At 38.5% G+C, this 72,089-nt stretch overlaps 3 protein-coding genes across 3 annotated transcripts in view; 1 reads left to right on the plus strand and 2 right to left on the minus strand.

Moving 5' to 3' along the window:
* Positions 1 to 34,750: 34,750 nt before the first annotated feature.
* Positions 34,751 to 36,268, plus strand: LOC142629145 (putative serine/threonine-protein kinase PBL3). The gene is made up of 5 exons (XM_075803127.1): positions 34,751 to 34,837; positions 34,937 to 35,072; positions 35,278 to 35,414; positions 35,515 to 35,684; positions 36,001 to 36,268. Exons 1-5 carry the CDS (start codon positions 34,751 to 34,753, stop codon positions 36,266 to 36,268), a joined length of 798 nt encoding a protein of 265 aa, XP_075659242.1.
* Positions 36,269 to 36,682: 414 nt separating this feature from the next.
* LOC142627690 (putative serine/threonine-protein kinase PBL3) lies at positions 36,683 to 41,170 on the minus strand. Its single transcript, XM_075801557.1, has 6 exons — positions 40,799 to 41,170; positions 39,172 to 39,518; positions 38,891 to 39,026; positions 38,032 to 38,168; positions 37,810 to 37,933; positions 36,683 to 37,356 (listed from the first exon to the last, which is right to left on the minus strand). Exons 1-6 carry the CDS (start codon positions 40,860 to 40,862, stop codon positions 36,905 to 36,907), a joined length of 1,260 nt encoding a protein of 419 aa, XP_075657672.1. The 5' UTR covers positions 40,863 to 41,170; the 3' UTR covers positions 36,683 to 36,904.
* A 29,091-nt stretch (positions 41,171 to 70,261) lies between these two features.
* The window catches only part of LOC142627691 (putative serine/threonine-protein kinase PBL3), a 5,304-nt gene continuing 3,476 nt past the window's right edge, over positions 70,262 to 72,089 (minus strand). Inside the window, exons 4-6 of the mRNA XM_075801558.1 lie at positions 71,950 to 72,086; positions 71,254 to 71,377; positions 70,262 to 70,590 (exon numbers count right to left, since the gene is read on the minus strand). Coding sequence (XP_075657673.1) covers positions 70,262 to 70,590; positions 71,254 to 71,377; positions 71,950 to 72,086 — 590 coding nt within the window. The remainder of the gene's footprint in view (positions 70,591 to 71,253; positions 71,378 to 71,949; positions 72,087 to 72,089) is intronic.

Below are 72,089 nucleotides of genomic sequence, written 5' to 3' on the forward strand. Positions count from 1 at the left end.
TATTCACACCCTCTAACTATAAATTCATCGCTATCTCTTCAATTCTATGCATAGTTTTCCCTCACAACAAAATGGTTGTTTCTCTCTCTCTCTCTCTCTCTCAAATTTTTGGTGGATTTTTATTTTTCTTGCATATTTGCTTTAGGTTGATAGTTTTTTATACTCTTTAAAAACTCTACTTGGTTAATACAATTTAGTTTTGTTTTTTATTTTTTTATTTTGTTCTCTTTTATTGTTAAATGTTATCCTATTGCGTCATAAAGAATTAAATATAGCATATAAAAATATAATATTATTCTATTACGTAACATGAATTGGATAATTTGGTATTTATTGTAAATGGATATTTCTTCTATTACATAGCATGATTTTTTATAGTGCTCAATTTAGATGTTAACGATGAGACTTTACTAATTTTTGTTTATTCTTTAATCCTTTATGGTGGACAAAGTACTTTTAATAATTGTATTAGAAGTACACTATAATGCCATTTATTTAGAGAAAATCAAAAGTTAACCCAACGAAAATAATTGGATGGGTGACAAATTTTTGCTTTGGCAATTTATTATTATTATTATTATTATTATTATTATTATTATTATTATTATTATTATTATTATTGTAAGTGCACAATTGTACCCGGACCCAAAAACAAATGTTGGGTTCAGGCCCAATGAGCCTTATACAATAAAATTTGTAGAGTATGGGTTTGAAATCTAGACTCGGGATGTTAGAAGTTTGATTAACAGGCTAGAGTGTTACAATTTGTGCAAATATTGAACAAATATGGCAAATAGATCTCCTCAGACGTAAGCCGATGATAATTTATATAAATATTCTATTTCTAGGCCAAAGTCTACAGTCCTTAGTTCCTATTTTATTCTCATCAGAAACTGCCAATCCTCTTCTCTTTCCTCTCTCGTCTCCTTATATACTTCTTCCTTTTCACTGTTCATCCATATATCATACAAATCTTTCCCTTAGATACTTATCCCATCCACCATTTTCTTGAAGTCTTTAAATAATAGTAGGAAGGTTGAATTCTATTGTTCAGAGGTCATTTCCTCATTAATGCAGCCAGGGAGATAAATGCAGGGTCTTTAATGTGGAGGTAGCAGCCTTTTTCCTAGATATTTCTACCACATCATTGCGTCTAGAGGGTGCTCGGATCGCCCTCTTACCCATCAGTTTTTTCAGAATTCTGCCTTTAACCTTCTTGGCAAGTCCCGGGGTCATTGCCGGGCCTGTCCGAGGAGATATTCCTCCTCGGACAACTCCTCGGACTTTTACAGTGCAGACTAACTTGTGGGCCTCCAGGCCTGGAGGCCTTAATCAAAAAACAAACTGGTACCTGTCAATAAAGCCCAAAACCCAAATGTTTATTCGGGAATTTTTAACCCCCACAATTATTATTATTATTATTATTATTATATAATAATGCATATATAGAAATTTAAGTCTTAGATTTTGCTAATAATTTTTTATTTGATAATATGTTTTGGGTGGATGAAATTACAACAAATTGTTTTTCTAATTGGTTCAATTAATCATTGTTAAGTTTTATTAATTTTCTTAGTTACATTTTTTGGTGTTTTAGATTATAGGCAGAAAAATTAAGGTTTGAGGAACTTTGTTTAAAACTGAAAGAATAATTTTCAAATTTTATATTTTTTTTAATGATTCACAAAATGTTATAAATAACTTTTATTAAAAAATGAATATTTTCGTTAACTTGCCCTTTAAATTTTTGAGAAAAATTGTATTGTTTTCATTTTGGCACGACAAAATTTATATTTATAATTTTTGATTGTTTTTACAAAACTGTAAGGATAAAGGGCCCAAGAATGTATATTGGGTCATGGGCCATGTCCTAGGACAGTTAAACATTAACGAGGACATAAAAATTAGGGGTTATGGAAGAAGTCTGGTCATAAAGGTTTGGAAAAGTAATCCGAGAAGAAGTACCTCATTGACTAAGTAGAGTAGAGGTCAAAGGTTTGACCTATCATCAAGAACAACACACCGGACAATTTTATTGCTAAGAATAAGCATCAAAAGGGAATAGGACAAAAGAAAGCTGAGAAATATCTAGGAGAAAGTTGTTACCAACGCATTGAATGCTCTGCAGCTAACTCCCTGGCCGCATTAATGTGGAGGTGATACCTAAACAGTAATATTCAGTCTTACAGCTACCCACAAAGACTTCAAGAATGTGTTGATGAGACAATGATCAAAACCAGCAACTTGACCTACACATGGAAGGCTAAGATGAAGTAAAACAAGGTAATATAAAAAAGAAAGACCCATAACAAGGGTATCATCTAAGAATCTAGAGAGAAAAACACTGTAGACTCAAGAACTATAATTGTATTTAAGTCCAAGAGAAATATATAAGAGTGGCCATCCTCAGACTTTGCCGGGGAGGATTTTCCTTGCTTAGGAGGATTTTCCTTGCTTAAAACTGTTTATTATCATTTTCAAGCATTATTGAACCTATTGTGATTGTTGTCCAATTCATTAAAGTCTAGTTTCTAGCCCACTCTTTTACAAATTCATTGTATTGGGCTCCTTGGGCCTAAGTCCTTTTACTTTTTAGGCTTGGGAAGCAAATTGTGCCCTTACAATTACAGTTATGATTGTTCCTATAATAAATACAAATATAATTAGGAAATACATTACTCTTTATTAAATTAGTTTAAATTGTAAAAAAAAAAATTTAATAATACCAAAAAGATAATTATCACATGCAACGCTCGGATTCACAGCTAGTTCTAACTTAATCTCTAAACTTGTCTATGTTGAATGCTACTCTCATTTCTTCTTATTCATGGAGTTATTTTTAAATAAAATGAATTTTTTATTTCTTGTTTTGTAAAGAATTTAAAATAAGTGGGGACATTACAGTAATTACATTGGCAACTCCAATGTGACCAAATCCAAACAAAAATCTTTTTCACCAAACCCTCTATCTAAAAAATAAAAACCTTATGGGGGTATAGGGAGCACCATGTATGTCCCGGTATCCACAAATTGGCAACTCCACTAAGATCAATCCAAACAAAACTTGTTTTCAAATTCTCATTAAAAATAAATTAAATTAAATTTAAAAGAAAATTTGTGGCTGTCACGTGGCAATGCCCACACAATGATACAAGGAATATGCAATAAAAATGACAAAGCACCCTCAACTCATGAATCATGATATTTGTATTTTATAAGACTATATAAAAAGAACTTTTTTTTTTGGGTCCTCTCAAGAATATCTTTCTTTATGGCAGATTGAAAGAATTGGGTATGAAGTAGTTGATAATATAGTTACACTTTTTCCCTTGAGAAAATTTATTGTGAGATATTGGGGTAAATCAAAATTCTAATTGTATTGTTTCTTTCTTTTACATCTTGCTCGGATAGTTTTAATTAGACATACAAAAATTGAATTTGATTTGTCAATCTTACCTAAATCCAAAATTTTCGACAAATATTAATTTGTTGTGCCGACTCTTTTTTATTATAAGTGAATCCAAATCAATAATTTTCACATCAGATAATTTGCTACATAACTTACTAAGTGACAAATACTTATTTTAAAAATAAAAAGAGATATCCATGTGATAAAAATACAAATCGACCCGACTTGATCTGCAAACCCAACCAGTTTCTCAAAATTAAACGTGATAAATGGGTAGAATTTGGATTAAAAACAAATTATTTGGGAATAACATTCCTTTACCCTTTTAACATAAAAGAAAGAAAAAAAAAAACTATATTCTTAAAAACACTAGCGGTGTCTACGTTTTATATTGAAAAATTACTTCTAATTCGACTGTTAATGGGGATAAGAGTAAAACCCGGTTTCTAATAATTTATAAGATTTAGATATATTTGAATATTAATATACCACGAGCTAATAAAATACATAAACTTTCATTACTATTTATTATAACTAATAAAAAATTCATAGTTCTTCATTATTTTATTTTATTTTCATAAACTATATTTAAAAGGAAATATAAAAGAAATTATAAGGTAGTAATCCGGCCTAGCTAGGGGTTTAAACAGCAATTTTCAATTGCAAATTATAATGTCCATTATATGATTGAGTAAGCATTTAATTATCCTTATTCTCATAGTAAAGACTACTGAATAGTGAATACATTGGATATGCATTTGTATCTCACACGTTCACACATTCTAACGCTTAATCCCTAAATTTGTCTATGTTGAATGCAACTCTTGTTTCTTCTTATTCATGGAGTTATTTTTAAATGAAATGATTTTTTTTGTTTTTTGTTTTGTTTTTACATTAAAAATTTTAAAATAAGTGGGGACATTCTGTGATTACATTGGCAACTCCAATATAATTACCAAATCCAAACAAAAATCTTTTTCCCCAAACTCTCTCTATATAAAAATAAAAACTTAATAGGGTATATGTTACAAACCCAATTGATCCAATTGAGTTTGTTGGTTGCTTCAAGGGAACCAAGACCTCCTAATTGATAAATAGACTACTTCGAGGGAGTCTAGACCTCCAAAGTAAATATTCACTCAATAATAATATTTTTCAGTCCCCCTTTTTTAATTAACATCAAGCCATATAAATAGATGGCTTTACAAGATAAAGCTAACATTTAAATTTAAAAGAAACCTAATCTTTATCTACTACAAGTAGATAAGATTTATTGTAGTAGATAAGATTTATTCAAATACTAAGGTAACAATTTATCCTATCATTATCTAATAACCTAACTCTTAATAAAATCTTAAATAAAAAAAAAATAAATAAAAACTAGTCACGTAACAGTATAGAGAACATCATGTATGTCCTAGTATTAACAAATTGGCAACTCTACTGAGATCAATCCAAACAAAAATTTGTTTTCAAATTCTCATTAAAAATAAACGAAACTAAATTTAAAAGAAAACTTGTGGCTGTCACGTGGCAGTGTCCACATAATGATCCAAGGAATATGCAATAAGAATGACAGCACCCTCAACTCATGAATCATGATATTTTTGTATTTTATAAGACTATAAAAAGATTTTTTTTTTTTTTTTGTGATAGTTCTCTCAAAAAAAAAATTCTTTATAGTCCATTGTCAGAATTGTGTAGGAAGTAGTTGATAATATAGTTACACTTTTTTCTCTTAAGAAAATTTATAACTAAAAGAATACTATATTGTGAGATATTGGGGGAAACCAAAATTCTAATTGTATTGTTTCTTTCTTTTAAATCTTGATTGGATGGTTTTGATTACACATAGAAAAATTGAACTTGATTTGTCAGTCTTACCTAAATTAAAAAATTTCGACAAATATCAATTTATTGTGCCGACTCTTTCTTATTATACGTGAATTTAAATTTAACATCAAGTAATTTGCTAAATCACTTACTAAGTGGCAAATACTTATATTAAAAATTAAAAAAAATAAATCCATGTGATAAAAATACAAATCAACTCGACTCAATTTGCAACTTGATTGACCCAACCAATTTCTAACCCATTTAAAATGACTTGTTTTTCATCCAAATTCTACCCATTTGTCACATCTAGTTTTGAGTTTGGGAATATATCAAAACACATACACCAACTGTATTTGTACGTTAATCAAATAAAAGAAAAAAACACTTGCTATCTAATTTATGGAAAAGTTCAGAGAAAATTTTAGCCATTTTGGAGCTTTTAGGAGTATTTTGGTTTTTTTTTTTTTTTAATTCTTGAGTTATTTTATTCATTTTGGAGTTTTTGTGGAACTTTGGTTATTTTTGTGGTTTTTTTTGTATGTTGGTCATTTTAGAAATTTTGGGTATTTATGTCATTTTATAGATTTTGGAAGATATTTTAGTCATTTTTAGTAATTATATTTGTGGGGAGTAAAAAGACCCTGATGGAGATATGGGCCTTTGGGCCGTGCTAAAGAAGGCCGACCTGCTCTTGAGTTTAGATCTTGTTAGTACTACGGGTCGGCCCATGCGCCGAGGATCCGAGGACCCAGCCGAGGGTGAATTTCTCTTCGGACGAACACCGGAGAACCCAGGACTTCATGATAAACGTTAGGCAATGACATGGTCAAAACCAATGGTTAAAAGGGGTAAACCCTTGAATGTCCTAGAAGCACCGATGTTAGAGAAACACCAAGGATAAAGGCTGTCACCTCCACATTAAAGACCCCGCACCTACCACCCTGGCCGCATTAATGGGGAAGTGACACCTGAACAGTGGAAGGGAAACTTCTGGTTATTATTCAAAGGCACTGAGAAAAGAAATATCTAGGCTAAGGGGGAGTTGGGGCAACACGTGTACAAAGTATCAAAAAGAGGAGTATTTAAGGAGCAACTTAGAACAGAAATGGGGATCCCTTCTTTGTAATCTAAAAGAAAGAGAAAAAAGAGAGAGAAATAATATAAGAACAGTTCTCGGCTTACGTCCGAGCAGGTTGATTTACAGTATTCCTTGTTGTTTTCAAGTGTTTACAATCTTTGGCTTGTCATTTAATCCTCAAACATTTCTAACCTGGGTTTCAAGCCCACGCTCTACAAATCATATTGTTTAAGGCTCATTGGGCCTGAGCCCGTAACTGTTCTTGGGGCCAGGTGCAATTGTGCACTTACAATTGGCGCCGTCTGTGGGGAATCTAGTCTAGAAGAGGCAAGGATACTATGGCAGACTTAGGTGCTCACCATGCAGAGTCACAGGGATCACAGCCGGAAGATCATTTCGAACGTCTTGAACATCGAAGGGATCGTGAGGGGAGTGTCCATACAGAATATCCAGGTGCTAGCCATATTCATGAGGGGGGTAACACCACCCATGATGAGGGTTCTAAATCCATGCAGAAGGAAATCAACCGTTTAAAGAGAAAGCTGCGCCGCGCCAAGCGTAGGTTTTCACCGTCCTCATCTAATTCTTCCTCAGAGGAGGATAGGGGAGCTGGCTACAGCTCAAGGTCGCGCTCTCCCACCAGTGCAACATCCTCCGGTGAGGAGGACGACCAGCCAACTCGTAGGCGTAAGAAGCCTCATTCTAGGGGCTTAGGCAACGAGTAGGGCGTTGTACCAGCTCTCCAAATCTCCATTTGCACGGAGGATTGAGAAAGGAAGGCTTCCCAGAAGGTTTACCCAGCCCACTTTCACCATCTATAATGGCCAGACTGATCCGGTGGAGCATGTGAGTCACTTTAACTAGAGGATGGCAGTGCACTTTCACAACGAGACCCTGATGTGCAAAGTTTTCCCCTCTAGCCTGGGACCTGTTGCTATGAGGTGGTTCAACGGCCTTAAGTCGGGGTCTATAAGTTCGTTTGGGGAGCTTACTAGGGCATTCGCTTCATAGTTCATCACGTGTAGCAGAGTACCTCGACCATTGGACTCGCTGTTATCCATGACCATGAGGGAAGGGGAGACGTTGAAAGCATACTCCGATCGTTACTGGGAGATGTTTAATGAAATAGATGGCGACTTTGATGAGGTGGCGCTTAATACCTTTAAGGTAGGCATTCCTACTGATCACGACCTGAGAAAGTCCTTGACTAAAAAGCCTGTTCGCAGTGTACGTCGCCTCATGGACCGTATTGATGAGTATAAGAGAGTGGAGGAAGACCAACAGCAAAGAAAGGGAAAGGAGAAGGTTATCCCGCAGGAGAGAAGGGATTTCAGGTCGGACAGATACCACAATAACAGGCCGAGGAGAGATTACGTCGGACAGTCCGCCCCGGCAGCACCTCAGGCCGTGAACACTGTATTCCGGGAACCAGTACATCAGCTGCTGGAGAAAGTTCGTAAGGAACCCTTCTTTAAATGGCCTGATAAGATGGCAGGAAACCCTGCGAAGAGGAATCAGAACCTCTTTTGCCAGTACCACCGGGATGTGGGCCACTCTACCGAGAACTGTCGGACCCTGTGGAACCATCTAGAGCAGCTCGTCAGTGAGGGAAAGTTAAAGCAGCACTTGTGTCAGCCCACTGGGCAGGTCAGTCAAGTTGGCTCAAACAACCAGAGGAACAATACATCTCGGCCATCATTGGGAACAATTAATGTTATCTTCGCTGCCCCTGGCAGGACCGGCTTAGGTCCCACTAGGGTGATGGCGGTTTCCCATCCTCAGACCGAGGATGTGGGTCACAGGCCGAAGAGGTTGAAGGGCACTTTGCCCGTCTTAGATTTCTCCGAGGAGGATAAGGTAGGGACTATCCAGCCCCATGACGATGCTCTTGTGGTCACCCTCAGGATAGGGAACTATGATGTGAGAAGGGTGATGATAGATCAGGGCAGCGATGCAGATATCATGTACCCTGATCTATTTAAGGGGTTAAGGTTGAAGTTGGAAGACCTTACTCCTTATGATTCGCCGCTTATAAGCTTTAAAGGGAGAGCCGTTGTGCCGAAGGGACAGATCCGTTTGTCCGTTCAATCCGGCCCAGAAACGGTTGAGGTGGACTTCATCGTGGTTGATGCGTACTCTCCATACACGGCCATCCTTGCCAGGCCTTGGCTGCATGCGCTTGGAGCCGTTTCCTCTACCTTACATGTTAAAGTTAAATTCCCCTCGGGGGAATGTGTTGAGGAAATCCTCGGCAGCCAATCGGTAGCCAGGCAGTGCATATCGGCTGCAGTACTGCATCAGACAGAAGCCGAGTCTTCGGCTTTGATCACCAAAGACTTATAGCAGTTAACGGCTCCTGATTCATCTGGAATGGTGACAGGAGATGAGACACATTGCGAGGGATTAGAGAAGTTTCCAGTGGCCGATGACCCAGAGAGATTCTTCGAAGTCGGTGTACTTTTGCCACACCAAGAGAAGATGGAATTGTTAGAATTCTTGAAGGAAAATGTTGATGTTTTTGCGTGGGATCCTTATGAAGCTCCAGGCGTCGATCCGAGCTTCATTTGTCATCATTTAAATGTCAACCCAGCTATTGTTCCGAGAAGGCAACCACATCGGCGCTCCTCCAGAGAACATTCCGAGGCTGTGAAGGAAGAGGTGCTTAAACTCAAGAAGGCTGGGGCTATCAAAGAAGTTTTCTACCCCGAGTGGTTGGCCCATACAGTTGTCGTTAAAAAGAAAAATGGAACGTGGAGGGTATGTGTGGACTTTACTGATCTGAATAAGGCCTGTCCTAAAGATTCGTTCCCAATGCCACGTATTGATCAACTGGTGGATGCCACTGTCGGACATCCTCGGATGAGTTTTTTGGACGCCTTCCAGGGTTATCACCAGATTCCCTTGGCATTAGAGGATCAGGAGAAGACTGCCTTCATTACACCGACGGGGAATTATCATTATAAGGTCATGCCATTTGGCTTGAAGAATGCTGGGGCTACCTATCAAAGGATGATGACCAGAATGTTCGAACAGCAAATGGGGAAAACCATTGAAGTATATGTCGACGATATGGTGGTGAAAAGCAAAACAATATCCTCACACGTAAAAGATTTGGCCGACACTTTTCAGATACTGAGAAAGTACAAGTTGCGCCTAAATGCCTCAAAGTGTTCTTTCGGCGTGGGGTCTGGAAAGTTCTTAGGGTACATGATTACTCATAGAGGCATAGAGGTAAACCCGGTGCAGGTCAAGGCTATTCAGGACTTGCAACCTCCTCGCAACCCAAAAGAAATTCAAAAGTTAACGGGAATGATTGCCGCTTTGAATAGGTTCATATCTCGGTCAGCTGACCGGTGTCGTCCTTTCTTCCAACTGTTGAATAAGTGGAAAAGGTTTCAATGGACCGAGGACTGCAAGTTAGCTTTTCAACAGCTCAAGCAATATCTTTCTCGGCCACCCATTCTGTCTCGTCCGGAGGCACATGAGATTTTGTTTGCTTATCTGGCAGTGGCCACCCACGCGGTCAGCCTGGTCCTGATAAGAGATGATAACGGGGTGCAAAAACCGGTATATTACGTTAGTAAATCTTTGGGTGATGCCGAGGTGCGTTATCAACCCTTAGAGAAAGCGCTCCTGGCCGTGGTTCATGCCACGCGAAAGCTTCCCCATTATTTTCAGTCCCACACAGTGGTTGTTCTGACCCAATTGCCCCTCAAGGCAGTGCTGCGTAGCGCTGACTATTCTGGAAGGATAGCAAAGTGGGGGACCATCCTGGGGGCTTTTGATGTTAAATACAAGCCTCGCACCTCGGTGAAGGGCCAGGTCCTCGCTGACTTGGTGGCGGAATTTGCCGAGCCATTACTGGAAGAAACTCTAAAAGAAGCACACATGGATGAAAAATCAGTTGGTGTGATTACAGCTGCCATGCCTCCGATTTGGAAAGTGTATGTGGATGGGGCGGCTAATCAGAGAGGATCTGGTGTTGGACTTGTCCTAACGTCCCCTGAGGGAATTGTCTTCGAAAAATCTTTAAGATTGGCGTTCTCGGCTACTAACAATGAGGCCGAATACGAAGCGGTCTTGGTAGGCATGAAAATGGTGCATAGAATGGGTGGAAAGGAAATCCATGTCTTCTCGGACTCTCAACTGGTGGTCGGCCAAGTCACGGGGACCATGGAGGCTAGAGATCCAAGGATGCAGGAATATTTGGCCCAGATCAAGCGCCAGCAAACTGAATTTGACTCCTTCGCCTTAACTCATATCTCTCGGAGCGGAAACACCCATGCAGACTCTTTAGCCACGCTGGCAACGTCCTCGGCTCAAGGCTTGCCTAGGGTTATCCTTGTTGAGAATTTACTAGAACCCTCTCTTGTCATTACCAGCGCGCCTCGCATCCATCTAATAAGGCCTGGACCTAGTTGGATCGACCCGGTCATATCTTTTCTTAGGAATGATGTCCTTCCTGAAGACAAATCTGAAGCAGATAAGATACGCCGAAAGGCGCCACGTTTCTGGTTGTCCGAGGACCAGAAACTGTACAAACGATCCTTTTCAGGACCGTACTTGTTGTGTGTACACCCTGATTCAACGGAAGGGCTTCTAGAAGAATTGCATGAAGGGATTTGTGGCAGCCACACTGGGGGAAGATCCTTAACCCACAGAGCCCTGACTCAGGGTTATTGGTGGTCTAATATGCAAAGAGAGGCCCAAGACTATGCCAGAAAATGTGATCAGTGTCAGAGGTTTGCTCCTAATATTCATCAACCTGGAGGAGTTCTTAACCCCCTTTCCAGTCCTTGGCCCTTCGCACAGTGGGGACTAGACATAGTTGGGCCATTTCCGAGGGCAACAGGTAATAAAAGATGGCTTCTCGTGGGAACAGACTATTTCACTAAATAGGTTGAGGCTGAGCCCTTAGCAAACATAAGAGATGTTGACTCCAAGAAGTTTGTCTGGAAAAACATCGTTACTAGATTCGGTATACCACACACACTCATCTCAGACAATGGTGTTCAGTTCGACAGTAAGGCTTTTAGGAAGTATTGTGGTGACATGGGTATCATAAATAGATATTCCACCCCAGCTTATCCTCGAGGAAATGGGCAAGCCGAGGCTGTTAACAAAGTCATTGTCAGTGGGCTGAAGAAAAGGTTGGATGATGCGAAAGGCAGATGGGTAGAGGAGCTCCCCCATGTTCTATGGACGTATCGGACCACACCGCGCAGGTCCACGGGAGAAACGCCATTCTCTATGACTTATAGAGCCGAGGCGGTGATACCTCTGGAATCTGGTTTTTCCACCCTAAAGACCAGCTCCTTTAGCCCGGAGAATAACAATGGACTCTTGGAGAAAGGCCTAGATTTGCTCGAGGAACGGCGTGAGGCAGCTATGGTCCAAATGGCTTATTATCAACAGAAGCTAAAACGGGGATATGATGCCCATATGAGGCTAAGGCCACTTGCACCTAGTGATCTCGTACTAAGAAAAGTTGTCGGCACCTCCAAGAACCCAGCTTGGGGTAAATTAGGGCCCAACTGGGAAGGCCCCTATCGCATTGTTTCAGTAGCAGGCATAGGGTCATATCGGCTAGCTGACCTAGATGAAAGAATTGTACCACGCCCATGGAATGTAAATAATCTTAGAAGATATTGTTATTAATAAAATGTGCTTTTATCAGTGAACATTTCAAAGTTATGACTACCTCTGACGCATGAAGTTACTGATCTTAAGAATCAAACAGAAACTTGGTTAAGTGCAGTCCTCGGACCACAAACCTTGTGAAAATTGATGTCTTGTCATTTGTTAAACAGAACCTTAGTTATGCCGGGTCTTCGGACCTCCTACTTTGGGGAAATTAACATTTGAAGTTACTGATCTTAAGAATCAAATAGAAACTTGGTTAAGTGCAGTCCTCGGACCACAAACCTTGTGGAAATTGATGTCTTGTCATTTGTTAAACAGAACCTTAGTTATGCCGGGTCTTCGGACCTCCTACTTTGGGAAAATTAACATTTGAAGTTAGTGATCTTAAGAATCAAACAGAAACTTGGTTAAGTGCAGTCCTCGGACCACAAACCTTGTGGAAATTGATGTCTTGTCATTTGTTAAACAGAACCTTAGTTACGCCGGGTCCTTGGACCTCCTACTTTGGACAAATTGACATTTAAACTTATTGATCTTAAGAACCAATGGGAAATTGTTTAAGTCTTGTCCTCGGACCACAAACTTGATTAAAGTTAATTTCTTATTGCGCCTGGAAATTAGTGCCTTACTGGTCATTAATTCGGATCTTAAGTTTTATATCTTTAAGTGTTAAGCAAATTTGTGTAAGAAATGGTCCTCGGACCTTACATCCTACTAGAAACGGTGCTATACATTACAAGGGTTTGATCGTTATATGAGGTCTTTTCTTCTTTTTAATCAAGGCATTGTTTAAATATCTCAAACATGTCACCTTCTGTTAAGTCTTTAATAACATGCGCATGATTATGTGGAAGTTATGATTGTGCAATCCTTGGAGTTAGATTTGTTTACTCTGAGAAACTTTTGCTATGTATTTATGGGAAATTTTTGCAATAAGTATAAAAAGAATAAAGTAAAAACAGATGTAACATGAGTGAAAATCAAATAAAGTTGTTCTTCATTAATCATTTGGACATGCATTACATATAAAGGCTGAACATGGAGAAAGAGAAGCCCTAAGCTAGGTCCTAAGCTTTTGGAGGAGGATCTTGCTGAGAAGTGCTGGTTCCCTCTGTCTCTTTTAACTCCAGCTCAAAGGAAGTCAGGACTTGCTTTCCTTTGTCTACTGTCTTCGTTGGAAGGACGTTGGGTTCCACTGTCTGGCTCAAATCCTTCTCTGCATCCCCTCCTCCTTCCTTCTCTTTGTTGGAACCTGAAGGTTCTGTAGGATCTGGAATCAGCTGTGGGACCATCGGAGGCAGAGCAGGGAGAGTCGACTCAGGGGTAGGAGTAGCAGCAGGAGCCTCTTCAATCTCCTGTATCTCCAGGGGAAGCCAAACGTTCTCGGACTTCCTCAGATCCGAGGATAGAGGAACTCCAGCTACGTTTAGAGCTTCCCCCCAGACTTTCTGACAGTACTCCCGGCACAAAGCCGCGAAGGCCTCTGTCAGCTGCTCCTCGGTGGTTGCTACCCCTTCCTCGTAGCTCGTCTGCTTGGCAGCCTGTAGAGAGCGTTGGAATGAGCTGGCTTCTTCTTTCATCAGCGCAAGCTCCTTTTCCAAATCCGAGCGTTCCCTTTGGGCTCGGGAGAGCTCATCATCTTTTTCGCGAAGGAGTTTGCGTTGCCCTTCTATTTGGGTCTTCATGGTCTTCAGACTAGCCTCGGCTCCATTCTTTTCTCTCTTCAGATCAGCCACCTCCGAGACAAGCTTCTCGTTCTCAGCAAGGGCTGTGCCCAAGGACTTCTCAGTCTCCATCCTAATCTCCATCTCAGTTCTGGCCTTCTTCCAAGTGTCTTCTATGAACTTCTCGGCTACAAAGACCTCCTGAATGGCCTGTAAGAAAGTATGATGGAATCAGGAATAGTAAAAAACTTATGAATATTGTTAAAAGTGGAATCTTCCTAAAAAGGATTAAACTTACCAGCGCTAGATCCCTTTTTAAAGAAAGGAATAGTTGTGGCTGGCTCATTTTTTCCAAGGTCTCCATATCCTTGGGCAGCAGAAGAGGGCGCTCCAACACTTCGGCCAAGTGGTGGGCATGGCCTTGTTGAACCGCCCTTATACTGGATTGGCAGGAGATGGGGGCACCATCCAATCTTAAGTCAAGGGACCAGGTGACCGGTGCTCGGCGCACTTCGGCCTCATCCCTGATCTCCCCGCTTTCAACTGAACGGGCCCTACCCTTACCTTTATCCAGCTTCTGCTGCTGAACCGGTGGGGGTTGTTGTCGTTGTTTCTTGGGGTCCTTGCTGATCGTCCCCTCGGCCTCCCCCTTTCTCTTCTTTTTGGGGTCCTCGGCTGGAAGTTTTGGCTCGGCTGGAGGAGGAGGAGGTGGCAAAATTGGAAGAACTTGGGATGCCCCCGTCTTCTTCCCGGCGACCTTTGCACCTCTCTTGGTTAGGAGATCCTGCATCCTATCCATATCTTCCTCGGATCCGTCTTCTGGTCGGGCAACTATGAACCCTGCAATTCCAGAGGCCTCGGTGGCTTCTTCCTCCTCGTCAGAAAGTACGACGAACTGAGTCCCTTGAGGTCTTCCGGTGTCTTCAAGTTGGAATTGATCTATCTCTTCGTCTAGGGTATGCGAGGAAGACACCTGCTCTTCTAGAACAATAGTTTCCTAAGAGTGCACGGCGAGGGGGGTTGCCGCCATGGGCTGTCCGTATAGAACGGTGTCAGGGGCGACAGGGAGATCGTGGTCGTCCAAAAAGTGGGGCCGGGCTACGTTTATCTTCCTTCGCCTTCGGTCACCGGCTACTATGGCGTTTTCTATCTCCTGGAAGTCCGAGGAGATGGGAGTGTATCCTAGGATCAGATGAGCCGCTCTGAGTTGTAGGTCCTCGCTGACAAACACCTCGAAGCGTAGTACTCGGTTAAGATCTGCAACGTTGCAGTGGCTTAAGCGTGGGCGCACGTGTCGCTTATCTGCAAAGGAAGACACCAAATCAAATGAACATGGTCAGATTCATACAACACATGATAAACCTAAATAAACATGAATGCATGTGAATGCGTATTTCTGTGAGTATTAGAGGAGTTTATGTGGGGGGGGAAGGCTAATCCTAAGGTGTCACACCTGGATCTCCCCACTCAACTGGGCAATGGAGGCCGTCGTGCCAGTTCCCAGAGACGATCAGGTAGTCATCCTTCATGCCTTTGTTGGATTTGGGCAGACAGGAGATTTGCCTAACGACGCTGGAGCGGGATTTAATGTAGTAACCTACTTTGGAGAGTTTATGGGACTCGTATAGACCCATTTGCCAGGTGAGGTTTAGACCCATTTGCTCGTTTAGAGCATCGACGCTACCCAAAACTCTAAAAACATTTGGGAGGCACTGATCGGGACACAACCGGTGGTTGCGGAGGTACTCCCTAGTTACAGGCCTCATTGGGAGGGTCATCCAACCCTCTATAAAGGCTATCATTAGGATGATAACTTCTCCCTCCTTTCTAGAACCGGCCACGGCTTCTGCCAGGCAATATTTCAAACCTACATCGCCGGGAATGTGATACTTGGCTCTGAAGCCTTCCATTCCAGCAGCGGTATCAACTAGACACTTAAACCTACCCATCAGAAAAGAACGAAAGGCTAAACTCTAAAGGGGAGAATGTCTACGAGGACAGCCGAGGACTATATCCGAGGAGAAAAGGTTAAGAATAGAGAAAGCAAGAACTTACAAAGTTGAAGGTGTGCAAATTTCCACGATTTTCTGTAGGTAAAGTATGATTGCTGATGTTTTGATGGGATTAGCCCCTGGGGAATTAAATGAAGGCGCAGGTTCCCGAAGCGTCACGATGTGCGGAAAAGTGGCCTCGAAATTATGTTTATCCCGCCCAAATTTTCGTGGAGTAACGAGGACCGTTGGATACCCATCTCGCCGTTGAACGTGGAAGACAAAGTGTGGCTTACAGTCATAAATGCGCGCGTTTTTGAAAATAAAACCGCCAGGTGGCATCTTCTGGGACGCGAAACAATTTCTGCACGTGTAATCACTCACAAAGTGTGTAGAGTGGGTTCTCGTCAGATCTTGTTAGTACTACGGGTCGGCCCATGCGCCGAGGATCCGAGGACCCAGCCGAGGGTGAATTTCTCTTCGGACGAACACCGGAGAACCCAAGACTTCATGATAAACGTTAGGCAATGACATGGTCAAAACCAATGGTTAAAAGGGGTAAACCCTTGAATGTCCTAGAAGCACCGATGTTAGAGAAATACCAAGGATAAAGGCTGTCACCTCCACATTAAAGACCCTGCACCTACCACCCTGGCCGCATTAATGGGGAAGTGACACCTGAACAGTGGAAGGGAAACTTCTGGTTATTATTCAAAGGCACTGAGAAAAGAAATATCTAGGCTAAGGGGGAGTTGGGGCAACACGTGTACAAAGTATCAAAAAGAGGAGTATTTAAGGAGCAACTTAGAACAGAAATGGGGATCCCTTCTTTGTAATCTAAAAGAAAGAGAAAAAAGAGAGAGAAATAATATAAGAACAGTTCTCAGCTTACGTCCGAGCAGGTTGATTTACAGTATTCCTTGTTGTTTTCAAGTGTTTACAATCTTTGGCTTGTCATTTAATCCTCAAACATTTCTAACCTGGGTTTCAAGCCCACGCTCTACAAATCATATTGTTTAAGGCTCATTGGGCCTGAGCCCGTAACTGTTCTTGGGGCCAGGTGCAATTGTGCACTTACAATAGGCTATTAATGTGGCTTGATAACTATCATGTCTACTTCATTAAAGTTTTTAGACATCATATAATTGAATATTTCATGAATAAAAAATGATTATGTTAAGGTTTAAAATTTAGGGATACTAGCTGTAAATAATTTTAGTGTGCGTTTGGATTTGAATGAAAATTATAAATTATTTTACTATTCAACTTATTATTGTTACTATTTATGAGTCTCACTACACTTTTTCGTACTATTCGTGAACCCACTATACTATTTTAACTAACTTTTACCTTTATTTACAATACTTTTAACAATAAGTTTTCAATTTTAACAAGTGGTATCCAAACAAAGTGACAAGTTTGATTAGTGCATCATTTTATGCTCTACTAATTGTAGTATATTGTATACTATATGTTTGATTAGTGCATCATTTTATGCTCTACTAATTGTAGTATATTGTATACTATATGTTTGATTATTATTATTATTATTATTACTAGTATGTAACTCATGCTACCGCACAGGAATTGATATAATTTAATAAAATAATGGAAATAAATATATTGCATTTTATTATTTAAGTGATATTATTGGTCTTTTTATTTATTTATTAATCATGAGTTTAGTCATGTTTAAAAGACTTAGTTTATTCATGTTTAATAAAACTTAGCATTATGTAATTTTTTAACAAATATTTTTATCATACAAAATTCTAATGAAAGAATGCTACATAGACATATATATTCAAGGTCGATTCATACATGGTACATATAACTATGATTTAGTTACTTTATCACAAACCATTTTTAACAAAATATTTTAATCAATTAATTGTGAATCTCATAACATGCATCTCCACAACAATATATAACAATAGAATAACGTGAATCTCATAAAAAAAATTTAATCAATTAAAAATATCTAAAATTATGAGCATAAAACGTAAAGACAAACAAATAAGATAAATACTAATTCTTTAAAAGAAAACTTACAGTGAGTTGAGAAAACTACACAAATAATCTTTGATGTTTGAAGAATAATGGGATTACAACTTCATTTCAAAATTAGGTAGAGACTCGTGCTAATAATGTATTATGAAAAAGAAAAGAAACATGCAACATCAATGATAGGAAAACAAAACAATTTTATAATTAAACAATAAAAATTATTGAAAAAAGGAAAGAAAATATAGGCAGATGAAAGAAAATAAACATGCAACATCAATCGTAGGAAAACCACAAAAGTATATAATTAAAAACAAAAAATTTACACAAAAAGGAACGACAATATAGGCAGATGAAAGAAAGCAGTAATCAAACCTTAAGAATTGTTGGTATTCATTTTGCAGAGCATAAACCAGGACCATGAAAATTGTAAAGACAAGTACAACCGGAATATCTAGAGAACCTCTTTTTATATAAGATACAGAAATACTCAAATACATGTATCACTAATACCGAGAGATTCTTTTGAAATTCCATAGCATAGATTGAAGAAGAAGGGAGCTGTATATTAAGGTGCTTGAATCGATGTGGAAAAGGGAGGTGAACCTGAAAATACACGGGTGTGGGAAAAAAAAGAAAAAAAAAAAAAGAAGCATATCGGAATTACAACAGATGGAGGAAAATTAGACTCCAATTTCATATTTACAATGACACGTGGCACAATATAGATTAGAATTTTAATTTGGAATTGCAATTGGAGTTTCTCTCTGCTTTACCTATTATATATACTAGTTGTTTAACCCGTGCGATGCACGGGTTAATTTACTGAAAGAGTTTGGAAGGAAAAAAGAAAAAACATTATATTTGAGTTTAAATGGTTACTATTAAGACTTTAAAAAGAAAAATAATTAGTAACATAGCATAGATGCATGAAATGCTTTTGAGGAGATGGGTAGATGGCTATATCTATCCACAACAGTGATTGGAATCATTTTAAAAAAATGTAATCATAAATAGGTAATAAATAGCACTGTATAACTAAAAGAAAATAAAAGGACATAAGAAAATGACTTAATATTTTAAATATATATTCATAGTTAATTGGAAATTTTTTATAGAAAGTAATTAATTGATATCAAGAACATAATAAATTTAGGCCTAAAAAGCTAACTAAATAAATAAATCTTTAAATTATCCTTTTTTTTTAAAAAAATTGTAATTAATACTGAATCAGCAATGTACAAAAATCTATACAGAATACATGTCTAAGCATTACTCTACTCTTTGTAGTATATTATTATATGCCCATACCAATTTAAAAGGAAACTGTGTAGATCTAACTAATAGAGTTATGTAACACAAATATTCTAATAACACTATTGGGAGATAGTTGAAAACAAAGCCCAAGTGAAAGATGAAATAAATAAATGAAACAAATTTAGTATTTTTTTTGGGTATAAAATAATAAAAGTAAGGATGAAATAAATAATTGAAACAAATTTAGTATATTTTTTTTTGGTATAAAATAATAAAAGTAAGGATGGAATGGTATCTTACATGTACCTTCCACAAAGTTGCCTTTCTGCTTAAAAGTTGCTAAAGTAGCAAAACTCAACTCCCCCACGTGACTATCATCTCTTCTTCTACAACGCCACTTTTTCTTTTTAATTCTTTCCCTTTCTTAATTCTCTTCATTCTTATCTTTCCTCTGACATTCTTTCGTCTCCTTCTTCTTCTTTTTATGTTTCTTTTCCCCACAATAAAATCATCCACTGCTTTCATTCTCTTCTTCTGTCAAATGCTGTAAAAGTTGAAAAATGGGAAACTGTTGGGTTTGGTGGAGTTTGGACCTGTAAAGTTGAAAAGTAGAGAGACGCATCAGATCATGAAATTAAGATTTTATTATTTTGGCCTCTTTTTTTTTTTTCTTCTGTGTTTTCTGTGTCTTTGTTTTACAATTGTATGGTACTTGTATCCAGTGAAACAATATGGTTTTTTAAAGAGAAATCAACTTGTGTTAGTGTTAGACAATTTTGAGGTTAATAAATATAAATAGTGTGGTTTACCATCATCACTACCAGCGGTAATTGTTCCATTTTCTTCAACAATGATTCAAGAGTACCCTTGAAAAACAACATAATCAGTAGCCAAAATTTAAAAGAAATAGTAGAAAAATAAAGGCAGATTAGAATGAAGTGATAAATAAGGACGAAAATGGTAGTTCATGAACATGTTGATCGCTTGCTGTATTAGTGTTGAGATTGTTAGTGATTTTTTTCAAAGATAGAGGTGTGCAGTTGGAAAAGAGAAACTACTTGCAAATTGCAATTTTTTTTTTCTTCATTTCAGTTATATTTATATTTACCAAGGGGAAAACGAGTAATTTTTAGGTACTCCCGGAGTACGGAGAATGGTGTTCCCTCCTCTCACATTCATGGTGGGGTCTGCTCATTAAATTCATGGTGGGGTTCACCATGAATGTGAGAGGAGGGAGCACCATTTCATTATCCTCCGGGACTACCTAAGAATTTTCCGGGGAAAACAACCGTACGATACAGTGTAACAATTTATTTCTTTTGGTTGTGATTAGTTATTTAAAATCCCAAAAGACATAATTGTATAGTGTTTTATCCTTCAAAACGAAAAGACACAATTTTTCAGATTTTAAATATAGGTGTGTGGCATAAATTTATGTAGCCACGCGGTGTAATGAGACACAATCAACAAAAAGTCAAACATTTCGACTATTAGTTACTATACAAATATATATAAATTGCCTTTCCAAAAAAAGAAAAAGATTTAGGATATTTTTTTTCATTTCCAAAATTTAAAGAGGATGTTGCTCGGTTTGAAAGTTTAGAGGGAGAATTGTAAGCATAAAAAAAACAAAAGTGAATAATCCCCAATGTGGGGAGTAAAAGGACCTGAATGGGCATATGGGCCTTTGGACTGTAGCATGGAGGGCCGACCTACTCCAGAATTAAACTCTACAAATTGGCCCATACGCCGAGGATCCGAGGGTACCGCCAAGAGCGAGCTTCTCCTCGGACAGAGCCAAGAAAACTCAAGACTTCATTATGAAGGTCAAGGCACAACTCTCGAAAGACTAATGGTTAAAAGGGGACACCTTGAACCTTCTAGATGCACCAGTGTTAAAGAAAATATCAAGTGCAAAGGCTGCCACCTCCGCATTAAAGGCTCTGCACCTACCTCCCTGGCCGCATTAATGAGGAAGTGACCCCGGAACAGTAGGGCTGAAACTTCTAGTCACGGTCCAAAAAGTATCAGGAAAGGAAGTATTTAAGGGGGGTGGAGGCCAGAGAAGAAGGGGGGATCAGCAAAAAAAAGAAAGAAACTAAGAGTTGTAACTTCTAAGGAAGAAATATCAATAATACAGAAGTGGTCCTCGGCTTACGTCCGATGAGGCTTTTTTTAGTTATCTTTTGTTAGTTACATGTGTTTGTAACTCTTAGCCCGTTATTAAGTTTTCAGCACTTCTAATCTAGATTACAAGCCCACGCTCTACAAATTTTATTGTCTAAGGCTCATTGGGCTTGAGCCCGTAGTTGTCTTTGGGTCCAGGTGCAATTGTGCACTTACAATTGGCGCCGTCTGTGGGAAATCTAGTCTAGAAGGAGTTGGGATACTATGGCAGGTTTGGGTTCTCACCATGCAAAGTCACAGGGATCACAGCTGGAGGATCTTTTCGAGCGTCTTGAGCGTCGAAGGGATCGTGAGGGAAGCATCCATACAGAATACCCCGGGGCTAGCCATACTCATGGTGGGGGCAGCACCACCCATGGGGATGGAGCTAAAGCCATGCAGAAGGAGATTAATCGTTTGAAGAGAAAGTTACGCCGCGCCAGACGCAGGTCTTCACCATCCTCATCTAATCCTTCCTCAGAGGAGGTACATGGAGGTAGTTACAGCTCAAGATCCTGCTCACCCCCCAGTGCAATGTCCTCTGGTGAGGAGGATGACCAGCCAGCTCGCAGACGCAAGAAGGCTCCTTCCCGGGGCTTAGGGAACGATGCTATGAGTCGGGCGTTGCACCAACTCTCCAAATCTCCGTTTTCACGGAGGATTGAGAAGGGGAGGCTCCCCAGGAGGTTTACTCAACCCACCTTTACCATCTACAATGGCCGGACTGATCCGGTGGAGCACGTGAGTCACTTTAACCAGAGGATGGCGGTGCACTCTCACAACGAGACCCTGATGTGTAAAGTTTTCCCCTCTAGCTTGGGACCTGTTGCTATGAGGTGGTTCAACGGCCTTAAATCGAGGTCTATAGGTTCGTTTGGGGAGCTTACTAGAGCATTCGATTCGCGGTTCATTACGTGTAGCAGAGTACCTCGGCCATTGGACTCGCTGTTATCCATGACCATGAGGGAAGGGGAGACGTTGAAAGCATACTCCGACCGTTACTGGGAGGTGTTTAATGAAATAGATGGCGACTTTGATGAGGTGGCGCTCAATACCTTTAAGGTAGGTCTTCCTACTGATTACGACCTAAGAAAGTCTTTGACTAAAAAGCCCGTCTGCAGCGTACGTCGCCTCATGGACCGTATTGACGAGTACAAAAGAGTGGAGGAAGACCAACAGCAAGGAAAGGGTAAGGAGAAGGTTATCCCGCAGGAGAGAAGGGATTTCAGGTCGGACAGGTACCACAATAACAAGCCGATGAGAGATTACGTTGGGCAGTCCGGCTCGGCAGCACCTCAGGCCGTGAACACAGTGTTTCGAGAACCAGTACATCAGCTGCTGGAGAAAGTTCGTAAGGAACCCTTCTTCAAATGGCTTGGTAAGATGGCAGGAGACCCTGCGAAGAGGAATCAGAACCTTTTCTGCCAATACCATCAGGATGTGGGCCACACTACCGAGAATTGTCGGACCCTTTGGAACCACTTGGAGCAGCTTGTCAGTGAAGGAAAACTGAAGCAGCACTTATGCCAACCTAGCGGGCAGGGCAGTCAATCTGGCTCAAACAATCAGAGGAATAATTCATCTCGGCCGGCGTTAGGAACAATTAATGTTATTTTTGCTACACCTGGCAGGACCGGCTCGGCTCCCACTAGGGTGATGGCAGTTTCACATCCTCAGGCCGAGGAGTCGGGCTGCAGACCGAAGAGGTTGAAGCTAAACTTGCCCATTTTGGAGTTTTTCGAGGAGGATAAGGTAGGGACTATCCAACCCCATGAAGATGCTCTTGTAGTTACGCTTAGGATAGGGAATTATGATGTGAGGAGGGTGATGATAGATCAGGGCAGCGGTGCAGATATCATGTACCCTGATCTATTTAAGGGGTTAAGATTGAAGCTGGAAGATCTTACTCCTTATGACTCGCCACTTATAAGCTTCGAAGCGAGAGCTGTCGTGCCGAAGGGACAAATTCGGTTGCCCGTTCAATCCGGCTCAGAAATGGTTGAGGTGGATTTCATTGTGGTTGACGCGTACTCTCCATATACAGCCATCCTCACCAGGCCATGGCTGCACGCTCTTGGAGCTGTCTCCTCTACCTTGCATGTTAAGGTTAAGTTCCCCTCGGGGGAATGTGTTGAAGAAATCCTCGGCAGCCAATCGGTGGCCAGGCAATGCATATCGGTTGCAGTGCTGCACCAGACAGAAGCCGAGTCTTCAGCTTCGATCACCAAAGCCTTATAGCAGTTAACAGCTCCTGATCCATCTGGAATGATGATAGGAGAGGAGGCTCATTGTGAGGAGTTAGAGAAGTTTTTGATAGCCGATGATCCAGAGAGGTTCTTCCAAGTCGGCATACGTTTGCCACACCTGGAGAAAATGGAGTTGTTGGAATTTCTGAAGGACAATATTGATGTTTTTGCGTGGGACTCGTATGAGACTTCAGGTGTAGATCCGAGCTTTATTTGCCATCGTTTGAATGTCAACCCTGCCATTGTTCCGAGAAGGCAGCCACCTCGGCGTTCTTCCAAAGAACATTCCGAGGCTGTAAAGGAAGAGGTGCTCAAACTAAAGAGGGCTAGGGCTATTAAGGAAGTTTTCTATCCCGAATGGTTGGCGCATACGGTTGTTGTTAAAAAGAAGAATGGAACGTGGAAAGTATGTGTGGACTTCACAGATTTGAACAAAGCCTGCCCCAAGGACTCGTTCCCAATGCCGCGTATTGATCAACTGGTGGATGCCACTGTCGGGCATCCTCGAATGAGTTTTTTGGATGCTTTCCAGGGTTACCATCAGATTCCATTAGCGTTGGAGGATCAAGAGAAGACTGCTTTCATTACTCCAACAGGGAACTACCACTATAAGGTCATGCCATTTGGGTTGAAGAATGCCGGGGCTACCTACCAAAGAATGATGACCAGAATGTTTGAACAGCAACTAGGAAAGACTATTGAGGTGTACGTGGATGATATGGTGGTGAAGAGCAAAACAATACCTTCACACGTCAAAGATCTAGCCGACACCTTCCAGGTGCTAAGAAAGTACAAACTGCGCCTTAACGCCTCAAAGTGCTCTTTTGGCGTGGGGTCCGGAAAGTTTTTGGGGTACATGATTACTCACAGAGGCATAGAGGTGAACCCAGTGCAGGTCAAGGCTATTCAGGATTTGTAGCCGCCTCGGAACCCAGCGCAGGTCAAGGCTATCTGCTCTTAGAGAAAGCGCTTCTGGCCATAGTTCACGCCACGCGCAAGCTTCCCCATTATTTCCAGTCTCACACCGTAGTGGTTCTGACTCAATTGCCTCTCAAGGCGGTGCTACGCAGCGCCGATTACTCTGGTAGGGTGGCAAAGTGGGGAACCATTTTAGGGGCTTTTGATATTAAATACAAGCCTCGCACCTCGGTGAAGGCCCAGGTCCTCGCTGACTTGGTGGCAAAGTTTACTGAACCATTGTTAGAAGAAACTCTAAAAGAAGCACACATGGATGGAAAATCAGTTGGAGTGATCACGGCCGCAGTGCCTTCGATTTGGAAAGTGTATGTTGATGGGGCTGCTAACCAGAGAGGGTCTGGTGTTGGACTTGTTCTAACGTCCCCTGAGGGGATTGTCTTCGAAAAATCTTTGAGATTGGCATTCTCGGCTACTAACAATGAGGCCGAATATGAGGCAGTCTTGGTAGGCATGCAGATGGTACGTAGGATGGGTGGAAAGGAAATCTATGTGTTCTCGGACTCTCAGTTAGTGGTCGGCCAAGTCATGGGGACCATGGAGGCTAGAGACCCCAGAATGCAGGAATATTTGGTCTAGGACAAGCGTCAGCAAGTTGAATTTGACTCCTTCGTCTTAGCTCATATTTCTAAGAGTGCAAACACCCATGTAGATTCTTTGGCTACGTTGGCGACATCCTCGGCTCAGGACCTGCCCAGGGTTATCCTCGTGGAGGATTTGTTGGAGCGAACTCTTACTGTCGTCAGCACAGTTCACATTCATCTGATAAGGCCTGGACCTAGTTGGATCGACCCGGTTATAGCTTTTCTTAAGAATGATATCCTTCCTGAGGACAAATCTGAAGCAGAAAAGATACGTCGAAAGACGCCACGTTTCTGGTTGTCCGAGGACCAGAAGCTGTACAAACGATCCTTCTCAGGACCGTACTTGTTGTGTGTGCACCCTGAATCAACGGAAGCATTACTGGAGGAACTGCATGAGGGGATTTGTGGAAGCCACACTGGGGGAAGGTCCTTAGCCCATAGAGCTCTGACTCAGGGTTATTGGTGGCCCAATATGCAGAGAGAGGCTCAGGACTATGCCAGAAAATGTGATCAATGCCAGAGGTTCGCCCCTAATATTCATCAACCTGGTGGGGTTCTTAACCCTCTCTCCAGTCCTTGGCCTTTTGCCCAATGGGGATTGGACATAGTGGGGCCGTTTCCGAGGGCTGCAGGAAATAAAATGTGGCTTCTTGTGGGAACATACTATTTCACTAAATGGGTTGAGGCCGAGCCCTTAGCAACTATCAGAGACGTGGACTCCAAGAAGTTTTTCTGGAAAAACATTGTCACTAGATTCGGTATACCACGTACACTCATCTCAGACAATGGCGTTCAGTTCGACAGTATGGCTTTTAGGAAGTATTGTGGTGATATGGGCATCATAAACAGATACTCCACCCCAGCTTACCCTCAGGGAAATGGGCAAGCCGAGGCCATTAACAAGGTCATAGTTAGTAGGCTCAAGAAAAGGTTGGACGAGGCGAAAGGCAGGTGGGTGGAAGAACTCCCACATGTTCTGTGGACATATCGGACTACACCGCGCAGGTCGACTGGAAAAACACCATTCTCTATGACTTATGGGGCCGAGGCAGTGATACCTTTAGAATCTGGTTTTCCCACTCTCAAGACAAGTTCTTTTAGCCCGGAGAATAACGATGGACTCCTAGAGAAAGGTCTTGATTTAATTGAGGAACGACGTGAGGCAGCTATGGTCCAGATGGCTTATTACCAACAGAAGCTAAAACGGGGATATGATGCCCACGTGAAGCTAAGGCCACTTGCACCTAGTGATCTTGTACTAAGAAAAGTTGTGGGCACTTCTAAGAACCCGGCTTGGGGTAAGCTAGGACCCAACTAGGAAGGCCCTTATTGCATTGTTTCAGTAGCAGGCATAGGGTCATGTCAGCTAGCTGACCTAGATGAAAGAATTGTACCACGTTCATGGAATGTAAATAATCTTAGAAGGTATTATTATTAATAAAATGTACTTTTGTCAGTTAACATTTCAAAGTTATAAGTACCTCTGATATTTGAAGTTACTAGTCTTAAGAATCAAACAGAAACTTGGTTAAGTGTAGTCCTCGAACCACAAACCTTGTGGAAATTGATGTCTTATCATTTGTTAAACAGAACCTTAGTTGTGCCGGGTCCTCGGACCTCCTACTTTGGGAAAATTAATATTTGAAGTTACTAGTCTTAAGAATCAAACAGAAACTTGGTTAAGTGTAGTCCTTGGACCACAAACCTTGTGAAAATTGATGTCTTATCATTTGTTAAACAGAACCTTAGTTGTGCCGGGTCCTCGGACCTCCTACTTTGGGAAAATTAAAATTTGAAGTTACTATTCTTAAGAATCGAACAGAAACTTGGTTAAGTGTAGTCCTCGGACCACAAACCTTGTGGAAATTGATGTCTTATCATTTGTTAAACAGAACCTTAGTTGTGCCGGGTCCTCGGACCTCCTACTTTGGGAAAATTAAAATTTGAAGTTACTATTCCTAAGAATCGAACAGAAACTTGGTTAAGTGTAGTCCTCGGACCACAAACCTTGTGGAAATTGATGTCTTATCATTTGTTAAACAGAACCTTAGTTGTGCCGGGTCCTCGGACCTCCTACTTTGGGAAAATTAACATTTGAAGTTACTATTCTTAAGAATCAAACAGAAACTTGGTTAAGTGTAGTCCTCGGACCACAAACCTTGTGGAAATTGATGTCTTATCATTTGTTAAACAGAACCTTAGTTGTGCCGGGTCCTCGGACCTCCTACTTTGGGAAAATTAACATTTGAAGTTACTATTCTTAAGAATCAAATAGAAACTTGGTTAAGTGTAGTCCTCGGACCACAAACCTTGTGGAAATTGATATCTTATCATTTGTTAAACAGAACCTTAGTTGTGTCGGGTCCTCGGACCTCCTACTTTGGGAAAATTAACATTTGAAGTTACTATTCTGAAGAATCAAACAGAAACTTGGTTAAGTGTAGTCCTCGGACCACAAACCTTGTAGAAATTGATATCTTAGCATCTGTCAACCAGAACTTTAGTTATACCGGGTCCTCGGACCTCCTACTTTGATAAATTTAATAGTTAAAGTTGCTATTCTTAATATCTTGTCACGGTTCTTGTTTCTATTACATGTTTTGTAGAAATCAGCATCTTACCATTCATTAATTCTGATTTTAAGTGCTGTGTCTTTAAATGTAAAGTAAATTTACGTAAGGAATGGTCCTCGGACCTTACATCCTATTAAAAGCGATGCCACAGATTATAAGGCATTGTTTAACTAAGGCATTGTTTAACTAAGGAATTGCTTGGTATCTAAACTAAGTTACTCTCTATCAGGTTCTTAAGTATTTTACTATGCCAGGCAAACGTGCGCATGGATGTATGGGGGTTATAATTGTGCAATCCCTGCCTTTAACTATGTCTTTATAAGAATTCTTACGAAAAGCTCAAAAAAAAAAAAAAAAGTAGAACAAATATAAAATAGAAGAAAGTTGTACAAAGATTGTCTTTCATTAATAATTTTGGCATACATTACATGCTAAGTTCTGGTTATAAAGAAAGAGAAGTCCTAGGCTAGTCCCTAAACTCTTGGAGGGGGATTTTGCTGAGAAATGCTGGTTGCCTCGGTATTTCTTAGCTCCAACTCAAAGGGAGACAAAACTTGTTTCCCTCTGTCTACTGCATTTGTTGGAGGGGCATTGGGCTCCACAGTTTGGCTTAAGCATTTCTCGGCATCCCCACTCCCTTCCATCTCTTTGTTGGAACCTGAAGGCTCTGTAGGATCTGGAACGAGCTTTGGGGCAGTAGGAGGAAGAGCAGGAAGAGTTGCCTCAGGGGCAGGAGCAACAGCAGGAGTCTCTTCTATCTCCTGTATTTCCAGGGGAAGCCAAATGTTTTCAGACTTCCTCAGCACCGAGGCTGAAGGAACACCTGCTACATTTAGAGCTTCCCCCCACACTTGCTGACAGTACTCCCGGCACAAGGCCGCGAAAGCCTCTGTCAGCTGTTCCTCTGTTGCAGCTACCCCTTCTTCATAACTCGCCTGCTTGGCGGCCTCCATAGAGAGTTTGAATGCGCCGGCTTCCTCCTTCAAGCGCGCAAGCTCCCTCTCCAATTCCGAGCGCTCCCTCTCGGCTTGGGCTAATTTGTCGTCTTTGTCACGGAGAAGCTTGCGCTGCCCTTCTATTTGAGTCTTCATCGTCCTCAGGTTGGCCTCGGCACCATCTCTTTCTCTTTTGAGATCAGCCACCTAAGAGACGAGTTTCTCATTTTCTGCAAGGGCTTGGCCTAGGGACTTCTCAGTCTCCATTCAAATGTCAAGCTCCAGTCTAGCCTTCTTCCGAAAGTCTTCTACAAACTTCTCGGCTACAAAGACTTCTTGAATGGCCTACATAAAGTGTTAAGAAATTAGATGTAGCAAGACACTTCTCATTAATCCAGTATTATGAAGAAGGAAATGTTCATGAAAAATTAAAACTTACCAGGGCTAACTCCCTTTTTAAGGACAGGAATAGTTGGGGTTGACTCATTCTCTCCAAGGTTTCCATGTCCTTGGGCAGCAGAAGTGGGCGCTCCAACGCATCGGCCAGGTGGTGAGCATGGCCTTGCTGGATTGCCCTGATACTAGACTGGCAGGAAATTGGTGCACCGTCCATTTTTAGGTCAGGAGACCATATGGCCGGTGCTCGGCGCACTTCGGCCACATCACGGATCTCCCCACTCTCAACTGAACGAGCCCTGCCTTTTCCTTTATCTAGCTTCTGCTGCTGAGTTGGCTGCGGCTGTTGTTTCGGTCTTTTTTGTTTTTCGCCAGCAGTCTCGTCGGCCTCCCCCTTCCTTTTCTTTTTTGGCTCTTCAGTTGGAAGCTTGGGTTCGGCTGGAGGAGGGGGAGGTGGCAAGGATGGAAGAGCTTGGGACCCTCTTGTCTTCTTCTGGGCGACTTTTTCGCCTCTCTTGGTCAGAAGGCCGTGAAGTCTGTCCATGTCCTCCTCGGATTTGACTGGGGGGTGGGCAACAATGAACCCTTCAACTCCAGAGGCCTCGGTGGGCTCTTCGTCCTCGTCAGAAAGTACGACGAATAGGTTTCCTCGAGGTCTTTCGATGTCCTCAAGATGGAAGTTGTCTATTTCGTCGTCGAGTGTATGTGAAGAGGACACCTGCTCCTCCGGGATGGCAGTTGCTTGGGAGTGTGTTGAGAGGGGGGTTGCCGCGATAGGACAGTTGTACAAAATGGTGTTGGGGTCGTCGGGAAGGTCTTGGTCAGCTAAGAAGTGCGGCCTGGCCACATGAATCCTTCTTCGCCTCCGGTCACCCGCGATTATTGCGTTTTCGATCTCCTGAAAGTCCGAGGAGACAGGCTTGTACCCAAGAATCAAATGAGCCGCCCTAAGTTGTAAGTCTTCGCTGACGAACACTTCGGAGCGTAGCACTCGATTCAAATCGGCAACGTTGCAGTGGCTTAAGCGGGGGCGCACGTTTTGCTTATCTGCAAAGAGAAACATCAAAATAAGTGAACACGGTCAGATACGTAGAACATATAATAAGTTAAAGTCAGACGCTCAAGTAAATGCCAATACATATTCCTAGATGATTTAGGAAGTTAGGGGAAGTTAAATCCTAAGGTGTCGCACCTGGATCTCCCCACTCAACAGGACAGTGGGGGCCGTGCCAGTTGCCAGAGACGATTAGATAGTCATCCTTCATGCCTTTATTGGACTTTGGCAAACAGGAGATCAACCTAACTACGCTGGAGCGGGATTTGATGTAATAACCTACTCCAGTGAGTTTGTGGCATTCGTACATAAAAACGACATCATGCCAGATGAGGTTCAGACCCATTTGCTCGTTTAGAGTATCGACGCTTCCTAAAACTCTAAAAACGTTTGGAGCACACTGATCAGGACACAACCGGTGGTTGCGGAGGTACTCCCTGGTTACGGGTTTCATTGGGAGGGTCACCCCACCTTCTACGAAGGCGACCATGGGAATGATGACCTCTCCGGTTTTCCTAGCACCGGCCACGGCTTCCACCGGGCAGTATTCTAGACCTACGTCGCTGGGAATATGATACTTGGCTCTAAAACCTTCCATCCCAGCGGCGGTATCAACTAGACACTTAAACTTACCCATCGGAAAGAAACGAAAGGCTAAGTACTAAGAAAGAGAATGGTTATAAGGTTAGCCGAGGACAGGGTCCGAGGAGAAAGGGTTAAGAGAAAAGAAACAAGAACTTACAAGTTTCAAGTTGTGAAAATTTCCACGGATTTCTGCAGACAAAAGGTGATTGCTGATGTTTTGATGGGATTAGCCTCTGGAGAAATAAATGAAGGCGCAGGTTCCCGAAGCGTCACAACGTGCGGGAAGCCGCCTCGAAATTGTATTTGTCCCGCCCAAATTTTCATGGAGTAACAGGGACCGTTGGATGCTCATCTCACTGTTGAACGTGGGGGGCAAGGTATAACTTACGGTAATAAATGCGCGCGTTTTTGAAAATAAAACCGCCAAGTGGCATCCTCTAGAACGCGAAACGGTCTTCACACGTATAGTTATTTATAGAACGTGTGGGGAGAGTTTTCGTTGGGTCAAAACCCTATTTTTCTCCTCGGATGATGAAAAATAGAGTTTTGAGGGGCTATTGTGGGGAGTAAAAGGACCTGAATGGGCATATGGGCCTTTGGACTGTAGCATGGAGGGCCGACCTACTCCAGAATTAAACTCTACAAATTGGCCCATACGCCAAGGATCCGAGGGTACCGCCAAGAGCAAGCTTCTCCTCGGACAGAGCCAAGAAAACTCAAGACTTCATTATGAAGGTCAAGGCACAACTCTCGAAAGACTAATGGTTAAAAGGGGACACCCTGAACCTTCTAGATGCACCAGTGTTAAAGAAAATATCAAGTGCAAAGGCTGCCACCTCCGCATTAAAGGCTCTGCACCTACCTCCCTGGCCGCATTAATGGGGAAGTGACCCTTGAACAGTAGGGCTGAAACTTCTAGTCACGGTCCAAAAAGTATCAGGGAAGGAAGTATTTAAGGGGGGTGGAGGCCAGAGAAGAAAGGGGGATCAGCAAAAAAAAGAAAAAAACTAAGAGTTGTAACTTCTAAGGAAGAAATATCAATAATACAGAAGTGGTCATCGGCTTACGTCCGAGGAGGCTTTTTTTAGTTATCTTTTGTTAGTTACATGTGTTTGTAACTCTTAGCCCGTTATTAAGTTTTCAGCACTTCTAATCTAGATTACAAGCCCACGCTCTACAAATTTTATTGTCTAAGGCTCATTGGGCCTGAGCCCGTAGTTGTCTTTGGGTCCAGGTGCAATTGTGCACTTACACCCAATATAATGCATTACTCACCGTAATTTGACAAATTCTCAAAATACTAAACAGGTTTTCAACTAAAATTTTATTTCATAAAAGCTCTACTACTAACAAGCACTAATAAGATTGGAGTAGTGTACTGTTGTTGTTGTTGTTGTGTGAAGCTCACTAATCTCGGAGTTTTTTATTTTTTATTAATTATGTGATATGAAAAATAGTTGGTGTAAAGAAGGGAATAAAAATTCCTATTGGATATTAATGTCGTTCCACTTTATACTTCATCAATTACAACTTGTCATATTTTCTTTTCTTTTCTTTTTTATAAAATAATCAAAGTTTAAAATGAAAAATATATATGACATTTGGTAATTGATGCAACATAAAGTGAAACACTAAAATAATGTTTGAGGATTTCTATTGGTAAATATTAAGGTATACATTAAATCTAACCTGCCATAATTTATGTAGTACAAAGTGGAACACTAAAAATAAGATTGAGGATTTTGATTAGTAAAGATGAAGTTCTACAGTAAATCTGTATAGAATTTAAAGCAAATCATGAATGTATCCTTCAATATTGATTTAAGTTATCATCAATTAATTAAAAGGATGGGCAGGAATTAGATAAACCTTATGCATTCAAATCTTAACACGAAATAACAAGACATCCTAAACATATGTTTAACTTTGTACAATTAATTACAAGGAATAATAAGATTATGACTTTTTTTTTAATACAAGATAGAAATTCTACTCTAATCTAAGTGTATATGTATGTGAAAGCTCTCTTCTGGAAACTTGAACAATTGAATCCCGACTCTTGCGCCCCACACCCTACATGTAAATATACTTGTAGAGTGACCATCGCACCAAAGGTATGCGATAATAAGATTATGACTCTAGAATGTCTTGAAAGGGTGAATAATGATTTGGCCATCTGATATTTGATCAAGGATTTTGCTTGAGGTGAGAAGTGGCATTGAGTTAACTCTAGCAACTATGTTAATCTTGGAGAGTTTTCCTTGGTTTCTGAAAATACCCAACTTTAGTCTTTGAAATCATCGGAAATGTTGTTTTATTGTCAAAATCAAATCAATAACAATTCTTTTTAATGTTTTTACATAGAGAATTTCACCAAACAAGACATCTAAAGGTAATTTGGATGCATAGATTCCTCACTCAACAATTTGTTATGAATGCACCGAAAGCTCAGTTTCTTTCCATTTACAATTTCATTATTTTTCTTCAACTATTTCTACTGGGACTCTTCTTGCATGAGTTTTTATCAACTGAGTTCATGGGAAATTGTGTCACGAAACATGCTCAAGATCCCAACGATCCAGTTGGGATTGCAAAATCTTCAACTGGTTTGCTATTATTGAACCATTTATTCATTGATACAAAAGTTTATTTCATGTTTGAATACTTTGTGTGACACTATTTTTAATACTAAATTTTATATGCATGATTGCTTTTGACTTACAAGGAGCTGTCCATGGGCGACAAATCTATCGTCATGAGAAAACATCTAACTTATTTCAAGAAAGGAATAAAATGGATTCTTCAACTATGAAGAAAGATATTTTTTATTTCCCCTCTTTTTGTCTCAAAATGTATTTGGTTATCCTTGGATACTACCTTCCTTGTGGACTCGAATTATGTCATCTTCGTGTTTTCTGGTGATGAAAAACATAGGAAAATGAAAGATATTTACCACTTAAGAGGAATTCATCTATTTCTTTAAACATACACAGAGGTAATATATATATACATATATATGAATGGAGTTTTCCATTCTGAGTCTAAGAGTTAGAATTGTTGTTGGGATTGTATGAGACAGAGAAAAGAGAAGCAGAAGACAGAAACATGACTAACATTGTTTGGCATGATGCCTACATCTGCAATAAAAGCCTTAAAGCAACTAAATCTATACTATATAGAACTGTATGTATAATGTACCCCAATGGAGGATATATAGATCACGCTAATCTAACGCTAACTTATGATTGTAGTACTTGTACCAAGTAAGATTAGAAGTAGAGTTTTTTTTTTTTTTTTAATCTAGAAGTGCATACCCATAGGCCTATAATGAGATTTAGCTTCTTAAGCCTTAATATATCTGACACCTTCCCCAGCCTTCCTCAAACTAAATGTTTTTTTTTTAGAAGAACCTCAAACTTAATGTTGAGTTGAACGATGAGTTTGAAATGTAAGATCATAAATGTAAAATATGACCAAGTTGAACCAAATTGTATGTGCAGAGGATTGAACTCAATGTAGAATGAAATGGCCATGACATAGGGTAAAACGTAAGACAACTGCTACAACAACAAATGATGACCGTCAATGGAAGATGGAGGCCAGAAGATGGCTAACATGACTCGAGGATGGTTCCACCTCTGACTAGACGACGGCTATTATGGCCAAATGGTAACTTCCATGGCTGAACGATGGCTGCACATGTGACTTGGGGACATTGGAAAAGGAATGGTAACTCGAGGATGGCATATACAAGATAGACATTAGAACAGCGGCGATTGGTGATGAACAATGGTCAGAGTATTACAACACCATCAACCAAAGGAGAGCGGCACTGTTTACTGGAAGACATCGACTGAAGATAGGCCGTGCTGAAACACTTTGAACAAGTTTTAGAGTAACCTTTGAGGAACTAGACGGGGGCCTGACCGCAAGCCCCAAACAACTACATTTTTACTATATAGAATTGTGTGTCACAATATACCCCAAGTGTGGTATATATAGGAGCTAAACCCTAGACTAACCCTATAATTCTACTATTTACACAACAAGTAGGATTAGGACTACTTTGCTTGCATTTATGGCTCTTAACTTTCAATATCCCTAGCACTAATCATAGTCAATTTTGTGTATCTTGGTGCAGAAAAGCTTAGTAAAGACCAAGGGCATGGTTACCCAATCATAAGACATTGGCCTAATATGAATGTGAATACGAAGTATGTCTTTCTTCATGAATACAAACTCAACTGCTTTTGCTATAGTGTCTTGAATGCGGCCACCCATAATTCAGTTGTAAAAATTTACTCGGCCAAGGCGGTTTTGGTGATGTTTATTTGGATATATCAATCACTGCACCATGACTGCCACAAGACCAGGTGGTGGATATGCAGTTGCAGTCAAGAGGCTAAGAATGAAAGGAACACAAGGCGACAATGAATGGCTGGTATTTTTCTATGACTCTCTCTCTTCTCAAAATTTGACACTAAGGCTTAGTTGTTAGAGTATATTGCTCTCTCTATCTGAAATTACGTTGTCCCTGCAGAATGAATTGAAATTTTTAGCCAGATTAAATCATCCAAATGTAGTGAAGCTCATAGGTTACTGCTCAGAGCGTGAGCATAGAATATTAGTTTATGAGTACATGATTGGAGGAAGCTTGGAGGCCCATCTCTTGAAGGGTAAGAACTAAGCATTACAAGATTGCAGCCAACATGCCACAAACATGGAGACAGTAAAAAATTGATGATATTGAGCCTGAACTGTTTTTTTTTTTTTTTTTTTTGCTGAATATATTGAGCCTGAACTGTTAAGCTGCCTACACTTAGGCCACATAATGCTCTAATACTAGTAGGACTAACTTGAGTTAATCATTTCCATATACAGATGATGATACAGAGATGAATAGGGGAAGAAGAATCAATATAGCACTTGGGGCAGCCAAAGGTTTAAATTTTCTTCACACGCTTGGGAGGCCAGTCATTCATCGTGATGTCAAGGCCTGCAATGTCCTACTAGATGGTGTGAGTTTCTGTCATTGGTCACTGGTGCTTTTTCAGTCCTTCGAAATTAAATCAGTCTTTATGCATTACGTTTACATGTATCTTATAAATATGTGCTTAGCTCCTCACTGTGACAAGGAGTTCACTTTGCAACATTAACCGGTTAAGGGTAATATTGCAGGGCTTCAATCCAAAGCTTTCAGACTTTGGACTCGCCAAATATGGACCCCAAGGTGACCAGTCCCACGTCTCCTCAAGGATACTTGGCACCAAAGGCTACTTTGCTCCCGAGTACATTGGGACAATATTCCTTTCATAAATTGTAAAAATGTTAAAGAAAGAATCCAAAGACACTTCATGAGTAATGGTACATAGCCTGTAGTGATTTAAATTTTGAACATCACTTTCAACTGGGTCCAATGACACCACTTTTATTATGCATCATTCACAAAAGATCATATCAATCATTTTGAAAATAATTATGGGGTTAGACTTACAGTTTGATGTATCACATACACACACACACACACACACACACACACACACACACGAACTGATGTTTCTTTATCTTTCCAGGGCATTTGACACTAAAAACTGATGTATACAGCTTTGGAGTGGTACTCCTGGAGATCTTTTCAGGAAACTGTGCAGCCAAAAAATATTCAAATGGGCTTGAGGGGAACCTTGTGCGGTGTGCTAAACCATATCTTAGCAACAAGCTTGACATCCGTGGTGTTATTGACAAGAGAATTGGAGAGAACTTCCCAAGGGAAGGAGCTCAAGAATTTGCTCGGATCATCCTCCAATGCCTAAGTACAGATCCTACGGGCCGACCAGAAATGAGAGAAGTTGTAGCTAATTTAGAGAGACTATAAAAATATGCGAGAGGCGGAGCAATCATAACAAACTTCCCTGGGACAGAGGGGTGCCACATCTGATAAGCTAACATTGTTCACAATTGCAGATGTTAGCCCCTAGGCCATACATCAAGGGCAAAAATGTAGTGGGTTGAATAGGTCTTAGATTCCAAAAGAAAAAACTGATAATCACAATGTATCTAATCCATCCTGGGTTAGATGGTTGAAGTGGAATAGACTCCACGTGATATGTACAGTAAGTGACCAATAAGCAAGTGGTATCACCTCAGTTTACAATTTAAGCAAACAAAACAAACTGTAACCTGCATCTGCATAACAATATAGACATTACATAAGTTGCTATTATGTATACGAGGACATAAATCTGATTTTAAGGAAGCTGTGCACTCAGGACATTGTTAAACAAGTAGGTTAACACAGCAAACAAGCTCACCAATTCAATATAACTCAAAATAACTCAAAAATCAGATTTATGTCCTACTACATCCCATATGAACAAGTGGTAACTACAAGTGGTAACTATTAATTCAATAGAACTCAAAATTGTGCCAAGAGACATATGCCATGCTACATCCCATATGAACAACATAATATGGAAGCAAATAAAAAATTTACAGATTCAATGCTCTTTGTTCAACGTACTCGAGGAGATTGACGATAGGATGGTAATGGTGATGCACCAGGTGTTAAATTTCGAGGAGAATTGTGTGGGCGCATAGGGGATTTTCTGACAGGTGCACCTGTATGCTGCTCTGATTGGGAGGTTCTGCCTGCATTTTTGGGGTTTTCAAGCTGTTCGAGGGTTGCTAATACCTCTGCCATTTTAGGTCTGACTTTAGCTTCAGTGCTTAGGCACTGTAAGGCAAGGGTGGCAGCTGTATAGGCTCCTTTCTGGGGGTACTGACCCTCCAACTTTGTGTCCATAATCCGGAACAATTTCCTTTTGTCACCCAAATAGGGTTTTGCCCAGTCTACCAGATTCTGCTCAATACCAACTTTTGACTTATCAACAGCACGTCGTCCAGATAATAGTTCTAGCAACACAACTCCAAAGCTGTAGACATCACTTTTTGCTGTGAGCCGACCTGTTCAATAAAGAAAACTTCAGAAAAATTTGCCATGATATATAATATACAGAATGAGTTCATACTTCCAATAAAGCATTGAGCATTAGCAACATTCCACTTGTACTGAACACTTCTATTTGTTACTCAGACACCATTTTTTCTCTACTTTTTCCACAGACCATTCTTCTACTTCAACAACAGGTTGCCAAATAAAAATAATGACAAAACTAATAGTTTCCACTTTATATTCTGTGCTAAGAATGCAGAATGATTAGAATTGGACATTACACTTTTAGAATGCGACATCAAGGGTTGGATTTTGTTTCTCTTTTCCCTTCTGAATAATTTTTTTTTTTTTAAGTACAAAAACATTAGATTTTCATAAGATCAATTTTCTCCTAAAACAACACATTCAGTCCAGTGATCATTTTGAATAGTACCAATAGTTCTTAAAATGGATATTGTACGGACCTGTAGCAACATATTCAGGTGCAGCATAGCCATGAGTGCCCATGACTTGAGTAGATACATGAGTCCTATCACCAGTAGGACCCGCCTTTGCCAAACCAAAATCGGAAAGTTTCGAATTGAACTCCTGCATCCCCAATTCAATTAATTTAAATAAATAATGAAATAATGTTGACACAAACTACTTTCAAAGAAATAGAACAGTGTCCTCTTAATTTAGCATACCGCATCCAATAGAATATTAGAAGCCTTGAAGTCACGATATATGACTTGTGATTTTGCCTCATGAAGAAAACAGAGCCCTCTAGCAGCGCCAGTGGCAACTTTGATCCTTATTGCCCAAGAAAGTGGTTGTGGCCCTCCTGTAGAACACAACACAGCATTGAGGATCACAAACTATTCTCATAGCCACACTAAGAACATCCATAATATCCTAACATCTCATTTGAGACCTATACTGAGAGTTATATTAGAAACTATCACTAGCAAACAGGAAGACCTCTAAGAACTCATCTAAATTATATTTGAGCCATAATGGTGGTCTGAGTGTCAATTTGGCCTTCAAGCTTCCCAGGTAGTGTTCAAAAATATTGAGCATAGTGATTAATGACTGCTGATGTAGCCATTCACCCTAGCCCCTTTTCAAAGACTTGCAAGCTATCCAGCCTCATCCCTAGACCCATCAGCTCCTCGTAGGAAACTTTAAAACTTTGCAAGCATAGTTTTACTGCTTTGCTGATATAACAGGGTAATCTATTCCAAAATAGAAGATGACAGCAAATTGACAGAATTGCCTACGTTGGTTGACAGACATTGACAAATGCTAACCCTCTGTTTGGATGCCAAGAAAACTAGTAAGAAACTTGAAATTTTGCATCTTTGCTACTTTGTTAGAAGGAATAATCATCTCAATGGCACCAAAAAAATTTAAGCAGAGTTTTTTTTTTCCCCCCAAGGACCCTAACAGATAAAAGACCTGATGTCTCATTATTATGAATAAGCATAAGAATCCAGTAAGTGTAAACATAAGTAAAACATAGTACAAGCATAATTCCCAATAAAATTACTGGAATGCATAACTCACTTCTAAATAGATGATTCTCTAAGCTCCCTTTAGGCATGAACTCATAGACCAAAAGCCGGTTCTCGCCCTCCAGACAGTACCCAATTAGCTTAACCAGATTTGGATGATGAAGTTGGCCAAGATAATTAACTTCAGTCTGGAATTGAGATAATATCAGTAATTAACCATGAATAATAAGATTGCAAAGAGGAATCTAACTCCCCCACCCCCCAATAAATATATATATATATATATATATATGGATAAAAAAATAATAAGAAGAAGAAGAAGAAGAGACCTACCAACCACTCCTTGTGACCTTGGAAACCCTCAGATTTAAGCTTTTTGACAGCAACAACCATTCCTGATCCCGGCTTTGCAGCTGAAAAAGTGTTTTCATCAATCCATCCTTTGAAAACATAACCAAATCCTCCCTCACCAAGAAGACTGTCCGGGCGGAAATTTCTGGTGGCGTTCTTTAGCTCATTGAAAGTGAAGGGTTTCAAATTTGGAGATGATAGTATTTCACCTTCAGACCTTGGAGTAGGAAGACTTGAAGCATTGCTTGTCTCACTGAAAGTTTGAATGGTCAGGCTGGAAGGAGCTGACGAACGGCTGGTTTTGCTGGAAAATTTTGAGACTGCCGACCCTGGGAGGGAAGAAAGAGTTCTTTATTGCAAAAACAACATAAGCAGGCAGTTTCTACCACAACTCGTGCCATTCAATCTCAACCTTATAATTACTTTGGACTATTCCTTTAAGCAAAAATACTTCAGTTCAAACTTCACTATGATAGAGACATCTTTTTGCAAAAGTTGATTCTAGTACAAAATGCATCATACTCTTATCTCATATAATATCTTAATTCATTTCCAGGAGGAAGTACTGGTGAACGTAAACTATCAATAATCTTTTGTAAAACTTTCATCCACCACTTTTTCCAATGCTTAGGGAATCATAAAGTGTGACTATGTTTTTACGGATCCTATGTATCATTCAAGTAATAAAATTCCTTCCTGGTTTTTGTACATAAAATCGCCACATTTTTCCCTTAGGTCTCATTTGCTACCACTGGAATCATTTTGGAGCTTGGACTTGGTCAAAATGTGATGTGAAGACTCAAATTCACATGCTCAGTAGCAACCAAGTGTTAAACAAATATATGAAAATCTTTTAAAAAATTATTTGATATCAAAAGCTATAACCAAATTGAGAAAGTCTTAAAGCATACAGCGAAATCAGATTCTCCAGACAGCTCATTTATGAAAATCACTCACATGGTAAACCAACAAGGAAATATTAGATAGATCACTGGTCAACAGTTCCTAACCCCAAAACTAAGACTTACCAGAAACACTATAAAATTCGCCACCATTAGAATGACAAATTATAAAAGTAAAGCAGATGGATTTTATAACAACCAAATAAACTAAAACCCCACTAAAAATTCTATCTTGGCCATGTTTTAGAAAAAAACATCTACCATTTTCTGAACATTGATTACCAGAAAAGAAAACCTAGGCCAAAACCCAGAGAGAAAATATTCACATAACGCCTACCAAATATTCTTGCTTTGTAAACACCAAGCAAAAAACAGAGCTCAAGTTTACTTATCAACAAAGCTCAAAATATTTAACCCTGGCCACCCCAAATCAAAAACAAACAAAAAGAAACCCCAAAACTAGCAAAACCCAGTAAAACAAACCCAAACAAAAAAAAAAACAAAAACAAAAACAAAAAACAAAAAAACACACACACACACACACACACAAATTTTAAGCCACAAAGATTCTAATAAAGTCAATTATCCTCCAAAACTTCAAAAACCCACCTCACCAAAAAACTTGCACATAAGAAAAAACCAATCTTTAATAGAAAATTCAAATCAAAGCATTAACTACAATCAAAATAGAATGGATTATAAGTTACCAGAAGTGGCATGAGAGCTCTGAGCTGTATTTACTTTAGCTGAAGAATCTAAGCAATTTCCCATAGGATATTTTCTCTCTCTTTTTTACAAGACACAATCTTTGCTTGCTATCCTTAACAACAAAACATCATGGATTATTATGAATCCTCGGAAGAAGCGAAAAAATGATGCAAAAAATGAATGACCCAGAAGTCTCCTGGTAAAGCTAGCTTTGTTTGTCACTAACTTGGTGGAGATTACTGAGGAAAAAAATGGGGTTTTGAATAAGAAAAAGAATTAAGGAAGAGGAGAAAAAAAAGAAGAAGAAAGAGAGGTAGAGGAAGAAGAGTCGAGGAAGGAAACTGAGGAGAAAACGCAGAGAAAGAAGGTTTGTTTTGGCTTTTGGTTTTTAGTGTTGTTGTAGACGCGAGAAGCGCGTGGGGTCTTTTGTTTTTGTCATTGATGTGTTCACCACCATTTTTGTAATTTTTGTAGGTGAATTTGCTTGTGTACCCCTCCCTATGGCTTTGTCAACACGTACCAACTTGGTAATGAATGAAAGTGAAAACCATTTGCCAAGTAAAAACCAAGAACACATAAAATATGATTGCCATGTTCTACATAGTTTCTTATAAAAGATATCAAGCAATGCCGAGTTACAAGGCTCTAAGCTATATTTTTTTTATATTCTTAGATCGGATTCGATTTAGGTGCATTATTTGACGAAAACAAATTTTAATTGAGTTAAATAAATTTTAAATTTACAGAAAAACTTATTAAGTAAATGATATGCAAGTTTTTCGTAAAGTGAATTGTCATTTTCTATTTTTAAAATATTTTTAAAATTTACTTATCTCTATTTAAATTTAAGTAGCCATAGAGATAAGCAGTAGTAATTTGAAATTATTTAAATTTAGTATTTTTTTTTCATTTTATTAAATAAGATACGATTGGATTTGATTCATTTGAACCTATCCAATCTATAATGGTTGTTCTTTATTGTTGTTTGTTTTTACTATCAATAACTGTAATAACTGATAACTATATAAAGAAATGGGGGGCGAGTGAAAGTCAAAACCAAGTTTAATAATGATAAAGAGACTGATATTGCTTCAGTTGTTTCTTGTAAGGGATTAGATTTATATATATCTAAATAAACTCCTTAAAAATTGTAAATTATTAATTTCATGAGTAGTTAAATTCACTTCATTAATAATTTTTTCTTTATGTTGTTAGTGGTGATTGGTGAATACATTCAAACATAATAAAATAACTATCATTTCATTTTTAGGAAGTCAGAAAGTAAACGAAAATATATGTATGACTATCTCTATCTAGATGTGAAAGAAAAGCACCTATCATAAAACTCAAATTTTATTAAGTTAATAGGAAGTGATGCTTGTTTATGGCTCAAGCATCATGCATGCTATATATCCATATATTATTTCCATTATTTTAAACAACTCTAAGTTGACTAAAAATGGCCAAAAATCTAAAGTTGTAAGCTATGATGTTCGTATTGATGACATGATATGCATGTTTTTAGAATTATTCTTATTGAATTTTTTTAATGTTGTGTTTCCACATCATAGCACGTTTTTTATTTCTTTTTTCAGAACTATGCTTAGACAGCAAGTGATTCACTCAGCATCCACAAAGTATGACATAAATGTTATTTTGCTTCATTGTTTTCACATTATAGCTAGATAGTTGTTTTTCAAAGTTATGCTTAGACAGCAAGTGATGACTCACTAAGCACCCACAATTTAGGAACATAAAAAGTTATTTTGCTTCTTTTGAATCTAGTAGCAGAAAGGAAAACAGACACAAAAATTATATATATATATATATATATATATATATGTGTGTGTGCGCGCGCGCGCGCGCGTAAATAGAAATTTCACATGTAAATTCTCTTGGATGATCCTTTGTCCCAACCCCAAAAAAAAAAAAAAGTAATTCCAATTAGACTTGAAAAATTTTGATCCAAAGTTCCAAACCCTTTAATCCGGCCGACCACACATAAGAGGGGAAAAAAAGTAAGAATAACAGGAATAACAACCCATTTTTTACTCATCTTGAACTTGACCTGTCACATCTACTAAGCATTTGTTATAAAAAAAAAAAATTTAGAAAAAATATTGACTTATTTTCAATGTCTAAAGTTATATTAGATTTTTTCTATTGTAAATAAAAAAATATTAATAATATTAGTTGTCAACTTTCACGTACAATTTTCATATATATATATATATATTGAAAACTAACATTGAGTAGTATTTTTGTAAGTTTATTACAGATTTTCATCCTAACTTGTATATTTTTTCTTTCTTTAACTAGCATCTTCAATGTGAGTTTGGATTAACTTTTTTTTTTTTTTTGATGGAAACAATTTTTTTTTTTTTTACTTTTTAGTCCTTGTGTACATTTTTTTGTAAAGCCTTAATTGTTATTAAGTACAACATACTATTAACATAAAGCTAATCCAAAATGCACAAGGGGTTATTTTTACAAGTGATCTAACTTTATTTTTTGTTTACACAAATAAAAAAACCTATCATACCAAGTTAAACCAACCCATCAAAGACAGAATAAAGCTAATAAGAATATCCACTTGTTTTACTCTTCTAAGTTTATGATCTATACCTAGTATACTAATCTAACCTAACCCATTTGTCAGGTCCAATAAAATATTGATAATTGTTAAAAATACTCGAAACTGAGTTCATTATAATACGTAGTTCAATATAATTAAAAGGTTACAAAATTAATTTTATACTTTTTGATAAAGACGTAGGCCTTTAGATCGAATCTGTTTAATTCTTATTTATTCCCTCTCAGACTTAAGCTTTCATTCATCATCATTTTATTTATTTTATTTTTAGAAAAAAAAATCAAATAAAATAGTCGGTATGAGGGTATTTTGGAAACAAAATTTGCAGCGTCATGCTTGGCTAAGCAAGCAAAAAAAAAAGAGAGAGAAAAAGAGAAATCCTCCGTCAATTTCTCATGATAGGGGCCCAAGCATATCCTTTTGTTTCTGTGTCACCACGAGCAACAAAAAGATAGGGTTTTGATGAGAGGGCATTTGGCCAAAAGATTTGCCCATATATTATATACGATAGATTACTAATCCCTTGACCAAAATTCTTTGCATGCGCAATGTGGATTCACATTGGGCCTACCATCACAACATAGTCAAAAGCTAAGTCTGAACAGGTTAAAACAAATTATGTTTTGTTTATACTTTTATCACATTTTCCTTTTCATTTAGACTAATAATTAAAAACTCTAATTCTGTCTACGAACACAATTATTCTCGTGCCTAATTTTACAACTTGTTAAATTGTATGACTGTAGGCAAGCAACCTGTAAAATAATGGGTCGTGCAAGGTAGAAAGTGTTTGCCACTCAAAATTACAAAAGTTAATAAATTGTGAGATTGAATGCTAAGAAGTGAATAGAATCTGTGAAGATTAAAATCAGTTATGTGAAGATTAAGTTGTTCTTGTACCTAATTTTATGACTTGTTAAACTGTACGATTGTATGTGGGTAACGTGTAAAGTGATAGGTTGCTCAAGGCAGAAAGTGTATCCACCTCTCAAAGTTGCAAAGTAAATAAATTGTGAGATTGAGTGCTTAGAAGTGAAGAAAATCTGTGAAGATTAACGTTGATAGGACATACACTTGGCTGAATTCATGAATGTGAGAACACAAGATGCAAAAGGTCATGGTCGCACAGACTAGGTTTTAAGATTCTAAATTAACGATGGAATGGAGCCCAAATCATCAAACATCAATAGTAGAGTGTCTCCCAAGATAAGGCTCTAATACTACCACAACGTTTGGTGCTATGTCTTTTATTACTTATTAGGAAGTAATGCCTTTTCATTTACAACAAGGTTTTTTTGTTTAATGTTTAGCTTACTTTTTCACAAAAATAAGTTTTAGCTTAGTTTATTTAAGTACAACTTGTACAATAATCTCATGTGCTTTACTCCATATTTAGCAAAAATCCATATAAGTTGATGCCAAACAGACAAATGAGCCGATATCGATCGTCTTGCAACATATTGAGTCAAGGGGTATGAAAGTCTATAAAGTGTAAGTCTTGGGGATCAAGAATTACCTTGATCATTTAAGCAACAATAAGGATTCTTCCCTGTTTGCCTACCTAAAAAAGATGGCAAGACATCTTATACATATGAGATGTATATCTCACCCCAAAAAGATTGAATTGGGAATTGACCTAAATGCTATTTACACTATGATGATGTCAAGTCAAGGTGGCAGAAAGGACAAGGATTCGTCTCAAAATTAAAGTATTATAGAAATAACAGTGCTTCAATGAAATTTTCTTTACCCATTTGATTCAAAATGCTTTTTGGATTAACGAATATTTTATTTTACCAAGAAGCAACGAATACAATGTTGTGTATATATTAAAGTATATCCAAAAGAGTTCTTTTATTTCCACAAACAGATTGGACACATAAAAAAAATTATTTAATTCAGCTTTTAGCAATTTGACTATGAGCCCGTTTGGATAGGCTGTTCACAAAGCCTTAACGCGCGTTTTAGACAAAACGTGATTTTATAAACCGTTTGGCTCCACAAAAATCAGCACCTTTGCGTTTTCAAAATTCAGATTTTTCACGTTTACAAAACATTGCAAAGATCTGCTTTTTCAGAAACGCAGGATGGATTACCGCTATTTTTTTCTCCAGGAAATCAAAATAGCGCCAAAACGATAATCGGTTTTACCGAAATACCAACGTTATCCCTTCCCCATGTATATCTCTTCCTCTATTTTCTCAGTCAGTCTCCATGGGCTCTCCATGTATATCTACTGCCGTGTTCTCTCAATCTCCACAGGCTCTTCATGTATATCTGCTACCCTGTTCTCTCAGTCTCCACGGGCTCTCTTTTGCTTTGTTTCTGGTCTTCGTTCTTCATCTTGCTTGCCAGGTAACAATTCTCCATTCCTCTTTTGCTGAATTTATGTTATAGATTTGGAATTTTTGCATGGTGGGTTACACATTGTTAGAATCCTAAATGTTAGAACTTATTTTGACTGATATAATTATTGCTACGATTGTTTTTGTTTCTGTGTTGTGGATTTATTTGGGTTTTTGGCTGCTTTTGAGACCTGCCCATTTTGGGTTTTCATTATAATTATTGCTTTATTATGTTTCTCATTCAAGAATCATGTTTGTGTTTATGGGCTTTTGATAAAAATTTAATTTTTAACAATCTTTAGTGATAAAAGGCTTAATGGGTATTGTAAATGCACTTCTAGTATAGTGTTTGTATATCCTCTCTATGTGAGGTGCCCCTGAGTTTGACAGATTTTGGTATCTATTTATGTGTGCTGCTGGAGAGTTGAGGCTTAGGTATGTCTATCTCTGTGTAGTGGGCATAGTTCTAATAACAAAGTGGAAAAGAGCAAAAATACTACTTATTGAAACAAACAATCTGCTGTTATGGAGAAAATTTGGAATGATAAAGAATTTTACTTGTGGTCTTTATCAAGAAGTTTGCTATTGTGTCTGTCAGCTTTTATATGACAAGATATTGGATACATCTTTTACATGAACCATATATTTCAATACACACATATGCACCATATATTTTAGCTGAGTTTGTAGAGTAGCACTTGCCCTTGGAACCATACATCTTTTCCAATATTCAAGTTTCATGGCTTTTAGGCAGAGGGATTATATTTGTTATATAGTGGTAGTATAATTATAGTTCTTGAAGCAAACAAACAGCTTTTTAAGCTACGCTACGAGTATTTGAATAACCAGAAAAGCATGCAACTGACTTGTAAAATTGGTCTCTAATAAACACTTACTAAAGTCACATCTACAATTCAAATGAACCATACCATTCACATTTTAGATCAATGTACTGAATGATTTCCATACCTAGTTTGGCAACCTCAAAAAAATAGCACACCAATTTCTTTGCCACTGCTATTACTTTATGTTTATACAAATGTCATGTCTTGTGTCTTTAAAAAAATACATGTATGTCTACTGATACACACTCAAAAAAATAGCATACCAATTTCTTTGCCACTGCTATTACTTTATGTTTATACAAATGTCATGTCTTGTGTCTTTAAAAAAATACATGTATGTCTACTGATACACACTAGTTAATGCATTAACAGTAGCAAAAGGCCAAGTTTAGGTGGGTTTCGTTCATTTTTAGCTTATTTTTCTTTTGATTCCTGGACAGCTATATTTTGCTTATTTGTAGATGATCATATGAGCTGAATAAGTTTGTTTGTTTCACATTATTCCATAATGTAGCCAATGCAGTTTCTCTCTCAAAGCATTGCATGGATACTATCAAGAATTTTTTTTTTTTTTTGGGGTCTTGATGAAGAACTGTAGCTTTTGATTCTTTGGAGGTGGTGATTCACTAAATAATTAAATAGACTTGACACAAACTTTTTGTTTTTTTTTACTAGCTTTATTAGTAGAAAGGCAACAAGTTTAGTACATACACAAGTTTTTTATCCTAGATTTTTTTCCTAATTGTTCAAGGATCAGCATGTTACATTATTAACAAACCTATGTTCTTTTTAGATGGTTAAGATAAAGGAGACTTCAAATCCCAACCCTAAACCATCCAAAAATAGCTCAAGTGTTAGAGCTATTTGGACATCAAGACAAACAACAATCTTTTGTGAAGCTTGTGTGGATGAGGTATTTAAGGGTAATCGACCTAGTACTTGCTTTAATAAAAAGGGTTGGAATAACATTATAGAAGCTTTTGAGAAGAATACTGGAAAGAAATATTCTAGGGATAAGTTTAAGCATAAGTGGGATGGATTGAAGAAAGAATGGATACTTTGGAACAAGTTAATAGGAAGTGAATCTGGATTGGGATGGGATGCAGCCAAAGGAACAATATCTGCAACTGATGAGTGGTGGGAGAGGAAGCTAACGGTATGTTTGACATGACCCACTGTATTACTGTTGTATTAGTATATAAAAAAAAAATGCTAATTTGAGTTATTAACGAAAATAGTTGAACTTGTAGGAGGTACCTGATGCTGCAAAATTTCGAGAGAAGGGTTTGGAGAATGTAGAGTTATTAGACATCATGTTTAAGGACATTGCAGCCACTGGAGAATTAGCATGGGCCCCCACTTCAGGTGTGCTACCTGATGATATTGAGACACGTAAGGAGGGGTTAGGTGAAATGTCTACTGACACATCTTCTCCAGATAATAATGATGATGATGATCCTAACGAAGTTGAGACTCCTAACCCTACACAGCCACTTAACCCTATACAACCAACACAAGACAAAGGAAAGAAGCTAGCTTTGCCATCCTCCACACAGGGCAAAGGGAAGAAAGGAGGAGCAGCATTGAAGATGACTCAACAACTTAGTCGTATGTGTGATGTTGTGGAGTCAAGGAACTTAGTTATTTCAGTTGAGCCGGGTAGTACTATTCGTAATGTCATGGAACGTGTATGCACTTTGGATGGCATTGAGAAGGGATCTGAACTCTACTTCATGGCAGCACGTATTTTTCAAAAACGAGAGAAAAGAGAGATGTTTGTCGTGATGGGAGAACCACATTTGCAGCTTCAGTTTCTCCAAGATGAAGCAAGATTGTTAGGGGGGCACTACTTTAGCAATTAACTAGAATTTGGAAAAGTTTATAATAAGATAATTGCTTGAAATTGTGTTCTTTGTTAGGTTTTTCGTAGTTTATTGTTTTTTCCTTTGAATAATGTGTTTGTTAGGGTGGTTTGAACTTGTTTAGATGTTTTAACAATGTTTTTAATAATTATATGAATTTATTCATTTGAGCAATTTCTTTTTAGTAATTTTTCTTAGTGTTTGTTATCATTTTTTAGGTGTCATTCATATGGATTACAATGATTATATTGATAATAGTGATGATGATCATTCTTATGATATAGAAGATGATGATGAATTATATGATCTTGTTGTTGCTGGATGTCATGTAGCAGTGACATATTATATAAAATACATGGATAAACAACCATGTAGAGATTCTGATCAAACTGGTTATAAGTGGTTGATGGATTGTTTGACTGGTAATGAAGCAAAATGCCATGAGATGTTTAGAATGAAGCCTCATGTTTTCCTTCAATTGTGCAATGATTTGCAACATAGATATGGACTTCGGCACACAAGGCACATTAGGCTTGAAGAGTCAGTAGGTATATGTTTGATGATACTTGGACAAGGAACATGTAATAGATTGGTTCAAGAAAGATTCCAACATTCTGGTGAGACTATTCATAGACATTTTCATAGGGTTCTTAAACGCCTTAACATAATGTCAATGGATATCATTAAACCTTCTGATCGTACATTTAGTGAAGTTCCAACATATATACAACAAAATCCATTATACATGCCACATTTCCAGGTATTATTTCATTCATTCTAATTTGCTTCTAATTTTTGTTATGATTATTTCTTTAATAACTTTGTATTGTATTTTAGAACTGTATTGGTGCCATTGATGGTACACATATCCAAGTTGTTATTGGAGGGGACAAGAAAACTCCATATTATAATAGAAAAGGTGTGACAAGTTTTAATGTGATGGCGGCATGTGACTTTGATTTACTCTTCACATATGTTATGGCTGGATGGGAAGGTGCTGCACATGATACACGCATTTTCTTAGATTCTATCCATCGACAATCTGTCAATTTTCCAAAACCACCACCAGGTATATACTATATTTATATATTAAATATGTATAAAGGATGTTATTTATGCACATCTCATATGTTTTAATTTTGTTAGGAAAATATTATTTAGTTGATGCTGGATACCCCTTGAGGAATGGATATTTGCCACCTTATAAGGGACAAAGATACCATCTTGCAGATTTTCGACGAGTTTGGTAGAGGAAATCACCTAGAAGAGAGGTTTAACTATGTTCACTCATCACTTAGAAGTGTGATTGAGCGAACTTTTGGAGTGTGGAAGAATAGATGGAAAATTTTGAAGCAAATGCCATCCTACGACATTAAGGACCAAAGAAACATTATAGTTGCTACTTGTGTCTTGCATAATTATATTAGAAAACATGATAGGGAGGATAAGGGATTTAAATGGGATAAGCATAACTTGGACAAACCAGAGAGCAATAGTAGTGAAGAAGGTAGTAGCAGTCAGGCAAACATTGAGAATATGCATGATAAGGAGATGAAGGTTATTCGTGATAGGATTGCTCGATCCATTTGTGGGTTGTAGCCAATGTATTTTCATTATTTCTATTTTAGACAAATTTTTATGTTTCTATGGTGCAACACCTTATTCATCTGGATAAGACTTAATGCTTTATTGTATCAGCTTTGTAGCTATTCTATGTTTCAGCTCTGTTCTAGCTTTGTATTTGGACTTTGTTGTCTTCCATTTTCAATTGAATGAATGCAGACTATTTCAATAAAATAAAATAAAAATCATTAAGTTTTGTTATCTCATTTGATGCATCATGATTAATTTGAGGTAGCTGATGGTATTAGAATAAAATTTTGGTTGGATGTTTGGTGTGGCTGCAGTTTCTGATTATGCCTTCTTCTTCTTTTTATTTTATTATATTTTTTATATTTCCTGCTAGAAGAGTTCTAATTATACAGAGTGTTTGAATGTCTAGTCCATTTCTCTCTTAATTGAATGAACCCATGTATCTTTGGGATTTTAACTGTTCTGTTTACTTTGGCTGCATTTGTATATCACGTGTTGCCAGTTTGGTGTTGACAATCTATATCAGACTATAGGATGCAGAAATTGGAGAATGCAATCAATAATGATTACAATGGTATCTAAAAAGTGGGTAGTGGTATCATAGGGGATTTGGAATGCACGAAATAGAGTCTACTCTGAGAGAGTTCAAGCCCACCCCAAATCCATTTTGGAGGGGGCAATTGGATTCTTGCAGGAATACTACAATCTCACCAACGCACAAAGAAGCAATGGATAAGCTTCTTAGCTTTGCAGATGAAAGTAATAGAGGACCCACACGGCAACACTCTTTCAGCTTTGGAATTGTCTAGATATTTTTTTTAGGCATGTATTTGGAAGTTGTTTAGAAGTCTTCTTTTTCCCCTGTTTCGGTGTGTTTGAACAGGGTTTATACACTCTCTTGTACGTGGTTTTTCTCTATTCAATAAATATTTCTATCTTTTATCTCAAAAAAAAAAAAACTCTTTTAGATATGCAGAGAGAGTTTAGGAAGGAGGTCTTTATAAACAAAATAACCTTAACAAAATAATTAAGTCCTTTTTTGGAATTTACACTTAAAATAGCCATTTTTAAAACAGCATATCCAAACGTTTAATGTAACTTTAAAAATAAAAAACGCAAATTTTCACATTTTTACCAAACGCTTATCTATGGTTTTTAAAATGATGTTTTCAAAACGCACGTTTTAAAAACGCTCATTTTTAAAACGCACCTTTGTGAACAGCCTATCCAAACGGACCCTATGTGAGACAATATCCATTAAATACCCAAAATAGATTTACTTTATTTTATTTTGTTTATTTATACTTAAAACAAAGAGTATGATTAAACAATTAAATAAAATTCAGTACAAAACAAAACAACAATTTCTATGAAACCCACGAAATAGGAATATTCCAGTATTGTTCTTGTCCCAACAGAAACATTAATTCAAGCAAAAAGATGTACATATATCTTTAGTTAAAAGTAGCTAAAATTGGCCACCGCGCACCTTTAATGCAGTAGTCATTTTATAAATATAAATACTTGTGAGGTGTGAAGGGTAAGGGCCTTTAATGTAGTGGTTATTTCACAAATATAAATGTTTGTGGGGTGTGAAGGGTAAAGGCCGGGTTCAAGTCTCTAGGAGAAAGTTTTACATACATATACACTTAAATTAAACTAAGATATAAATTATATATTGTATAAAAAAAAAATTTTAAAAAAAAAAAGTAGCTAGAACTGTGATGGCTACTGAATAATATCCTTTTACTATCTTAATAATAAAGGTATTCGTTCCCTACCAAACTGAATAATATCCTTTTACTATCTTAATAATAAAGGCATTCGTTCCCTACCAAACTCAATTTTATGTCTAAAATCTTCATGAAAGAAGAATAAGTCAAACTTTTTTTCCTGTTAAGAATATAGGACCAGTTCTTTTTTATTTTTTATTTTTTATAGAAGGATTAATTTATTAATTAAATTTATTTTGAACACAAGTTGGGTTCAAAAAGCTTATTTCTAAGTTGAGTTACATATTTCAATTTGGTTTTTTTTTTTTTTGGTTGAACAAACTCAAACTTGTTCATGAGTTACTTAATCAATGTATTCTTTTCTCATATTGAGTAAATATCATGATTAAAATTTTGTTAATCTCATTAGAAATTTATACTAAACATTATATAATAAAAACAATTATAGTTGAAATTAATTATATCATTTTCTCTCTCAAAAAAAATTATATCATTTTGTGTGTGTGTATCATTTTGTGAAATAAATACATTGAAAAAGTCCAACCATCCATCCTATGACAGGTTATGGACAAGAGTGATGATCACGCCGTCTTCTATTTATAACTCACTATCTCAACATATGTGAAAAAAATTGTGGCTCTAAACTTTTATAAACATATATATATAGTTGTAACTGGAAGGATTTTAATTTTGAATATACAATTAAAAACTCCAAAAACTACTAATCAATTGACTTACAAGTCCTCACACTGCTACCTCACCGTTTATGGAGGCATACTTGGTCATCTTCCTGACACATGCCAATATGCATGCTACAATATGCTTTTAGCTTAGTTTGTTTAAAAACAACTTGTACAATAATCTCATATACTTTATTCCACATTTAACAAAAATCCATATAAGTTGATGCAAACGGACAAATTAGCCGATATCAATCATCTTGCAACATGTTGAGTCAAGGGGTATGGAAGCCCATAAAGTTGAAGTCTTGGGGTTCAAGAAATACCTTGATAATTTCAGCAGACATTAATTAAGGATTCTTCCCTGTTTACCTAGCCAAAAAAGATGGCAGGACATCTTATACATATGCGATGACCCCAAAAGATTGAATTAGGAATTGACCTAAATGCTATTTACACTATAATGATGTCAAGTCAAGGTGGTAGAAAGGACGAGGATTCATCTCACAAGTGTTTTAGAGAGAACAGTGCTTCAATGAAATGTGCTTTACCCATTTGATTCAAAATGCTTTTCGGATTATTTAGCAAAAACAAAAAGCTTTTTGGGTTAATGAAAATTTCATTTTACCAAGAAGAAGCGAATATAATTTTGTTATATATATTAAAATATATCCAAAAGAGTTCTTTTATTTGGACAAAAAGATTGGACACCTATTTTTTTTTTTTAATAAAAAAAGTTTTTATTTAACTCAATTTTTAGCAATATGAGTACACTATCCACTAAATACCGAAAATATTTTTTTTTATGTATACTTAAAACAAAGGGTATTTTTATTTAATTAAATCAAATTCAGTACAAAAGAAGCAATAATTTTTATGAAACAAGCAAAATAGGAATTCCATTATTCTTATTGTCCCAACAGAAACATTCAAGCAAAAAGAGTTTTAACTTTTGTTAAAAAGTAACATCCTTTTACTTACTTAATAATAAAGCCTATGACCTTTGTATCCGTTCGCCATATTCCATTCAAACTTGATTTTGTCTAAATCTTCATTAAAAGGAGAATAGCCATTCACCAATTAAAGAAAAGGCTGTAGTCTGAACAAGTCCAACCAAACCGGGTATTAATTAAGAATTTAGGATCAGTTTTTGTATTTTTTTTTTAATAGAAGAATAAGTTCATTTAATTTTATTTTAAAACACAAGTTCAAATTAAATCTTATTAATATGCTAAGTTAAATATTTCTTTCTTCTTTTTTTTTTTTTTTTGGTTGAACAAGCTGAAACTTTATTCATGAGTTATTTGATTAACATATTCATTTCTCATATTAAGTAAATATCATTAATAAAATTTTGTTAACCTCATCAAAAATCTATACTAGAGATTCGTAAATAAATTTATAGTTGAATTTAATTATATAATTTTTTGTGTATGTATATATATCATTTTGAGAATAGAATACATTGAAAAAGTCTAACCGTTCATCCCACGACAGGTTATGGATCAAAAAATCTATACTAGAGATCAATAAATAAAATTATAGTTGAAATTAATTATATAATTTTTTGTGTATGCATGTATATCATTTTGAGAAAAGAATACATTGAAAAAGTCCAACCATTCATCCTATGACAGGTTATGGACAAGAGCAACGTTCAAGTTGTCTACTACTATTTATAACTCGCCACCTGGTGAAAAATTATAAGACTCTTTACGGCTTACGCACCTCACTATTTATGGAGGACTAGTTGGTCATCTACCTGACGTATGACAAAATGCATACTACAACATCGATACCATATGGCTACGAGTTTTGATGGCCAGGTTATTTTTCCCACTTCCTACTGATGTTTATGTTTACACATGGCATTGCTAGCTGAGAAAATGTGGCCCTAAGGTCATTTTCTGAGATGACCAGTTGACTTGACTAGACCCATCCTTCACGGCAAAGCCAAGTTCTAATGATTTGGATATGTGTACGAATCTAGACTTCTTCTAATACACACATGAAATAAAGTCTTGGTAACTCACATGGATACTCTCTGCATATAAGTTATAACCTAGTCAAGGTCAGTTTCATGGGAATTTTCCATTTCCATGTTGTGAACAATGATCACGTTGAGATGCCCTTGTTTCTGGGTTTCTCTAGATTGACCTTTTTCTATTTTAAAAATTGCATACACGATAATTATTATTGATTCTAATTTGAATCTATTATTATAAAAAAAAATTGTCTAATAATAATAATCTGTCACTTAAAATTTATTGTTAAAGTATTTTAAAAATATCGTGAATATAGTAGCATTTTTCTTCTATTTTAGAGTCAAGACACTATGGTAACATGAATCAAAAAAATGAATACTAGGTAATAAGAAAAAAATATATCATGTATTAGATACGATACACAAGTCCTTCCTCTCAAATTGGGGCAGGTCTCATAAGTGTGAGATCTACCCTAAATGCAAGAGAGGACTTTTGCATTCGATGCATGATATACCTCGTCAATAATAAGAGGTATAATCCAACCGACACATGCACCAAATCGCACACCATATAGGAAATTGCAACATAATTTCCTTCTTTATTATTATTATTTTCTTCCTGTTGGTGCTATGATAAGAAACGTAAAGGTTCAGAATTGGCTTACAACATGAAATTCCAATTATTTAAATTCAATTTCAGGACCCTCTCCAAGCTTGTGTGCACCAATGATCCACCGCTTTTGAGTAGGTAGGCGAAGGCGAGTAAAGTGAGACTGGTTTGACGATTAGTTTTGGACTCGGTCCCAATCCTATTAAGACAAGTGCACATGGTGGTGGTCTGTTTGACAGAGTAATCGACCAATTTGTCGATGCCAAGTGTCTGAGGTAAAATAAAATAATACAAGGGAAAAGAGAAAGAAGAGAAAGCCAAATTCTTGTTTTAATCCACTCGGTTAACTTGTACGTGACTCAATAAGTTAAAGAAGAGTGTGTGCATTTAGTGGGACTCTTCATGTCTTTACATATAGGCATATAGCTAGCTAGTGTGGTTTTGTTACACTTGCTTAGTCCATCTTTTCCAAGGTTGCAAAAATATAAGAGTCTTATAGTTCAACTAACAAAAAAAAAATACTTTTTTCGATAAAATTAATAATAATATACCTATAAATATTGAAAATGATAAATAACCATTAGACAAAATTATTTAACTTTTTTTTTTAGTCTTTAAAAGTGAGGTCAGAGGAATTGAAACTTTAATTCTCTATTTATAAGGGAGATTAAACAATGTCTATGAGTTAAAAGGAACTTGGCTATTAGGCAAAGTTCTTTGTGTTGGATAGTATACATGTATAAGTAAAGTCACACATTAAATAATAATGAAAAAAATAAGTAATTAATATAATATAATTAAACACAGTAACTATCTATTCCTTCAACTCTTATGATTGTAAAATCGGTGAATAATGTAATTTTTTTTTTTTTAAATATGAATAATGCGAATTCATTTAGCATAGAAGTGACTAGTACATTGATAATAACAAAATTTTGTCCATATTTTAGGAAAGAGCCTTGTAATTGGACGCTTGCACCTAGAGCACTATGTGTACTAGAGTACAAGTTTTGTCAAAACTCAACATTGTTCTTCTCCAATAGGAGAGCAACAAAATGTCCAACAAGAAGGCAGCACATTGATTACAAAAAAAGCAGCACATTGTCCTGTATGAAACCAACAAACTGTTGCGGTATTTTCTGTTAGAATAATGCGATCCAACATAATATATATATATATATGATGCTTTTATTATTAACAAATAAATATTCAGTCTCTTGTAAAATTATGCAATACTTATATGATATAAGATATTGATATATTAAAATAGATCTACTTGGTTTAGTAGACTAAGATCATGAATGCATTTATTGTCGTCCTTAATTCGACCATATCCATCATGATGTAACCTATTCTAATAGGTACATTGTTAGATCATGATGGAAAGGAGGTGCAAGTTAAAATTGCTCAAACTATGAAAGACAATAAGAACTAGTCTTTCGATGGTTAGTGCATAATAATCTCGGAAGTCTTTTCATAATAAGATACATGCACTTTGAGTGTTAGCTTTAATAAATCTATCGTGTCATTACCAATAACTTGAACCCCTATTAAATGTGCTGTCATTATAGTAGTTGTGGATATGAACGATAGATAAATCCATATCTGTAACATGAAGTGTTATTACGATAGGAAGGATTTTATGACTAGTCATATCCTTTTTTAATATTATAAATATTGTCAAGGCCACACTTGCAAGGGGGTGTGAAAAGAGAAAATAAAGCTCTTGTTAATCCTGACCAGCTGGGGAGAGCATCCTGATTGCTTGTGAGGTCCTTGAATAACATAATCTAGTATGTATATTTCTCACATCTTATTGTTGAATTTTATTACATATGCACATGATAAAATTGTTAATTGATAGATGTATTATATGTGTTTCTCTTGAATTATTACTTTTTAAGTATAATTCCAACATTTTCCCCTTTTCTACTATAAAGGGATGATGAAGAGGACTAAGAGAGTGACAAAATTTCATAAGTTGAGTTCCAAACCTCCGAATTTCCTTACCCATTTTTCCTCTCTTTCTCAACTATAGATAGATTCACCATTGTAATTTTTTTTTTCTCAAAACATACTGGATTATTTGACTAATTTGAACTCATGAGCCCTCTCTAAACATAGAGAGTTTCTACATAAAAATCTGTGTTTTTCGTTTGTTTTAAAATAAAATATTTTTTAGAAAATGTTTTTTTTTTAATTTTTAGATGTTTTTTTGGATGTAAAAAAATTTGAAATATATTTTTCATTAACAGTAAAATCTTTTATAAAAAGTTGTAAAACGATTTACCTTTGAAATTTTGGTAAAACATTTTACAAAAACACATAGTGGCAACTACCCCTCATCCCATTTGATGGCTAGGTCATCGATTCGATGGGCTAGGCAACCGATGGCCAAAGCCGCCACTCCAAAGACCAATGATGGTGGTCTAGTGGCTGAAGTCGTCATTCTAACAACCGATATCGGCGATCCAGTCACAATAGGCACTGTTCTAGTGTTGGAGGTTCAATAACCAAAGCTATTGTCCAATGGCCAAAGACATCATTCCAACTATCAATGCTAGCAGCCTAGTCACTAGAGACATTAGCTGGCGACAATCTAATCGCTGGACCTTCGGCATCTGCAGCTTTGGTGGTTGAGCCACCAGTTTTGGTGATTTGGTTGGAAAATTTTACTTGTCAATTGTTATACCAGACACTTGAAAATATTTTACTTCAAAACAAATATTCAATTTTACATTTTCCTTTTTCTTGAGCTTATTTTTGCCCATCATCAAACACTAGCATCCATGTGTCTCATGAATCCATAAATGTCTTGGTGGAAACTCAATACCTTATTTATTTAGCATCACACTATTTTACCGCGTACAACAAGTATATTAAAAAATAAAAATAAAAAGAAAGAAGAAAATCAAAATACACTTTTATTCCTTAAAATTTACATGTTAAGCGCCTTTTTATCCCTAGTATTTCAAATTAGTGTTTTTAGTCCCAAAAGGTTTAAAAACAAGCTCCATGATCCCTTCGTCTAGTTCTATTAATATTCTTATGTATGTTGCTAATGAAACAATGAGATAACATATTTTTAATACCGAAGCAACTGAATTTTTAATTAAAAAAAAGTACACAATGGCAATACCAATCCATAGCCGTATATATGATATTGGTACTTTCCTCAATTGAAACCCAAACTCGAGAGATAAGAGTAAGAGGAATAGATTTGATCAATTGAGATATGGCAAAAGTTAAAGTTTTTCTTTCTCTTTGCCATTCTCCCAATTACAAGAAAAATAAACAATAAATAGGGCCAGCCCAACAAAATTTTGGGCCTCAAGCGAAAATTATATATGAGACATTTTTATATGTAAAAATTAATTAAATAAAATTATATAATACTAATTAAATTAAGACTAATTTGATGTAAATACAGAAATTGATGAATAATACTGTGTGGGGCAAAAGGATCCTGGTGGGAATGTGGGCCTTTTGGGCCTTGTTAAAGAAGGCCGACCTGACCCTGGGGTTAGAGATTGTTGGTGCTATGGGTCGGCCTATACGCCGAGGATCCTAGGATCCAGCCGAGGATGGTTTTCCCCTCGGACTGACATCAAAGAACCTGAGACTTAATGTTAAAGATTATTGAATTATACGGTCAAGACCAACGGTTAAAGGGAGAGAACCCTTGAATGTCCTAGAAGCGCCGATGTTGGAAGAATATCAAAGGTAAAGGCTGCTACCTCCACATTAAAGACCCTGCACCTACCACCCTGGCCGCATTAATGAGGAAGTGACACTTAAACAAAGGGAAGGGAAACTTCTAGTTACCGTTCAAAGGCACTAAGAAAAGAAATATCTAGGCTAAGGGAGAAATTGGGGGCAACACGTGGATAAAGTATTAAAAAGAGGAGTATTTAAGGAGGGGACCGGAACGAATGCAGACTAACTTTTTGTAACCTAAAAAGAAGAAGGAAAAAGAGAGAGATATAATATAAGAACGTTTTCGCTTACGTCCGAGGAGGTCTATTTACATTACTCCTTTTTGTCTCTAAGTACTTGGAATCTTTAGTTTGTCATTTCATCCCTATACACTTCTAACCCGGGTTTCAAGCCCACACTCTACAAATTCTTATTGTTTAAGGCTCATTGGGTCCGAGCCCATAACTATTCTTGGGTCCGTGTGCACCAGTGCACTTACAATTGGCGCCGTCCGTGGGGATCTAGTCTAGAAGTAGTAGGGATATTATGGCAAAGCTTAGGCTCTCATCATGCGAGTCACAAGGGTCACAACCTCGAAGATCATTTCGAACGTCTTGAACAACGTAGGGATCGTGAGGGAAGCGTCCATACGTAATATCCAGGGGCTAGCCATACTCGTAGGAGGTAGCACTACCCACGATGAGGGCTCTAAATCCATGCAGAAGGAAATCAATCGTTTTAAGAGGAAGTTACGCCGTCCTAAACGTAAGGATTCCCCGTCCTCATCTAGTTCTTCCTCGCAGAAGGATGGGGGACATGGCTACGGTTCAAGGTCATATTCCCCCACCAAGGCAACATCCTCCGGTGAGGAGAACGACCGGCCAATCCGCGTACGTAAGAAGCTTCGTCCTAGGGGTTTAGGCAACGATACCATGAGTAGGGCGTTGCACCAACTCTCTAAATCTCCGTTTTCACGAAGGATTGAAAGCGGGAGGCTCCCCAGAGGTTCACCCCACCACGTTTACCATCTATAATGGCCGATCGATCCGTGGAGCACGTGAGTCACTTCAACCAAAGGATGGCAAAGGCACTCTCATAACGAGACTTTGATGTGTAAAGTCTTCCCCTCCACTTGGGACTGTGGCTATGAGATGGTTCAACGGTCTCAAGTCGGGGTCTCGTAGGCTCGTTTGGGGAACTAACTAGGGCGTTTGCTTCTCGGTTCATTACTTGTAGCGAGTCCCCGCCACCGGACTCATTGCTATCCATGGTCATGAAGGAAGGGGAGACACCGAAAGCATACTCCGACGATATTGGGAGATGTTTAATGAAATAGACGGCGACTTTGATGAGGTGGCGCTAAATACCTTTAAGGTAGGCCTCCCTACCGATCACGACCTAAGAAAGTCTTTGACGAAAAAGCCCGTCCCGCAAGTACGTCGTCTTATGGATCGTATTGATGAATATAAAAGGGTAGAGGAAGACCAAGAATGGGGAAAAGGAAAGGAGAAGGTTATCCCGCAGAGAGAAGGGATTTCGTGCCTGATGATATCACAACAACAAGCCGAGGAGGGATTACTTCGGACAATCCGGCTGCAGAAGACTCCCAGTTGTAAATATCGTGTTCGAGAACCGTGCATCGCTTATTAGAAAAAGTTCGTAAAGAGCCCTTCTTCAGTGGCCCGGCAAAATGGCAAAGTGTGACCCCGCGAGAGGAAATCAAAACCTTTTCCGTCGCACCATCGGGATGTGGGCCACACTACCGAGAGCGCGTCGAACCCCGTGGAACCATCTAGAGCGGCTCGTCGGTGAGGGAAAGTTAAAGCAAAGACTTGTGTCACCCCACCGGGCAAGTCGCCAAGTTGGTTCAAACAACCGGCGGAATAGTTCATCTCGGCCAGCATTGGGGACAATTAATGTTATCTTCGCCGCACTCGGTAGGATGTGCTCAGTCCTACTAGGGTTATGGCGGTTTCCCATTCGCAAAGCCGAGGATGTGGGTAGCAAGCCGAAGAGATTAAAGAGCACTTTTACTGTCTTGGGTTTCTCCGAGGAGGATAAAGTAGGGACTATCCAGCCCCCATGACGATGCTCTTGTGGTTACCCTCGAATAGGTAATTATGACGTGAAGAGGGTAATGATAGATCGTGGCAATGGCGGTGCGGATATCATGTACCCCCGATCTATTTAAGGGGTTAAGGTTGGAGTTGGAAGATTTAACTCCTTATGACTCACCTCTTATTAGCTTTGAAGGGAGAGCCGTTTTGCCAAAAGGACGGATCCGTTTACCCGTTCAATCCGGCACGAAACGGTTGAAGTAGATTTCATCGTGGTTGACGCGTACTCTCCATATACAAACTATCCTCGCCGGGCCATGGCCGCACGCCCGGGAGCCGTTTCCTCTACCTTGCACGTTAAGGTTAAATTCCCCTCGGGGGAACATGTTGAGGAAATCCTCGGCAATCGTGTAGTGGCCGTGCAATGCATCTCCGCCGCAAGATTTCGTCCGCCGAAGTCGAGTTATCAACCTTGCCCATCCAGAGTCATAGTACTCACCACGGAGGCACCGGAGCGATGACGAAGACGAGGCCGTTTGCGAGGAGTTAGAGAAGTTTGTAATAACCGACGATCCGTAGAGGTTCTTTCAAGTTGGCATACGATTGCCACACCAAGAAAAGATGGGAGTTGTTGAAATTTCGAAGGATAATCTAGATGTCTTTGCATGGGACCCACATGAGGCTCCGTGTGTGGATCCGAACTTTATTTGTCATCATCTAAACGTCAATCCGGCCATTGTTCCGAGGAGGCACCACCTCGGCGATCTTCCCGAGAACATTCGAGGCCGTGAAGGAAGAGGTTCTTAAACTCAAAAGGGCGGGGGCTATCAAAGAAGTTTTCTACCCTGAATGGTTGGCTCATACTGTTGTCGTTAAGAAGAAGAACGGCAAGTGGAGAGTATGTGTAGACTTTACTGATCTGAACAAGGCCTGTCCTAAAGATTCATTCCCAATGCCACGGATTGATCAACTGGTAGATGCTACTGTCGGACATCCTCGGATGAGTTTCCTGGACGCTTTTCAGGGTTACCACCAAATCCCCTTGGCATTAGAGGATCAGGAAAAGACTGCTTTCATTACTCCAACGGGGAACTATCATTATAAAGTCATGCCATTTGGGTTAAAAAATGCTGGGGCTACTTATCAAAGAATGATGACTAGAGATGGGGACCATGGAGGCTAGAGATCAGGGTACATGATATTTGGGTTCTCGGAGCTCTTCTACCCATCAGGGTTAAAAAATGCCATTTGGGTTCTCGGACTCTCAATTAGTGGTCGGCCAAGTCATGGGGACCATGGAGGCTAGAGATTCCAGAATGCAGGAATATTTGGCCCAGGTCAAGCGTCAGCAGGCTGAATTCGACTCCTTTGCCTTAGTTCATGTCTCTAGGAGTGGAAATACTCATGCAGATTCTTTGGCTACGTTGGCAACATCCTCGGCTCAAGGTCTACCAAGGGTTATTCTCGTTGAGGATTTGGTAGAACCTTCTCTTATAGCTGCTAACGCACCTCGCGTCCATCTAATAAGACCTGGTCCTAGTTGGATGGATTCGATCATATCTTTTCTCAAAAATGACATCCTTCCCGAAGACAAAGTTGAAGCTTAAAAGGTACGTCGAAAGGCGCCGCGTTTCCGGTTGTCCGAGGACCGAAGTTATACAAACGATCCTTTTCGTGACCGTATTTGTTGTGTGTACACCCCGAATCAACAGAATCATTACCGGAGGAATTGCATGAAGGAATTTGTGGGAGTCATACTCGGGGGAAGGTCCTTAGCTCATAGAGCCCTTACTCGTGTTATTGGTGGCCCAATATGCAGAGGGAGGCTCGTGACTATGCCGAAAGTGTGATCAATGTCGAGGTTCGCTCCTAATATCCACCAACCCGGAGGGGTTCTTAACCCTCTGTCTAGCCCTTGGCCTTTCGCACAATGGGGCTCGGACATTGTCGGGCCATTTCCGAGGGCCGCCGGCAACAAAAGATGGTTGCTCGTGGGAACGTACTATTTCACTAAATGGGTTGAAGCCGAGCCATTAGCCAATATCCGAGATGTTGATTCCAAGAAATTTATATGGAAAAACATTGTTACTAGATTTGGTATACCGCACACTCTTGTCTCGTACAACGGCGTTCAATTTGACAAGAACGCCTTTAGGCAATATTGTGGTGACATGGGTATCATAAATAGATATTCTACCCCGGCCTATCCTCGAGGGAATGGGCGGGCCGAGGCCGTTAACAAAGTCATAGTCAATGGGCTCAAGAAGAGGTTGGATGATGCGAAAGGCAGATGGGTAGAAGAGCTCCCTCATGTTCGTGGACATATCGGACCACACCACGCAGTCCACCGGAGAGACACCATTTTCTATGACTTATGGAGCCGAGGCGGTGATACCACTAGAATCCGGTTTTCCTACTCTAAAGACAAGTTCTTTTAGCCCCGAGAATAACCGTGGACTTTTGGAGAAAGATCTTGATTTACTTGAGGAACGGCGTGAGGCGGCTATGGTCCAATTGGCTTATTATCGCAAAAGCTAAAACGAGGATATGATGCCCACGTGAAGCTAAGGCCACTTGCACTCGGTGATCTTGTATTAAGGAAAGTTGTAGGCACTTCTAAGAACCCAGCATGGGGTAAACTAGGACCTGAATCGGGAAGGCCCCTATCGCATTGTTTCAATAGCAGGGCATAGGGTCGTATAGGCTAGCTGACCTAGATGAACGAGTTGTACCACGTCCATGGAATGTAAATAACCTTAGAAGGTATTATTATTAATCGAATAAGCTTTTGTCAATTAATATTTTAAAGTTATGGCTAGCTCTTATATTTGGAGTTACAATTATTGAGAATCAAACAGAAACTTGGTTAAGTGTAGTCCTCGGACCACAAACCTTGTGGAAATTGATGTCTTGTCATTTGTTAAACATAACCTTAGTTATGCCGGGTCTTCGGACCTCCTACTTTGGGAAAATTAACATTTGAAGTTACAATTTTTGAGAATCAAACAGAAACTTGGTTAAGTGTAGTCCTCGGACCACAAACCTTGTGGAAATTGATGTCTTGTCATTTGTTAAACAGAACCTTAGTTATGCCGGGTCTTCGGACCTCCTACTTTGGGAAAATTAACATTTGAAGTTACAATTTTTGAGAATCAAACAACTTGGTTAAGTGTAGTCCTCGGACCACAAACCTTGTGGAAATTGATGTCTTGTCATTTGTTAAACGAACCTTAGTTATGCCGGGTCTTCGGACCTCCTACTTTGGGAAATTTAACATTTGAAATTACAATTTTTGAGAATCAAACAGAAACTTGGTTAAGTGTAGTCCTCGGACCACAAACCTTGTGGAAATTGATGTCTTGTCATTTGTTAAACAGAACCTTAGTTATGCCGGGTCTTCGGACCTCCTACTTTGGGAAAATTAACATTTGAAGTTACAATTTTTGAGAATCAAACAGAAACTTGGTTAAGTGTAGTCCTCGGACCACAAACCTTGTGGAAATTGATGTCTTGTCATTTGTTAAACAGAACCTTAGTTATGCCGGGTCTTCGGACCTCCTACTTTGGGAAATTTAACATTTGAAATTACAATTTTTGAGAATCAAACAGAAACTTGGTTAAGTGTAGTCCTCGGACCACAAACCTTGTGGAAATTGATGTCTTGTCATTTGTTAAACAGAACCTTAGTTATGCCGGGTCTTCGGACCTCCTACTTTGGGAAAATTAACATTTGAAGTTACAATTTTTGAGAATCAAACAGAAACTTGGTTAAGTGTAGTCCTCGGACCACAAACCTTGTGGAAATTGATGTCTTGTCATTTGTTAAACGTAACCTTAGTTTTGCCGGGTCGTCGGACCTCCTTCTCTGGGAAAATTAACATTTGAAGTTACAATTTATGAGACTCTAACTTAATCTTGGTTAAGTGTAGTCCTCGGACCACAAACCTTGAGGAAATTGATGTCTTACCATTTACAGTTACAATTTTGAAGAATTAAACGAAAGATTGCTTAAGATTTATCTTCGGACTATGACTTTGATTAAACTTAACTTCGATTATGCCTGGATGTTAATACCTTACTGTTTATTAACTCGGATCTTACAACCTACTAAAAACAGTGTTATGCATTATAAGGGCTTAATTGTTATATGAAGTCCTCTTTCCTTTTTTAATCGAGGTATTATTCAAAGGAATTAACCATGTCACCTTGTATTAAATCTTTAATAATATACGCATGATTATGTGAAAGTTATGACTATGCAATCCTTGGAGTTAGATTTTTATGCTCGAGAAACTTCGATATGACTTAATGGGAAAACTTTTGTAATAAGTACATAAAGAATAAAGAAAAAGCAGACACAATCCAAGTGAAAAGCAAACGAAATTGTTCTTCATTAATCAAGGTGAATATACATTACAATATATAATTCAAAAACAAAAAAAAATGGAAAAAAAGAAGCCCAAAGCTAAGTCCTAAGCTGTTGGAGGAGGATCTTGCCGAGAAGTACTAGTGCCCTCGGTCTTTCTCAACTCCAACAAAAGGAGTCATAACCTCGCTTTCCTTTATCCGCCGTCTTTGGTGGAAGGACGTTGGGTTCCACTATCCGGTTCAAGTCCCTCTCGCATCCACCCCTCCTTCCTTTTCTTTATTGGAACCGAAGGTTCTCGTAGGATCGTGAATTTGCCGTGGGACCATCGGAGGTAGGACAGAAGAGTTGTCTCAGGGGTAGGAGTAGCAGGAGCCTCTTCAATCTCCCGTATTTCTAGGGGAAGCCAAACGTTCTCGGACTTCCTCAAATCCGAAGACCGGGGAACTCCCGCTACGTTTAAAGCTTCCCCCATACTTTTTGACAGCATTCGCGGCATAAAGCCGCGAACTCCTCCGTCACCGCTCCTTGGTAGTGGCTACCCCTTCATCAAAACTTGCTCGCTTCGCAGCTTGAAGAGAGAGTTGGAAGGAACTGGCTTCTTCTTTCATCGCCGCCAACCGCTTCTTCGCATCCGAGCACTCCTTTTGAGCTTGGGAGAGCTCTTCATCTCTTGCATGAAGGAGCTTGCGCCGTCCTTCTATCCGGGTCTTCATTGTCTTCAAGTTTGACTCGACCCCATTCTTCTCTCTCCTCGGCTCGCTACCTCCGAGGTCAGCTTTTCGTTCTCGGCAAGGGCCGTGCCCAAGGACTTCTCGGTCTCCACCCTAATTTCGAGCTCAGCCCCGGCTACTTTCCGAGCGTCTTCAATAAACTTTTCAGCTACAAAGACCTCCCGAATAGCCCGTAAAAAAGCATGATGGAGTTAGGAATAACAAAAACTAATTTACTTATAAATATTGTTAAAAGGAGAAACACTTACCATGCTAAGTCTCTTTTTAGAGAGAGGAATAGTTGTGGTTGGACCATATTTTCCAAGTTCTCAATGTCCTTGGGAATAAGTAGATGGAGTTCTAGGACATCGGCGAGGTGGTGTGCGTGGGCTTGTTGAACCGCCCTTATACCGGACCGACAGAGATAGGAGCGCCGTCCAGCCTTAGATCGGGGACCAAGTGGCCGGCGCTCGGTGCACTACGGCCTCATCCCCGATTTCCCCAAGTTCACCGAACGGGCTCTACCCTTGCCATTGTCCAGCTTCTGCTGCTGGGCCGGTGGGAGTTGTTGGCGTGGTTTCTTGGGGTCTTTAGTAATCGTCCCCTCATTATCTCCCTTCCTCTTCTTCTTGGGATCCTCGGCTGGTAGTTTTGGCTCGCCTAGAGGAGGAGGAGGAGGTAAGGCCGGGGGAACTTGGGACGTCCCCGTTTTCTTCTTCTCTCGCAACTTTGGCAGCCCTATTAGTGAGAAGACCCTCCATTCGTCCCATGCCTTCTACGGATTCGTCCTCGGGAAGGGCAACTACAAACCCCGCGATTCCGCAGGCCTCGGTGGCTTCTTCCTCCTCGTCGGAAAGTACCACGAACCGGTTTCCGCGAGGTCTCTCGGTGTCTTCAAGATGGAATTGGTCTATCTCGTCGTCAAGAGTGTGTGAAGAAGACACCTCCTCTTCGGAATGACAGCTTGTTTGTGAGTGTATGGCGAGGGGGACCGCCGCTATCGGCCGGTTGTACAAAATAGTGTCGTGAGCGTCCGGAGGTCACGGTCGTCCAAAAAATGGGGCCGAGCTACGTTTATCCTCTTCCGTCTTCGGTCGCCGGCAATAATGGCGTCCTCTATCTCCTGAAAGTCTTTGGAAAGGGGGGTGTATCCTAGAATAAGATGAGCAGCCCGGAGTTGTAGGTCTGCACTAACGAATACCTCGGAGCGAAGTACTCGGTTTAGATCGGCAACGTTACATTGACTTCGACGAGGACGCACGAGTAGCTTATAGGCACAAAACACATCAAACAAACCAACCTGGTCAGATTCACACAAATATTTAACGAATTAAGTAAAATACAAATACGCATTTCTGTGTGTGTGTTAGGAGAAGTTATGTTGTGGGGAGATTAATCCTATGGTGTCGCACCTGGATCCCCCCACTGAACTGGGCAGTGGAGGCCGTCGTGCCAGTTCCCAGACACGATCAGGTAGTCGTCCTTCATGCCTTTGTTTGATTTGGGCAGACAGGAGATTAGCCTAACGGTGCTAGACCGAGATTTCATATAATAGCCTACCTTAGAGAGTTTGTGGGACTCATATAGGAACACGACATCGTGCCATGTGAGGTTTAAACTCATCTGCTCGTTTAGAGCATCTACACTACCTAAAACTCTAAAAACATTTGGAAGGCATTGGTCGGGGCACAACCGGTGGTTGCGAAGATACTCCCTCATTACGGGTTTCATTGGTAGGGTCATCCCACCCTCTATGAAGGCTATCATAGGAATGATAACCTCTCCCTCTTTCCTAGAACCAGCCACGGCTGTTGCCTTCTAACCCTACGTCGCTGGGAATATGGTATTTGGCTCTAAAGCCTTCCATCCCAGCGGCGGTATCAACTAGACACTTGAATCTTCCCATTACAGAGAGACGATAGACTAAACTTTAAAAGGGAGAGTGATTGTATTGGTAGCCGAGGACTGTATCCGAGGAGAAAAGGTCAAGACTAGAGAGAGCAAGAACTTACAAGGTTGAAGGTACGGGTTTCCACGTTTTTCGCCGGTGAAGAATGATTGTTGTTGTTTTGATGGGATTGATCCCCGATGACTTAAATGAAGGCGCAGTTCCCGAAGCGTCACGACGTGCGTAATGGCGGCCTCGAAACTTATTTCTGTCCCGCCTAAAATTTCGTGGAGTGAGGAGAACCGTTGGATGCCCATCTCACCGTTGAGCGTGGGAGACAAAGAGTAACTTACAATAATAAATGCGCGCGTTTTCGAAAATGAAACCGCCAAGTGTCATCTTCTGGGACGCGAAACGATTTCCACACGTGTCGTCACTTATAAAGTGTGTAGAGCAGGTTCTCGTCGGATCAAAACCCTATTTTTCTCCTCGGATGTCGAAAATTAGAGTTTTGAGGGGCTATTGTGTGGGGCAAAAGGATCCTGGTGGGAATGTGGGCCTTTTGGGCCTTGTTAAAGAAGGCCGACCTGACCCTGGGGTTAGAGATTGTTGGTGCTATGGGTCGGCCTATACGCCGAGGATCCTAGGATCCAGCCGAGGATGGTTTTCCCCTGACCGACATCAAAGAACCTGAGACTTCATGGTAAAGATTAGGGAATGATACGGTCAAGACCAACGGTTAAAGGGAGAGAACCCTTGAATGTCCTAGAAGCGCCGATGTTGGAAGAATATCAAAGGTAAAGGCTGCTACCTCCACATTAAAGACCCTGCACCTACCACCCTGGCCGCATTAATGAGGAAGTGACACTTAAACAGTGGAAGGGAAACTTCTAGTTACTGTTCAAAGGCACTAAGAAAAGAAATATCTAGGCTAAGGGAGAAATTGGGGGGCAACACGTGGATAAAGTATTAAAAAGAGGAGTATTTAAGGAGGGACCGGGAACAGAAACAGGACGGAACTTTTTGTAACCTAAAAAGAAGAAGGAAAAAGAGAGAGATATAATATAAGAACAGCTTTCGGCTTACGTCCGAGGAGGTCTATTTACATTACTCCTTTTTGTCTCTAAGTACTTGGAATCTTTAGTTTGTCATTTCATCCCTATACACTTCTAACCTGGGTTTCAAGCCCACACTCTACAAATTCTTATTGTTTAAGGCTCATTGGGTCTGAGCCCATAACTATTCTTGGGTCCAGGTGCAATTGTGCACTTACAAATACTAACTAAACTAAAGTTAATTTCATATAGAGGATTGAATATCATAGTTCAAGCATAAATTTAAATAAAAAAAACTATTTTTTTTTTAAAAAGAAACTTTATTTAACTTGGATATATGACCGTGCATAGTTAAGTATAGTTGTAATTTAAGTTTAAATTTTATATTTTATATATTTCTTTTTAAGAAAAAGAGATAGATTAATATTATTTGGTGTGTGACTTTGTAAGAGATTAGTTTACAAAAAATAAGGTCTCAAACTATTAGAGAAAATTAGTCATAATTGATGATCTATCACATTTGCAGTATTTTTTTGGAAACATTTTAGTTTTTTAATTGGTTTAAATTTCTATTGGTCTTCTAGTTTGGAAGTCTCGTTAGAAATGAAAAAGAAAAATACTAGAGATACTACAAAATGTTCAGAATATAATGTGATAATGACTGTAATTGATGAATTTCAACAATTTAATTTATTTGTGTTTAAATTACTTTTTTATGTGATAAAATTTGTGATATTTATAGCATCACTCTTTAAAAAATTCCAATTATTTAATAAAGGTTATATTATTATAAAGTTTTGGGCCTTTTATAGGGTCTTTATTTAGTAGGGAATTTTTTTTTATTTTTTATGGGGCCTTAGGCCTAGGTCTAAGTTGCCTAGGCCTTGGGCCAGCTCTGACAATAAATAATTGTATGGGAGAGAAAGAGAGAGTAATAAGAAACACACAATCTTAAAAATGTAACATGTGTGGGTCTGGCTAAATTAAAAAACTAGTTTATTTTTCTATTTAGCTTATTTTTGTTACTATTTATAAACTTCACTGTACTTTTTGGTACTATTCCTAGATCTTACTATACTATTCCAGTTAACTTTTACTTTTATTTATAGTAATTTTAACAAAAAGTTTTCAGTATTAGCAAAATAAGAAAATCTTAAACAGACCCAAATTATGCATTTGATATTGACTTAAAAAACTATTTTTTTTACTATTTAGCTAATTTTTTATATTATTCATGGGTCCCATTGCACTTTTTGGTACTATTCATGGGTCTCACTGTACTATTTCAACTTATCTACAGTATTTTTAGTAAAAAAATTTTAGTTTTAACTAAATAAACTGTTCCCAAACAAAATTTTGAGTTTTTTTTTTGGGTTAAATTCTTCAAAATTTCAATGTGTAATTTATAAATTCTTTTAAATATTGAATTCTATATTTCAAGTTCAAATAACAAAGCGAGTCATTTTGGGGTTCACAAGCTGTTCTAGGGTTGTTAATACCTCTACCATTTTAGGTCTGAATTTAGCTTCAGTGCTTAGGCACTTCAAGGCAAGGGTGGCAACTGTATAGGCTCCTTTCTGGGGATACTGGCCCTCCAACTTTGTGTCCATAATTCGGAACAATCGTCTTTTGTCACGCAAATATGGTATTGCCCAGTTTACCAAAATCTGCTGAGTATCAACTTTTGTCCTATCAATTACACGTCGTCCAGATAATAGTTCTAGTAACACAACCTCAAAACTGTAGACATCACTTTTTGCTGTCAGCCGACATGTATAATAAAGAAAACCCCAAAACTATTAAGGTTGCGTTTGGAAAGTAAGTTTAAAGTTAACTTATTTTACTATTTAGCTTATTTTTGCTATTATTCATGGGTCCCATTACACTTTTTTATACTATTTATGGATCCCACTGTACTATTTAGCTTAGTTTTTACTTTTATTTATAGTACTTTAAAATAAAATAAAAATCAGTTTTAGCTAAATAAGTTGTCCCAAACAGACTCTATAAATAAACAGAATGAGTTCATATTTCCATCCAATAGAGAGTTGAGCATTAGCAACATTCCACTTGAACTGAACACTTTTACTTGATAATTCAGACATTATTTTTCTCAATATTATCCCCACAGACTTTCTTCTACTTCAACAAAGTGCTGAAAAATAAAAATAGTGACAAAAAAACTAATAGTTTCCACTTCATATTCTTTGTGCTAAGTAATTACAACTATTAGATTTGGACATTACATTTCTACAATGCAACTTCAAGCGTTGGATTTTGTTTCTCTTTACACTTCTAAATAAAATTTTAAAAAAATATATTTATATAAGATCAATTTACTCCTAAAACAATATATATCCAATCCAATATATATTCAATCCAATGATCATTTTTTAATAGTACTAATAGTGCTTTACATGAATATTTTACGAACCTGTAGTAACATATTCAGATGCAGCATAGCCATGAGTGCCCGAGACTTGAGTAGATACATGAGTCCTATCACCAGTAGGACCCGCCTTTGCCAGCCCATAATCAGAAAGCTTAGCATTGAAATCCTGTATTCAGAATGCCCAATTATTTTAAAAAAAATGTTATCACCGTAACATTTTTACAACAAATCTTATGTTACAAGTTGTTATGGGTTGTTATTAATAGGGTAAAAATTTAATTTCAATGATAGGTTCAGATTAAAACCAATAACAACTAACCACCTATGATTTATTATGAAAATGTTGTGGATGTAACACTTCTCATTATTTTAAATATATAATGTCGACACAAACAACTTCTCAAGAAATGGGCAAGGATTGGGTAACATGCACTGGATCCATTGGGAAATTGACATATAACAAATATTTGACATGTGTCAGAATGTTAACAGTTCTAGTGCACACTACACAAGAGCATGTTAGAATTATGATTAAGTGATTAAATTCAACATTTTCTATCGGCTTAAGCTCTTGGAATAATCGATAATTTAACGTAGTATCAAGGTAAGAGCACTTGGGGTTTGAGTCCATATGAAGGGGTGTTAAAATTATGGTTAAATGACTAAATTTATTATTTCCTAATGTTTAAACTTTTGGGATAATATATAATTTAACAGTGTACTAGTGTCCTCGCATACCGCATCTAATAGGATGTTAGAAGCCTTGAAGTCACGATATATGACTGGTGATTTGGCCTCATGAAGAAAACAGAGCCCTCTAGCAGCACCAGTGGCCACTTTGATCCTTATTTCCCAGGAAAGTGTTTGTGGCTCTCCTG

Source organism: Castanea sativa, chromosome 3 (genome assembly GCF_040712315.1).
Source record: "Castanea sativa cultivar Marrone di Chiusa Pesio chromosome 3, ASM4071231v1".
NCBI classification, from domain to species: Eukaryota; Viridiplantae; Streptophyta; class Magnoliopsida; order Fagales; family Fagaceae; genus Castanea; species Castanea sativa.

What these genes read in the sequence shown, in the direction of transcription:
- LOC142629145 (XM_075803127.1), top strand. Translation starts at nt 34,751, where the DNA reads ATGACTGCCACAAGACCAGGTGGTGGATATGCAGTTGCAGTCAAGAGG. An exon ending in GGAGGCCCATCTCTTGAAGG is followed by an intron (nt 35,073 to 35,277) that starts GTAAGAACTAAG and finishes TTCCATATACAG; the next exon opens with ATGATGATACAGAGATGAAT. An exon ending in GCAATGTCCTACTAGATGGT is followed by an intron (nt 35,415 to 35,514) that starts GTGAGTTTCTGT and finishes ATATGTGCTTAG; the next exon opens with CTCCTCACTGTGACAAGGAG.
- LOC142627690 (XM_075801557.1), bottom strand. Translation starts at nt 40,862, where the DNA reads ATGGGAAATTGCTTAGATTCTTCAGCTAAAGTAAATACAGCTCAGAGC. An exon ending in GAGCTCTCATGCCACTTCTG is followed by an intron (nt 39,519 to 40,798) that starts GTAACTTATAAT and finishes CTTCCCTCCCAG; the next exon opens with GGTCGGCAGTCTCAAAATTT. An exon ending in AGAGAATCATCTATTTAGAA is followed by an intron (nt 38,169 to 38,890) that starts GTGAGTTATGCA and finishes TGTGTTCTACAG; the next exon opens with GAGGGCCACAACCACTTTCT.